Source organism: Mastigoproctus giganteus, chromosome 1 (assembly GCF_048544385.1).
Source record: "Mastigoproctus giganteus isolate SK-2022 chromosome 1, ASM4854438v1, whole genome shotgun sequence".
NCBI lineage: Eukaryota > Metazoa > Arthropoda > Arachnida > Uropygi > Thelyphonidae > Mastigoproctus > Mastigoproctus giganteus.
In genome coordinates this window covers 258007502-258079590 of record NC_143575.1, presented here as the reverse complement: position 1 = coordinate 258079590, position 72089 = coordinate 258007502, and the positions used below count along the sequence as shown (strand labels likewise).

At 38.5% G+C, this 72089-nt stretch overlaps 4 protein-coding genes across 4 annotated transcripts in view; all 4 read left to right on the top strand.

Annotated features, from left to right (window-relative positions):
• Nucleotides 1–26234: 26234 nt before the first annotated feature.
• LOC150091818 (serpin SMSB4-like) lies at nt 26235–27347 on the top strand. Its single transcript, XM_090369861.1, has one exon. The coding sequence runs from the start codon at nt 26235–26237 to the stop codon at nt 27345–27347; it is 1113 nt and encodes a 370-aa protein (XP_090225987.1).
• Nucleotides 27348–31147: 3800 nt separating this feature from the next.
• Nucleotides 31148–48456, top strand: LOC150091817 (putative monocarboxylate transporter 5). Its single transcript, XM_090369856.1, has 6 exons — nt 31148–31222; nt 42376–42625; nt 45859–46002; nt 46432–47460; nt 47822–47947; nt 48311–48456. Exons 1-6 carry the CDS (start codon nt 31148–31150, stop codon nt 48454–48456), a joined length of 1770 nt encoding a protein of 589 aa, XP_090225982.1.
• A 10456-nt stretch (nt 48457–58912) lies between these two features.
• LOC150091816 (monocarboxylate transporter 12-like) lies at nt 58913–63498 on the top strand. Its single transcript, XM_090369849.1, has 5 exons — nt 58913–59180; nt 59419–59562; nt 59940–60647; nt 62701–62826; nt 63345–63498. The coding sequence occupies exons 1-5, from the start codon at nt 58913–58915 to the stop codon at nt 63494–63496; spliced, it is 1398 nt and encodes a 465-aa protein (XP_090225975.1). The 3' UTR covers nt 63497–63498.
• Nucleotides 63499–71811: 8313 nt separating this feature from the next.
• Nucleotides 71812–72089, top strand: part of LOC150091815 (monocarboxylate transporter 12-like) — a 7981-nt gene continuing 7703 nt past the window's right edge. The window contains exon 1 of the mRNA XM_090369838.1: nt 71812–72061. Within this exon, the coding sequence (XP_090225964.1) occupies nt 71812–72061 (250 nt within the window). The remainder of the gene's footprint in view (nt 72062–72089) is intronic.

The following is a 72089-nucleotide window of genomic DNA, read 5'->3' as shown; positions in this document are numbered from 1 at the left end:
GAAATAATATTTTGAAATAACTAATTAATATAACATAAAATAACCTGATAATCTAAAAGTATTACTTTTGGCTGAATATTTTTATCAGCTTTAGCAACCTAAATCGTCCAAAGTAAAAAATAAACTTTCAAAATATATTTGATGAGAATGTGCTTGTCTTTATGTTCATTTATTTTTCAAAATCGACTGCAATTTTGTAGTTCCTGCAACTTCCCTCAGCGCTCACTTCGCAGCAAGGTCAATCTCTGCTGCAAACGAGAATTTGCGTCCAGTCAGGAGCTTTGTTACTCTAGAAAGAGGAAATAATCAGCAAGGGTATGGATACAAAGAAAAGGGTGGCTGTGGAAAAAACTGTCATAGGGCCGTCTAAGACCGAACTTAAAAATGGACACTCTGACAAATGTGATGGATAAAATTGTGTATTCCCCTGGTCGATTTGCCTGTTTTCTGGACGAAAAACCCAAGTTTCCTGGGAGCAACCTTGCTATCTGCGCCTGAGACTAACTCAGCCACGGAATGAAAAAAAAGCCCATAAAAGTTCCTCCCGTAATTGACAGGATTCGAACCAGGGACTTTTCCATCCAGTGGGGGAAGGTTGGTGGTTATAACCACTGTGCTACTCGCACAGACTGGAACGACACGAAAACAACCTAAGAAGAAGCGCACATATACGCCTATTTCAATTGCACAAACTTACTGAGCGCGCATAGCTAAAATAATCACTGACTATGCATATTCACACAGGTTTCTACATATGCATAAATTTAAGGTGCGCACATCTACGCGCACCTTAAATTTATGCATATTTCCTATTTTACGCCAAATTTATGGACATGGTGTGAAAATGTATATTACTATCTACTAAAAATGACAAGTGGAACTGCAATCCAACAATAGATTATCGGATTAACAATGACGGGTATAAGAATCATTTAATATGAAAGTAGTGGATCAGAGACTGAGAAATTCTTTTTACACGAATAGTTCATGACGGACTGAGAAGTAGTAATAGGGTTTAGGGACATCAGCGACTAAGGTGATATTGCTCAATGTACACTGTCTGTAAAAATTCTGTGTGTTCTATGGTCCATTTTCTGTTTACTAGACGAAAAACCAGAGTTTCTGGTAGTAAAAACCATGCTACCCTCGCCTGAGACCTAATTCAGCCACGTTGTGAAAAAGGCCCATGAAAATTCCTCATATCATCACGGGACTCGAACTCAGGTCTTTTCCACCCAGTGTGGGGGAGGACGGCAATTCTATCAGCTATGCTACCCACGAGGCTAGGGACTGGGAAAATTTTAATTAAAAATGGACATGCCGACAAATATGATGGATAAAGAATTAACATTATAGCGGCAGGATGGACATTTATATTATAGGTATATAATGACATTGGAGTGGAGGCTGTGAGAGTAGGAATGCTTTTCTTAAGCTTTTGATATTTAAAACTACGTTCATTCTCAATTTCCCTAACATTGACATATAATTGACATTGACATATAATTTAGACAACCACCCCTAGTTCGATTTATAAAACTGATTTGCTAAAAACGTCCAAGTTGGAGTGTTTTCAAAAATCAATCATAGGAACTAATTCGTGTTTCTAAATAAAAATAGGATATTGACATTAGGATATTGATATTGACAACTCAGCGTTGTTATGGGCCTATATGAGAGTTTGAAGGACAGGGTGGATGCCCTCGAAAGATCTAAATTGAGGGGCCCATCAGGCTCTCAGCTGCCCACATCAACGCCCGAGCTTGCACTTGGTCATCACGCAACACAGCGGCAACCCCCAAGGCAGATTGCGCTGGTCCCAAAGGAACTAGTAGTTGTTGGTGACTCTATTGTCAGGGAAACGGGAAATATATTGTGTAAAAAGGATAAGTGGAACAGGACCAGGGTATGTCTGCCAGGGGCAAAGGTTGATGACGTTGTAGAGCAGATATCATCTTTTAAGGGCACAAAAGGTGATATAGTTGTACACGTTGGCACTAATGATATTAAGAGTAGGAGACCGGCAGAATTACTTAACAAGTACAGGTCACTGATGAAAAAAAGCCGTGAAATAGGGTTGAATTTGAAAGTGTCTGCAATTCTGCCCAGACACGATAGGAGGGAGTATATGATGAGAGCCTTGTCGATCAATTCGGCCCTGGAAAGATTGTGCAAGGCTCAAGGGGTAGAATTTTTTTCAGCCTGGACTGTACTTGTTAACAGGAGAGACTGCTTCTACAGGGATGGGATACACTTAAATAGAAAGGGTGCAAGAATATTTGCTGATGCTATCGAGGCAGTGTTAGGTGGGTCGGAAAACTGATAGCTTGGGGGGATACAAGGATTAATAGTTTAACAGTAGCCGTAGGCAGAGGTGAAGGTGATTCTTGCACAACTTCTATTAGAATAAGTAGCGACCTGGAGCGAGGGGTGTTGGGGGTTTCAGGGACGGATGTCCGTCATTGTGAAACAGGTGGGTATATGGGATGTGTTAAAGTGGCTGGGAATAGGAATAGGTGCATGTATACTTGCATGTATACCAATGCTAGAAGTATAGTAAATAAATTTGATGAATTTGAAGTGTTGGTCAAGACATCAAAGGCGGATATTGTTGGGATATCAGAGACGTGGTGTCACACAGATATAAGGAATGCCGAACTGGAATTTGGGGAGTACAATGTGTACAGAAAGGATAGACAGGATAGGAAGGGAGGAGGTGTTATGCTGTTAATAAAGAAAAACATAAAATCAAAAGAAGTGCATCCAGTTGATATAGATGAACAGTGCATTGTTGAGTCAGTTTGGTGTGACATAAACACTGCGAAAGCAAAAATTAGAGTAGGAGTGTGTTATAGGCCCAATGACTTGAATGAGTACAATGAACAATTGTACAGAGAAATAGAGTGGGCTAGTAAATCGGAATGTCTTATAATGGGGGATTTTAACTTCCCAGATATTGACTGGAACTTGTGGGTTGGGCACTCACACACTAGTCAGACTTTTGTGGATTTATTGGATGATTGTTTTCTGCAGCAGCATGTTCGAGAGGCAACCAGAGAAAGTAATACTCTTGATCTGGTTATCAGCAGTGATCATTCATGTATTAGGAATTTGCAGATAAAAGAACCACTAGGTGGCAGTGATCACAGTGTACTGACGTGGGATTTACTTAAAGATTTAATTACCATCAGGGGTAAAGGAAAGGGTTTTTGCTTCCGTAAAGGCGAGTACAGTGGTCTCCGACAGTTTTTAAATTCTGTACAGTGGGATCATCTGACGATGTTACCAACAGTAAATTCTAAGTGGGAAGCATTCAAGGAATTAATCGTGGAAGCTACTAAAAGTTTCATACCTATTAAGAAATATTGTTCAAGGTTTAGGCCTAAATGGTTGTCAAATGAATTAATGAGACTCGTAACAGAGAAGAAAAATGCATGGGATGCATATAAATTATCAAGCGACTCAGAAGCCTATGGCAGATATAAGCTGGTCTGTAATCAGGTCACAAAGGAGGTTCGGCAGGCGAAGGCAGATTACGAGAAATCCTTGGCAAAAGATGCTAAGAAAAACAGCAAGGATTTCTTTACTTATATAAACTCTAAAAGGAAGGGGATGAATCTGATTGGTTCACTTGACATCGATGGTTCGACTGTTGATGATCCTGCTCAGATAGCAAACAAACTGAATGAGTATTTTGCATCTACATTCACACATGAGGAGTTATTAAGGTTTGAAAATGGCAGAAGGTTATCAAATTGTAGCAGGGTGCTTAATGATCTTGTAATAACTGAGAGCAAAGTGGAAGAGAAATTGTTGAAGTTAAACGTAAGAAAAGCACCTGGGGTGGATGGGATCTATCCAGTTATATTAAAGGAGGCGGCAAAGCAACTAAGCAAACCCTTAGCCATAATTATGAGAGCATCCTTGGACTCAGGGGAGGTTCCCACGGACTGGAGATGTGCAAATGTATCCCCAATTCACAAAGGGGGATCGAAGGGTGACACGAGTAATTACAGACCAGTTAGTTTACTTCTGTTCCGGGTAAAATAATGGAGTCGCTGGTTAAAGATGCATTGCAGGATCATCTAGACAAGACTGCAGCAATAATTCAGACACAGCATGGGTTTGTTAAGGGAAAGTCTTGTCTGACAAATTTGATAGGATATTATGATGTGGTTACAAAGGAACTGGATGCAAAAAATAATTTTGATATCATATATTTGGATTTCAGGAAAGCTTTTGACACTGTTGCGCATGGAAGACTATTGTACAAATTGGAGCAGAATGGTATTAAGGGTAAGTTGCTACAATGGATAAAAGGATGGTTAAGTGTGAGAAGACAGAGGGTGGTAATCAATGGGTGCTGCTCTTCTTGGACTAATGTTATTAGTGGAGTCCCACAGGGTTCGGTGTTAGGTCCACTGTTGTTTTGTATATTTATCAATGATATTGATGAAGGTATATTAGGCTTAATGTCGAAGTTTGCAGATGATACAAAGGTTGGCAGGGTTGTTAATGACAGTAATGGCAGTGTGCTACTGCAACAGGATCTAGATAATTTGGGCAGATGGGCTAAGAAGTGGCAACTGAAGTTTAACCTTGACAAATGCAAAGTACTGCATATGGGTAGAAGTAACCCCAGAGAAACGTACCAACTGTGTGGTACTACACTTAAGGTGGTAGAAAATGAAAAAGACCTGGGAGTAATTGTGCAGTCAGATATGAAGTTCTCTGAGCAATGTAGACAGGCTGCCAGGGCAGGTCATGGGGTTTTGTCAATGATATATAGGAATTTTGCTAGCAGGGAAAAGGAGGTGATTATCCCTCTGTATAAGGCAATGGTCAGGCCACGCCTTGAGTACTGCGTACAGGTCTGGAGGCCTCATTTTAGGAAGGATGTAGATTTACTTGAGCGTGTACAGAGAAGGGCAACAAGATTGGTGAGGGGAATGAAGGGATCCTCTTACCAAGAGAGGCTTAAGTTCTGCAAATTGCAGTGGCTGGAGACTAGGCACCTGCGCGGTGATCTGATTGAGGTATATAAGGCCTTGAATGGGTTGAGCACGCTGAATTCTGATGGGATCCTTCCACTTGTTCAGATTACGAACCTAAGGGGGCATAAATTCAAATTAAGAAAAGACAGATGCAGAATAGATGTGCGGAAATTTGCCTTTAGCCAGCGGGTGGTTAATTGCTGGAACAAACTTCCATCTGTCGTTGTGGAAGTTGATAGGTTGAATAAATTTAAGGAGGAACTGGACAGGCATTTGGAGGGAATGGTGTGATTTTTTTTTTTTTTTTTTTGGCTGATGCTGCATAAGCTCATTCATTTGCTTTCTTGCATCACATGCCACTACTACTACTACTACTACTACTACTACTACGTTACCACAGAAAAACGTTACACGTTACAAATATTTAATTTTTAAAAAATGCTCTTTCTTTTCTTCAAATGAGCATCTTTTAAACCCCTTTATTCATTTGTACCCGGGTAGCCAGTTTGATCATTCCAGTTGAAGCGTTTCAGGGTTCATTGCTGGCCCCTTACTGTTCTCGGTATTTATTAAGGATATTAATGGAAACATATCAAATTTAATATCGAATTTTGTTGATAATATAAAGGTTGGCGAGGCGGTTAGGTTAATAACAGGAATCAGGGTATGCTACTGCAACATGATTTAGAGAAACTAGGTCGATTGGGTAGGAAATAGCAATTGAGGGTTTAACGTTGATAAATGCAACGTACTGCAACTGGATAGCAGTAACTATGGAATAATATACCAATGGGGCGCTACTACACTCAAGGTAGTGGAAAAGGAAAAAAGAAGGGGTAATTGTACAGTCCGATATGAAGTTCTTTGAGCAGTGCAGGAACCTTGCCAGCCCGAACAAGGAGGCAAAGTTCCTGCACTGCTCAAAGAACTTCATATCGGACTGTACAATTACCCCTTCTACAGAATATACAGAACTGAAGAAAGCCTTCAGTTTGTATTGCAGCATTGGGAAACTAGATACCTGCCTTTAAATGGATTGAACTAAATGATAGCATCCTGACTTTTTCGCAAATAAGTACATAAGAGAATATAAATTCAAACAGAAAAAGAATGGTTGCAGGATAGATTTGAGTAGTGTAGTGCGAAAATCTGCCTTCGGCCAGAGAGTAACTGATTGTTGGAACAAACCTCTTCCAGAGGGTTGGTTGTTTCAATAAATTTAAGTATTGGACAATTATTAGAGACAATGAACTGATAATGCGGGGACAGTTGTTCTGTGTGTGTTTGATGCTGTATTAGTTTGCTTCCTTGCATTATATGGCACTACTAATTCTAATAATAATACTAATATTTAAATTAGCTTCATTTAAAAATTGAATAAACGTCTAGAGAATTTTCTAATTTCCTAATGTTCTTTTGAGTAACTCTAAGTTACCCCAAACGCTTACGTTCCGATGGTATTTGAAAGATTTATTACTTAAAAAAAAAAAAAACTACTTAATAGACAATCTGATTTATCGTTTCTCGTATACTAAGTTTCTGCTACGTGGGTCAGCTATAAATTCTCCTCAGAAGTGTAAAAAATCTTCAGAAGGAGAAAATTAATATGATTTTTTTATGTGCCAGAAGGGGTCTGCCCCGAGCCCTCCTGGCTCTGGGTCAGGAGGGCTCAGGGCGGATCGTTAACAATCGCTAGTGATGGCGAAATAGCCCTTTTCTTTCTTTCTTTCTTTTTTTTTTTACGATATTGCACGATCGCACCATATTAACTTTTAGTGACCAACTGCTTGTTACCATTCCACATCCTTAACAATTCATGAATTTGAAGTACCTGCTCATGGTTCTTTTGTATCAAACTTTTTTCTTTTCTTGAGTTTATCTGGTCGATGGAGGAAGGGGTGAGTTCGCCAAGAAAATTATGACACTTTCTTTATTTTTCATTTCACGAAGGGAAATAAAGCCTTTCTTACCTTTAGTTTCCCCTTCTTGTTTCAATCACCCACCTACTCAAGGTTATCAAACCAGTTAGAAGTGATGTAGCTACTGAATACCGTCACGTGCTACGTTCGTTTAACGGTTTTTGCCTTCTAGTGACGTGACGTCATCAGTGGTATCAGTTTTTAGGATCCTATCTGTTCAACAGAGCAGGAAAGAGCCATTGAACGCACAGAAGTCTCATTAGAAAGCTGGAGGTTAAGAAATCATTGGATAGATCTTCACGGTACTCTTGTGGCAATAATGAAAGGTAGGTAGCATCTTTACTAGAATACCCTAACCATACGAGGAGGGGGACCCAGTTTCATTGGCAAGATTGGAAATTGATTTGAGGAAAGGATCCCTCCATATCTGTTAAAGACGTATTTATACCTAAAATCACTAGAGACAGAGATTCAAAATAATTTCCGCCTCTTAGTTGATTTATAAAGTTGCGCTAAGTTTAACAAATATTATTTCAAAATATCAGCAGTATTTCATCAATTATTATATATGTATACTGTGTCTGTAAATTGCCAATATTCTGTAGTCGATTCATGAATGAACGAAAAATCGAAGTTTCGGGGGGGAAAGGGGGGGGAGCGTACAATGTAACCTTTGCCTGAAACCGACTAACTCAGCTACATTGTATAAACATCATTAAAATCTCCTCGCGTCATTGATGAGTTTTGAACCTCAGCATTTTCTAACCGGTGTGGTGGACAGTGATTATATCACTCTGTACAGGAACGGCATTATTATTTGTATTAGTACACTGCTCGACAAAATTAACAGAACACGTACAAAACGTGAACTCGTGCAGCTTGCGATGAAGCGGGACAAAATTTGGTACCATAGAATAATGATGAATTGAGGAGACAGCGATAAACTTCGGACAAGTATAAGGGACATTTATAGGAGTTGAACATCTTGTATCGACTTCTGTAATGTGACCATTTTGGTTACATTACAAGATGCTCGAAAATATGGTCACATGACATCAGAGCGGCGTATGATCCCCTCCAACGGGTAAACAGCCCTGACAGCGGTGAACTATGCTCGATATAAGGGTGTCTATGAGATTCTGTGATAAAAAATCCCATTCTTCCACCAGTGCACACTTAGCTCACCAAGTGACCGAGGAGTTGGCTGTAGGTGTGCAATGCAAGGACGTCCACCACATGTTCGTTCGGATTGAAGACTCGTGATCGTGCTGGCCACGGCAGTAGTTGGATTTCTTTAGCTTCAAGATATCCTCCACCACTTGAGTTCTATGTGCAGTGACGTTGTCGTTCATGAAAAAAAATTTGGGCCAACGGCACCCCTAAAAATTTGCACAGGGGTTCGAGAATCTGTTCTCGGTACCTCTCGGCATCTACGGTACCCCTATTATTTAACATGAAGAGGGGTGCAGCCGTTGATCATTATTCCGCCCCGCAGATGAGCACCGCCTCCATCGTAAGTGTCCCTTTCTCTGATGTTGGAGGTATGGTACCGCATTATTCAGTGTCTCCAGATAAAATAACGTCTAGAATCTGTTTTTACGCGAAACCGGGACTTATCAGAGAACAGAATTGTACCCCATGTGTCAGGGATCCAATTCACACGTTCGTAGCACCAGTTTCTACGAGGTCTGTGGTGTTTTGGGGTTAATGGGATACACACCACTGGCTCCTTGCGTAGAGCCCATTTGAATTGAGCTTTCTTAGCACAGTTCGGTTGGAAATGTGGCCGCAGCAACCCAAGAGACAGTTGATGAAAGGACATCGTACGGTTTCCGTCTTGCTGTTAGAGTCAGATAGCAGTCTGTTCTGTTTGACGTAGCCCTCGGTCAACCTTGGCCAGCTCTTCTTGTAATAGTTCCTGTCTCCTGAAACCGCTTTCATGGTGTCAAAACGGCACTATGTGGCACATTAAGCCAACGTGCCACCTCGGCCCACGACTGCCTGGCTTGAAGTGCTCCAACGACCTGCTACCTGAAAAAATCATCTAAACGAGTACTGGAGATATGGCTGTCCCATTGAGCAAGCCAAAAAAGAGGAATTAGGTGATGTCGTTGCAACCTGTTTTTATAGGCATGAATAATTTACATAATGTGCTTAAGGTGGTATGTCGACACTTTTCATAAAATACTTTTCATGTCGACACTTTTCATAAAATATTCATGAAAAACATTTTGTTCTGCTAATTTTGTCGAGCAGTATATCACTGAGTGATCACTGAATTATGACTACCCCTACGAAAACTGAATGCGACTTGTTTATACGTGATGTACAAGAGTGCGGAGTTAGTCGGCCTACGTAGCATAGTTAAGGTGTCGTTGGTTCAGCAGGTAGTAAAATTCCGAGCGTGATGGGTAAAAGGAAGGATTTATCGGACTTTGATAAAGGACAGATTGTGGGTGCTCGACGAGCTGGTGCCTCGATTTCCCCAACGGCTGAACTGGTGGGGTGTTCGAGAGCCGCCGTAGTTAAAGTGTACCAGGATTGGCGTCAAAATGGTCAAACAACGACCGGACGGCAAAACTGCAAAGGTCAGCGAAAGGTTGATGTTAGAGATGAGCGCCGGGTCCGACGACTCGTACAGGCAAACCAGCGCAGCACTGTTGAAAAGTTGACTGTCCAATACAACATGGGCCAACCCGGAATAATATCTGGCATGACCTTGGGTTGCACGCTCGCATGTATGAGCTATACCAGCAGACGACCCCTACGGCATCCTCTCCTGACCAAGGTTCATCGGTGTAAAAGACTCGCCTGGTGCAAAGAGCATAGAAGTTGGACGCCAGAAGACTGGAAGAAAGTGTGCTGCTTGGATGCGTCACGTTTTTTACTCCACACCGTGGAGGGTCGTTTTCGGATTTGCCGTCAACAACGAGACTCTTGATCCATCATGCATGCAGGCTGGCGGAGGCGGTTGTATGGTGTGGGGCATGTTTCACTGGCAGAAACTTGGACCCCTGGTGCATGTGGAACAACGTATCAGTGGTCTCCGCTATGTTACACTTTTTCCCGAATGGCGATGGTGTCTTCCAAGATGACAATGCGCCGAGCCATCGGGCACTTGTTGTGCAGGAATGGTTTGAGGAACACAGTTCTGACGTCCAGCATAACGACTGGCCTCCGAACTCTTCCGATATCAATCCCATAGAGCACTTGTGGGACACTATGGAAAGGCATATCAGGCGTCTGGAAAAACCAATCACCTCCATACCTGGATTACACACAGCTTGGTTGGCCATACCTCCCGAACGCTTCCGACATCTTGTTGAATCAATGCCACGTAGGATAGCTGCTGTACTGAGGGCAAAAGGAGTACCTACGAAGTATTAGGTAGGTGATCATAATTCAGTGATCACTCTGTGTATATATATATATATATATATTATTTATTTATTTAGTTTGTTTGCCCATTTCATAGAACACTAGTGACATCTTCCGGTTTCAAAGTACAAAAAATGATAAAGTATATAAAGCAGGAGTGTACCAATACCAATATATCCTTGATATGAATTTTCAAGCGCAAAAATTAAGACAAATGTAAGACTCACGGATCGCATCAGTGGAAATTATTCAGCCAAAAGTAGTAGCTGCAGACTGGCAAAAAGATCGAAGCCTTGACCCGAGGCGGGAGAGAGATCTGCAGTGAAATACGAAATTTTTGTTGGTGGTTTATTATTATCCAACTATCCACATCTTTACACAAAATTTCGAAAGCATATCTAAGAAGAAACATTATTTTACACGTTTGCATCTGTAAACCATGATTTGATGATTTGTTCCAATTTTTTCCCTTTAATACTTTATCAGTTAATAAATATTGCTTTCACAATATTTTAAATTCTATATAGATTTAAAAATTTAATATTTTCTAATAAAAATAAAGTTAAAATATACCTGGATTTTCACGTTTCACTCGCAATCCTTAAACTCCAACAAATTAAAATATTTGCTGTCTACGCTGCTACAAAAAATATAATGAAAATAAAAGTATAAATAATATAACAGAATCAACTTTCATTTAACATTTATTTATTATCATGACAAATTTTTAATGTTATTTATTGTTTTCTGTTTGTTTCGGCCATGAAATTTCATTTTAATAAAAATCTGGAAAGAGTGATAAGAAAAGGACGGTCTGGATTACTTGCATATGAAGTTTTGTCTAGACGACATGCACATCATAAATACAAAAAATATGCTCGAGTCAGATGAATGAGTTCTGTAATAGTGATAAAAAAAAACTATAAAGTAACAACGTAGGGCATAAAAGAAAATTTTGTAAGCAAGATACAAGATTTGGATCGACTGAAAATGTATGTCAATAAATTTGCACAAACGTAACTTTATAACTAATGTTATAACAATATAACGAATATTTAATTAGCATTTTATCTTATTAATCCAGGTTTAATATTTCCTATTTAATAACTTAATTTAGTTTTAATGTAATTCCTACTTAATAGTTCTTATTTTATAATACGATATATGAAGATATGAAACAATATAGGCTAGAGATTATCGAGTTCTTCCTATTCGACAGTGACTTGATCACTGCCGAAAGAACTAAATTGAATATTTATAATCATAGATTAATCTGAAATGTGTTTGAAAACTGAAGTAAATAAGGAGAGCAAAAGGTAAACTTACTGCACTGTAGCTATTAAAATACTTTCCAATTAAGCAAGAAAGAAAATTCAAGAAAATTACTTTAGTTAAAATGGAACGTTTAACGCATATAAAAAAATTTCCAAGAAGTGGAATATAATACAGCGACCCCTTTCCAATATTTAATTTTAACGCAATTAAATATTAAATATTTAATGGCGTCACATAATTCTAATTTTAAATATAATTATAAGCAAGATATTACTTTTTTCTATTTTCACTATTTTCAAAACAAAAAAAATAAAGTTTCAACTATTTGTTAAAATTAAAAGGAATTTGGTGTAAACAAGCTACACCTCAACGATAACATTTTATCTTAAACTTTTTCTTGATAAAATAAATGTTAACGGGTGTCACTGTTCAAAAATCCTTTTCAAAAAACAGAAAATTATTATTTTATTTTTTTTTTTGGTCGTATCCAGAATGGAAAATATTAGAGGCTCTGAATATCTCACCTAAACCGGCTTAAATATTTAAGCCGGTTTGGTATTTGGGGGACCGATCCACCAGAGAGTCTCTCGGTCTCTAGGCTTCCCAGTCCGTTGTCGATCCCTAAGTGAATGGTTAATAATGTGCTAAAGCCTATGTAACCAAAAAGCCAAAAATTCTCAAGGACAAGGTGTCTAGTTAAAAAAAAGACTTCTTTTTTTTTCTCGTGGAAAAAAAAATAGTTTTTTTATTTATTTATCGTCTTTTATTTATCGTCTCAGCTTAATGAAAAATGTAGATAAATATGAAAACCGAAATGGTTGAAGTTTCTAGCTGATGTTACTTCTGAAAAAGACATACGGAATGACGCGGAAAGGATATCGTAGTTAATGGCATCTAGACTAGTTTTATGATTGTAGATTAGATTTATTATCTTTTATGTTGTAGATTAAGTAACATCTATAGTTTCGCCCATGTTAGCTCAGGATGAATAGTAATCTTGTTTTGGAACTAATTTTATAATCGTACTAACTCTTGCACGTTTTAATGTCTGATTTTCCATGATACAAAAGTAGAGTTTTTTTATTGGTCGGAAAACTAGTTACTAAATACAGTTTTCACATTTCATTGCCATTAAATTGCTTGTATTCTAACACGAGCAATTTACTGGCAAATCTAAGATAGATGTCTGTTTTACGGATGGAGTGCAAAACTGGTTTTCTAGTGAAAAAATTAATTACCTGCTCAAGAGCAAACAACTTAAAACGGGATGAAAAAGCCCATAAAAATATTTCTGGAACATGAGGAGTAAGTTTTTTTGTTAGCGCTTTTCCTTCATGAAAATCGTCCTAGAACGCGCAATATACTGTGCAAACACCATAAATACTGACGTCTGGTACCTAATTGCTTTAGCACTTACCTTAAAATAATTCGACTCAACTAAAAGATTTATTATTATTATTATTTCTCCCTGACTGGGGGATTCCACTCCGTGACGAGTACTGCTACAAAGTACACAGGGTGGTTGTAATGTCTGGTGTTACTGTCGGTCGAGGAAATCTCTGACTATCCTACAGGTGTTCAGGTTTGCGACTTTCTGGAGTTCCTTGTAGGTGTTCTCTGAGAGACATATTGCTGCTAGGCTGCTATGTAGAGTCTTTGGTACCATACCGGTTGTTGACACGATGATCGGGATGGTTGATACTTCTTGCATATGCCACATCTCCTTGATCTCATGTCTCAGGTTCGTGTACGTACTTTCTAATTTTTTCCTCATGGGTTTTCTGGACATTGCTAGTGTTGGGCACCGCTATGTCAATCAGATAGGTAGCCTTTTCCATCTTGTCCACAAGGGTTATGTCTGGTCTGTTGTGCGGGATGGTCTTATCCGTTATTATGGCGCGGTCCCAGTACAGCTTGTGGGTTCGGGTCTCTAGTGCTGCCTGGGGTTCTTACTTGTAGTATGGTACACTTTCTTTGTTCAACTGGTATTTCCTTGCTAGCTTCTGATGTATTTATCCTAGCTATCTGGTCGTGTCTATGAGTGTACTCAGTCTGGGTGATCACCTTGCACCCCGCGGTGATGTGTTGGATAATTTCTGAGGCCAGGTAGCATCGTCGACATGTGTCATCTGACATTCTGGGCTACTTTGAGATGTATTTTCTATAGTTTCTGGTGTTGATTACCTGGTCTTGGATGGCCAGCATGAATCCTTTATTCTTGGGGAAGAGCGTCCCGCTTATGAGCCATGCATTGAAAGCAATGTTATCGATGTGATCTTGATGGAGGTCATTGTAGTGTCTGCCATGGAGTGTCTTCTTTGCCCATCTTTCTATCTTCGTTTCTTGTACCGTTTGGGCGGGAGAGGTTTCCTCGCTTAGATTGAGTGGGGTATACCACTTATCTAACTTCCTTATGGCCTGGTGGAGTGGTGCTGTGTTGTTCTCCAAGTAATCTTTCAGGTTAACTATCGCTGTTTTCTGTTGTTCTGTCAGGTCTATCAGGCCCCTTTCTCCCTCTTTCCGAGGTATTATTATTCTCTCCACTGCTGACTTCGGATGGTGTTGGCGACTTTTAGTCATCATTGTCCTTGTCTTTTGCATGATATATTCTAGCTCGGTGTTAGTCCAATCTATGACCCCGAATGTGTATGTTATTACCGGAGCTGATAAGGTGTTTATGGCTTTAACTGTGTTCCCTCCGTTCAATTTTGCTTTCAGCAGGCTTCTGAGTCTCTGATGATATTTTTCGGTCGGGCACTTCTTGATTTCCTTGTGTTCCAACTGCTCAGCCTGCATCATCCCTAGCTATTTGTAGGTCTCTCCTTCTGTCGTAGCTTCGATCTCTTTACCAGTCAGCAGCTGGTAGTTTCGCCCAACTAATTTTCCCTGGTCTTGCATTTTTCTAGACCAATTCCATCCTGATATCCTTGCTGAATTCTTCGGTGATCCGGAGTAGTTGCTGGAGTTGCTTCTCGGTTGCCGCGTAGAGCTTGATGTCATCCATGTACATCAGGTGGGTGAGGGTGTACAGGTTCTTTCTTCCTTCTTTGAGGTTATATCCACACTTGCTGCCGTTGGGCATGGTGAACAGCGGGTTGAGTGCTAGACAGAACCATAGTGGGCTCAGAGCATCTCCCTTAAAGATTCATCTTCTAATGGGGATTGGCCTGGTTGTGATGTTCTCGACCTTAATGGTGGTAGTCCATTTCGCCATTGTTGCTCCTAGGAAGTTTGTCACTTCGGATTAACCTTGTAGGTCTTCAGGGTCTCTATTAGCCATGGAGTCGAAGGTATGGGGTATGAGGCTATGAGGTATGGAGTCGAAGGCCTTGCGGTAATCGATGTAGGCCGTGTATAGGTTGCGGTGCTTCTTGAAGGCTTGCTCCATAACTGTGGCATCTATGGTTAATTTCTCCTTGCATCCTTTGCTCCTCCGCTTGCATCCTTTCTGCTGTTCGACCATTATGTTCTGACTCTCTAAGTGGTCTGATATCTGTTTAGTTATGCAGCAGGTCAGGATCTTGTACATCGTTGGGAGGCATGTGATTGGCCTGTATTTCGCCGGGTTTCTTGTTTCTTCATCTTTAGGCTTCAGATATGTGACTCCTTCAGTGAGAAACTTCGGGATTGTTTCCGGGTGCTTTATCATTCGAGTGAACTGCTCTGCTAGGTGCTTGTGTGTGCAGGTGAGCTTCTTGTACCAGTAGTTGTGGATGTTATCAATTCCCGGGGTTCGCCAGTTGTGGGTGTTCTTGATCGACTGTTTTACTTCTTCTTCTCGAATCACCCACTCTCTCATCTCTTGTATGTCCTTCATTTTCTTCTGTTCTACTTCTATCCAAAGTGCTTTGTTGTTATGTCTTGCTTCACTACTCCAGATATTTCCCCAGAACTCTTCGGTCGTCTTCTTTCTCGGGTAGTCCGTTTCCTGCTTTCTCATGTTCACCCAGTTTCCTGTAGAAGGCTCTTTGGTCCTCATCGAAGATTCGGTTGTTTATTTTCCTATGGGAGCTCTCTTTGTATCGGTGTAGTCTCTTGCTGAGTGCGAGGAGGTTCTGCTTCAGTGTGTCTAAATATTCTCCTATTCTCTGATTTCTGGTCTCATGTTTGCTGTGGGCGCTGTCTCTCTTGAGGATGTTCTTCACCTTTCCACTCAATTTCTCACTTCTATTACCCTGTTGGTACTGGGTCAACTGACCTATGTTGACTCTTAATTCTTCTATCTTCTGCTGAAGTTTTCTTTCCCAAGCTGGCGGTTCCTTCTGTTTTCGGTTCTTCTGCTGCTGGTCTCTCGTTTCTTTTCCATTAATCCTAGTGGCTGCTATGGCAGCACAGTATACGGCTGTGTGGATAGCCTCCAGCGTTGCACCATTGTTGTCAAGGTAATGTGGCATTATTTGCCGATTGAGGTGGTCTGTTACTCTCCACAGGATTTTATTTGGCCTCTGCTTAGGTATCACGTGGGTTCTTGTGGGTCCATTCCTTCGAATTCTGTTAGGGCCTTCTTCCACTCGTCTTCTATTCTGGATAGCATGACTTCGTCTCTTTCCCCTTCAGCTACTCTGAGTTGTATTTCTTCTTGCTGTTCCTCCTCCGGTTCCATAGTATGCTGCTCCTCCTCTGGTTCCACATTGACCATATTCTTTGCGTTTTGTAGCAGATCGCTGACATCCTGCTTGATTTTTTCCAAGATGCCGCGAACTATTAGGTTCTTCGTGACGATGGTCTTTCTCTGGTCTGCTAATCGCTGTTCGGTGACCTGAATGTCCGGGTATCGTTCTAACCACTTGGTATGTAGTCCCGATCTGTATATTGTCATATCGGTCTCTAGCCTGGTTATTTCATAGTATGCTTGCATGATGTATATGTATTCATTTCAATTCTCCACTTCATGCATTGGCGTTTTCTTCCTTCCTGGGTGGTCACTAGCGCAGTTGCGCAGGAAGCACTTCCAGTTGGTGGGCTGGATGATCTTGCCCTTCTCTTGTGGTAGCCTTACAGGGGACAGCGCCACTTGCTCCACTGTCTTGCTCAGGAGACTCTCCAACTTTTCGAACCGACCCCTCTGCCTAAGGCCTGAACGCGAATGACTTTATCCTGCGCCACACTCGATGCAGTATGAATGATATTTATCCACGACATCATCCACCTATTGAGGTGGACTTGTTTAGCTTCGGCTTATGTCCAGTGGTTTATTTATTTATTTAGTTAGTTCTCGGGAGTAACACCAGATGGCGCCACTATCTATCTCAGCCGTTAATCCTGCCTTGGGGAAGGTAAGTCCAATGGGGTAACTTTCGCGATGTTTTTTTTTTTTTTTTATCATTTAATATTATTATTATAGCGGTCTCCCAGCGTAATAGAGCCGCGTTCGCTTCCACCAATGTGGGATTCAAACCTGGATCCATCAGGCTGGTAGTCCAGTGTCTTAACTACTGGGCCATTGCGCCATTATTATTATTCAATTATCTTTATAATTAACTAAACTGATGGGTGGTCAATATAGTTGCATAATTAAAAGCTGTCTCCACCGAGTTTACTGACTTTCTTATATTATTACTGATGATCAAGTCAACATAAATAGACTTAGCATTAACACTTTAATTTTGTACTTTGGATTTAATAGCATGATTCATAATTAAGTCTCTATTTTCAGTATTAAAATACTCGACTATTAGAAGTTAATTATTTGTTCGTTTTGTTTTCTTTACTACACTCAGTTTGATCCGTTATGGCTTAGAGATTGACTGTTGCCGAAAGAAGACAAGAATTGAACAGAATCAGGTGTGACAGTCTGTAACTGCAATTTAAAATTAGTAGCAATAATGAAAGGAAACGGGCTTTGGCTGCAGTTGCGCTTAAAATGTATCAGCAATCTTTATAATAACTAGTTTAATAATAACAAAAAAGAGGAACAACGCAGTAAAATCACTAGAGAATATTAACCATGTAGGAGATACGTTGACAAGTAGCCCAATAAGGAAAGTGGAATAAATTATCGAAAGGTCATCCGACTTTGGAGAACTGAAAATGGAACTGTATAAATCTCATGTTTAGCAGTTATTTCCAGATAATTATGACCATAGAATGGAGTGTTGTGATAATGTCCTTCATACAGTCCTTATACTCCATAACATGTATCACCTAGTCTGACTGGGCTGTGTTCCACGTCGATAGCCCATCACCAAATATAATTGCCATTAGTAGTGTCAGGAAATGATCTAGAAAGGTCATTTGTAAGCAACTAAAGTTTGCCAAAATTTCACGTTTAAGAGAATGACTTCAACTCAACCAATGGTACTTTATTATCCTCCATGATTCAATTTAGGACAGCGATGCTCGAAAATGCTTTTAAACTTGGTTACAAAAATTCGACAATGGAACAATACAAATGAAACTAATTTTATGCAAGACGAATTCTATACCTTTCGTACTTTGTACCTCAGCAATCGGATATATGTCCAATTACTGAGGTTTTTAATTGGACACATATCCAATTAACTCAATTTCCATCAGGTGGATCAGGTGAAGGGAAGTAGTAGACGGCCAGCCAGAAATGCTGTTCTTACCAATGCGTTTTCGTTTTGTGAGTTGTGCTAAAAAGAATTTACACAAAAAGAAAAAACTCGCCAGATTTGACGGAGTTATATTTCTATTCACAATATTTTTGTCCATTTTCCAAAGAAGTTTTATTAGGTCTCAAAATAGAAAACAGAAAAAGAATGTATAGGAAATGCAGTAATTTTGTTAAAATGGCAATGGTCACAAATTAAGACATCAGTAAATGGCCCTTTAAAGGAAAAGATGGATATTTTATTTATATTAACAAAGTAGTAACTTAGCCGAGGAGTCAATGAGAGTGCAACAATGCGCCAGTTTGATTTGACCGTGTTTCGAGCTCATGTGACCGCTAAATACGAGTAATGCTATATATACGATCAGATAATCAGTTCTAAATTCTCCTTACCTATGTGATCGTGTAAACAGAACATTTGTTCATTTTATATATTAATAAGGATTATTTAAAATAAGATTTAAAATTATGGATCGCTCTGTAATATAAATTCTTATTAAAAAAGAGATTGCCTTATATTCAAATTGAACTTAAACCAAGATTGATTAACGATCAATACTTCAAATAAATTTACTGTTAAATTCTTTTGTACATTTATTCATATATTCATTCATTTGTACGTTAATTAGAGTTGTAAATTCAACAGATAAAATGTCAATTCGATGCCGAGGATATCAAGAGGGAAAGATTTTCCTTCCCCTCACCCACCTCATGAAAGATGATTAAACAATAGAGCCCTTATATTTGCATCAAATAACCTTTTGTAACCGTTGTTTAAAATTTTTGGTTCAAACTTTAGTTTGACTTTTAAAACTCAATATTTGAAAAAGGATCATCTAATACCGCTATTGGAATCATTTTTCCCCAACACGAAAGTAGGCTAATGACTCTTCGTGTGTCCTTGAAGGTAACAGGAATATCTTCATAATATCTCGCCAGTCAAAGGACGCTTCTGCCTTTTCTCAGAGCAACAGCTGGGAACCGTTTGTTAGCGAAGGTTTCTCAGCACATCGCAAGGTCTTTACGAGGACGCTGCTAATAACTTTTTGATAAAAGAGATAAAGAAAAGTAATTAAATATTGGACGAGAGTAGTATTCTTTGTCTTGTAATCTCATTGATGAGGAAAGACCAGCAACAAAATGACAGTCTTCGTCTTGTCATTACATGCAAACTTATATTTGATTCGACTCCAACTGGATATCAAACAAATCAAACGTCATTTTAAAGAAATCTTTTACGTCGCTGAATCTATTCACTAAAGTATACACTCAGTTGGAGTCTTAAAAAGCTTTATGGTCTAATGATGCTCTGACAGAAGGTTATCGTAGTAATTTTGAAAAGATCTTCGAGGTCATCCAATGAGATTTTCTCGAAGGCCAGTTTAATATACTGTAATGAAGAATTACATAACATTTAGTACTTAGAATTTCTGTTAATGGTGCAACATGGTGTAAGGAAGCAAAGCTTATACAGCATCAATCAAAAATAAATAAATAAATAGATAATACCCACTTAATTTACCCATTCCTTCTAATAATTTGTCCAAACCTTAAATTTATTCAGACCACCCAATTACTCAACAGCAAATAAATATTTCTTGCAAATTTTCGCGCATCCATTCTACAGTTCCTTTTCAAATACAACTAAATCTATGTCCCCTCGCGTGTGTCATCCAAAAAAGAGCAAAGTACCAAGAGCATTAGGTTTGCCTAACCATTTTAAAAGCCTTATGCTAATTACGTCGCCACGTAGGGGTCTGGTTTCCAGCGAGTGCAATTTACAGAACCCAGTCTCTCTTGGTAAGAATAATCTTGTTGCCCTCTCTCTCTCTCTCTCTCTCTCTCTCTCTCTCTCTCTCTCTCTCTACGCACTTTAGAACAGATCTACACTCACTGGCCAAAAACCCTTCTGCCCAAATTACATCCCGTACATGTCGTGGCATAAATTCCATTAGGTGACAAAGGGGGGGGGGGTCTAGTTCCAGATTTGACCATTCTTCCATCAGGATATTTCTCAGCTCGTGTATTGTGGTTGACAGAAAACTGCGTAACCAAATTGCCCTTTCAAACATATCCCAGATATTCTTAATGTGATTCAGATTTAGAGAAATTGGTGGCCAGGGCATAGCGAATTTTAAGAACCCTGTACTTCTTCGGGAACATGAAGTGTTCCCGAACAAGAACAGGGTTCTTAAAATTAAAGTGTTCCTATGTAGATGGCTCCGGAGAGAGTTCTGAGGCTCGTACTGAAGAGAAATTTGGACAACAGGTACAATACAGAATGCGCTCGCCTATTTATTGGAAAAAAAAAAAAAATAGTTACAAAACTTATCACTATATGGCGCTGTGGCAATACAAATCACTTTAACAGCGCTACAATGTTCAATGTGTCCTCCATTTTGGTCAACAACAGTTTCTTTCGAAGAATAGCATTTTCTACAGCAGAACGTAACATGTTAACTGGAATAGCCAGCACATAACGTCTAATGCTGTCCTTCAGATCTGCCAGAGTTTGACATCCTTCCCGATACACCTGGTTCTTCAAAAACCCCACAACCAGAAGTCGCATGGGGTGAGGTCCGGTGATCAGGGTAGCGAAGATGTCTGGAAACAACGGCTTATGGCCCGTTCGTCTGTGAAATGTTGTCTTAGCAATCTTTGGTCACAACGGTGGATGTGGGGTGGCGCACCATCTTGCATGAATATGGTATCCTGAAGGCACCCTCTGGTATTGCGAAATTTGCCAACATTTAATAATATCGCTGTCCAGTGACGGAACAGGTGCGGGGTCCAGTCAGTGTTACCTGTTCAAAAAAAAAAAAAATATATGGCCCAATCATGAATGTGGCCGTAAATCCACACCACACTGTCACTTTCGGAGAATGCAACAGGACCTCTTGGATGACTCGAGGGTTTTCTGTTGCCCAAATGGTACAGTTGTGCGTATTCACTAGTCCATTTAAGCAGAAGTGGGCTTCATCACTCCAAAGGATGTTCCATAGCCAAGGGATATCCACTGTCATTCGCGCCAGAAACTGTAGTGCGTATGTGAAACGAATATCTGCATCACCATGCTTTAGCTGCTGTAGCATGTGCATTTTGTAAGGATAGTACCGCAACACCTGACGCATTACTAGTGTTACAGTGGAATACGGCATGTCCACTTCACGAGAAACAGCTGACACACTTGCGCTACCACATGGAGATTGACTTGATAAATCCACGACAGTCATAGCCACATCTTCAACATGAGAGGAGTCCACTCGTTTTCAACCTCTACCTGGTTGAACACCAAGATGTCCTGTCTCTTCAAATTTCGCAATCATTTTGCGGACAGCACAAACAGTCATAGCCGCAGCTGCATTGTTGCTGTTCTGATAGTACAGCTTCACAAATGGCACATTTTCCTGCAACGTTGTTGGCATTGCTGCTGTGGTGCAGGCAAACATCTACTGTATGATTTTGAAGAGACTGCTTTGCTTTTATACAGTACAGTAGAGTGACGCGCCATACAGTGACACAGTGCAATACAGTGACAAATTTTGTAACTAATTTTTTCCCAATAAATGGCGAGCGCATTCTTTATTGTACCTGTTGTCCAAATTTCTCTTCAGTACGAGCCTTATAACTTACTCCAGAGCCCTCGACATAGGGATACTTTAATTTTAACAACCTTGTATAAGACATTGAAAAGCTGCAGTTCGTATAAAATGAATTTGGAGTCCCTATTACGGAAAGTTCATTGGAGGTAACGCAACATTCAACGGTATGAGCGAACCCAGTGAGTACCAACAGAACATGTCTCATACCACGATACCACCTCCAGCCACTTTAGTGGCGGACAAGAGACAGTCCGGACGCAAGGCTTCATGGAACTCACATCACACTTTCACCGTACCATTGGTGTAAAAAAGTGTAAATCGAGACTCGTCAGATCACATAATGTATTTTCACTGTTCCACAGTTGACTTTTCGAGTTACCAGCACCACCTCAGTAGAATCTTTAGAAATTTTACAGAAAGAAGTGGATTTTATATTGGCACACGGCTACCAAATCTCAGATTCTTCATCTCTTCCCGCATAGTTCAGTTGGAAATGAGAAATGAGTCTTTCTTTGCCTAAATTGAATTTTTCAGTCATTTGGTGCACACTGGACCGTCTATTCTTATGGGCAAATCGCTTTAAATTCCAGCAGTCTCGTTTTTGGAGTACCGAATTTCTTCTGCATTTCTTCCTTTTAGAGTTTCATTCTTCTCTCGTCTTCCACTCATTTTATACTTTTTTGAGATGGTTGCTTTTGATCCACCAGTGATTTCCTTTGTTTTCTTAATTCTGGCTCCTGAATGTGCTCCAACAATAACAGCTTTCTCAAAATCGAATGTTTTCTCCATGAATGGATCGATTAAAAAGCCCCAGGAAAGCGTAGACTATTTATCTGATACCAAAGAACTTGTGATCATACCGTGTGATAATTTACGAAGTTATCAACACTAAGGAACTGGTGACCATTAACCCTCAGAACAGCCTGGATTCTTCGCGGCATGAAATTAACGACACACCTCAAGGATGTTGGCCAAAACGACCTAACAAACGTGCGCCACAGGTATTGTGGTCCATGTTGGCTCAATTGCTTTCTAAAGTTTGGTTTTTGCAAATTGGATGGGTGTGGACATCTGCTTCGAAGAGCTCATTCCATTTCATCCCATAGGTGCTCAACTGGATTGAGATCTACTGAGTGTACACCGCAGTAAATGGAATACACTTTCATGTTCCTGGAACGAGTTCTGTAAATTGTGGCCTTGTCACACGGTGCATTATTCTGTTGGTAGAACCAACAGAATAACCAACAGTAGAACCAAGCAGCTTACCTGCTTTGTATGGATGGTACTAACACGTGATGCTTTTAAGGAGTGCTTCATTTCATAAAGAGGGTAAGTGTACCTAGTAAAGTGGGATCTAGTGTAACTAGACAGATGGAAGAATTGGGATTTGAACATAAAGCTGAAGAATAGCGGCTGTTCATTGATTTATCTAAAGTAAGTTTTAAAGTATTTTTATCAAATAACAGAAACACAAAACCGTTAATACCTGAGCTCATTCTGTTGAAGGAAACTTGCGAGAGTATGTCCCAAATATTGAATGCAATAATGTATAAGAACACTATTGGCAGCCATGTGAAGATTTTAAGCTCATCGAGCTGTCGCTTAGATTAGATTACAAAGTAAATCTGCCCTTATAGATTTCCTCTGCTTGTTGGATAGTCTAGCAACAGAACAACATTATTCTGTAAAGGATTGACCAGCAAGAAGACGGTTCATTTCTGGAAAAAGTAATATCAAATATGCCCCTTGATGGATCTTCGGTTACAAGAGTGCACCCAGCTTTGTTGGACCAAAAAATTTGCAGAAAAATAACATGAGCTATTGAAACGGTGGACTGTGGTTACATGACAACACAAGGCCGCATACAGCGTGGAACAACCAAAGATTAATGATTTGGGGTGATCACCCTACTTACCTGACCTCGCCTCTAGCAATTTCTATTTGTTTGCTAGACTTAAATAACAGCTTGGCGTCAAACATTTTTTCTGATGATGCAGAGGTTGGGAAACGATGTATGTCAATGATTATGACAGCAACCGACATCTTTTTACGCAATTTGATAACACAATCCTTAATTCATATGCTTTTGGGTAATAAAAAAGAAACCCATACACAACTGTCAGAAGAACTCTAAAACTTTAGGTTTTCTTATGTCCCTTATCAACATCTTTTACCTGATAGCTTGGGTGCTGTTATTTGAAGAAAAAGGTAAAGGGGCCACCAGGATTCCACCTTCAAAGAAGGTGGAATCTAACCACAATGGGCTGCTAAGTTTTGTTATTTCAAATTGCATAATAAAGATATATATTGTATTTCCAAAAGTATCCGGACACCCCGTGCGATTTAAAAAAATTGAATCATATCCTCCATCTTCGTGTGTCAGTGATAGATATTCATAGGGTTCAATAAACCTAGAAAACTTTATTATCACCAATATTCGCTAAATCTGCTCTAGTTTTTCTGGAATAAAATATACAGTTACAAATATTGCTTCTAGAAATGTGAACAATAACTTGTTAAAAGCGCTGATACAAATATCAATATTTGAAGTTTCCTTTCAAATATTAATATTTGTATCAGTTCAAATGTTCAAAACGAACAAGAAAAGAGGAGCAAGGACCCTAAGTAAAGGAATGGTGCCCCTATCAACAAATCCTTACTGACTGAACACCTGGAAATGACTTACCTAAACTTGACGCTTTGACTTACCCAAAATTGACGCTAGTAAATATAGAAGGCAATGAAGAAAGAGGAGGAAGCCTATGGCGGCACTGATGACGGATATGTCTCAAATCAGCCTCATGTCTGATGGAGCGGAACTGACTACCCACAGTGCACTGAGTAGTAGTAGTACAAGATTCCCCACCAAAACTGAAATGGAAGAACTGGAATTACAACTGAAGAACAACAAATACCAACATATGGAATGACCTTCTAGTCCCCCCAGCCGGATGTTGGGAACCGCATCCTGAATCTGACCTTCCGCCATTTGGCGATCTAAACCGGGTGCCCTAACCCGGTTTCTTCAAATCCTCATCCCTTAGCAGGGGGAGGAAACTGGTCACCGTCTCCTACCCCTTCCTCCCCAGCCTTCAGCCTCCCCCACTCTGATTGAACCTCACAGCGAATATCTCACGCAACAAAATATAAATGTTCAAATTTGTGCATCACCCTTCTTGGTCTCTAATCTTTCAGCGTCTCATCCCATTAATCGCGCGCGCCTTCTGTTTTATTTTTGATTTTAGGTTCTAGCCACTGAAATCTCAGGAAATTAGGTGGCAGGACTTGCCAGAGTATAAATATCAAATTACTGGGTACCTGGTCTGCCTCCACGGCGGGCAACGTTGGGCCTCAGCAGGGGTTCAGCGGCTAAATGGCCAGAAGAACAACGGTACATAACACTACACGTAGACAATGTCCATACGCTTTTAAATCTCTGGCCTTCCCAGCGAACTGGTACACCTAAAATGAAAGCAACGCGGAGATGGGAGAACCCCCCCCCTCGTCCCGTTTGACACAAAATACTTTACATTTCCCCCCCTGATTTCCCCTCTTCTCCTGGTCTGACCTGTCCCCACTGATCTTCACGGGGGTCCCTTTCCTATCGACCCCTTATCTCTACTTGTTCCCCCTAGCCTTCAGTCTTCCCCCCCTACTGAAACTTAAATTACTCAGTATGTCCATAAAGGCCTCCTTCCCTATCATCCCCTTATCTCTACCTGTTTCCTCTAGCCTTCAGTCTCTCACCCCCTACTGAAACTTAAATTACCCAGTATGTCCATAAAGTAACTTAATTAAACTAGCGCAAAATTTAACCCCTTTCACTTAAACCTATGTCTCAATTCGGCTGTAAATTCACCACAATGCTCCCCCCCCCCTTTTTTATATAGGCCCTTGCCACTGAAATCTTCGGAAACTAGGTGACAGGGCCTGCCAGAGTACTTAAAAAATCTACTGGGTGCCTGACCTGCCTCCTCATGGCAAAGTGTTGGCAACTGTGGGTCCCACTAGGGACCCAACAGCTAAATGTTCAGAAGAACAACAGAATATAACACTACACGACATTCCACTCCCCCACACACTTTTAAATCTCTGGCCTCCACAGAGTACTGTGATACATAAACAGAGTATACAAAGCAGAGATGGGGGCAATCCCTGGTGCCGTCAAACAGCTTTTATACTTTACACTTTACTTTACTTACATTCCATTTCACTACCCAGTATAAGAAATAAAAATGTAAAATATAAATTTACAGTGTTATTAGTATTAGTATTATTATGAATGATTTATTTAGCATATATAAACACGAGGGGAAAAAGAAATTTAATAATTTTTGTTTATATTTTAACAGGCAGAGACGCAACAATCTTGGTCTGGATTCTTCTAATAATCAACAACTGTGTTCCTTTCACGTGTAGCCAGTGTCTCTCCTTTGATGATTCCCGTCGTCCTGATGTTGAAATCCAGACGACTCTTCAGGCATTTTCAGAGATGTCAATTAACTTTGCTTTGGAAATGATTCGAACTCAAAATACATCTGTCAACCAGTTCTTCAGTCCATTTAGTGTGTGGACAGCACTTATGGTAACCTACCTCGGTTCCAGAGGACAGACAGAAATTGAAATGAAAAAAATATTGGGTCTAGGAGAAAGGGATAAACCCTTGGTGGCACAGAGTTACATGATCTTCCGTCAATGGTACAACTCCATCCTTTACGCTCCTCAACCGTCTACTTATCGTTTGGTAAATAAGTTATTCATCCAGAGAGATATCCTAGTACGTCAGTGTATGTTAGAATATATCGGCGAGGATCTTTACAGTGTTGATTTCAAAACAGATCCAGAAGGTTCCCGGTTATCTGTTAATAGCTGGGTTGCCAAGATAACCAATGGAAAAATCACGAATCTCATACCCCCTTCATCAGTTGATTGGAAAACAAAAATGATTGTGGCGAATGCTGTTTATCTTATGGGACTATGGCAACAGCCGTTTGATCCATATTATTCTCGAGCAAGGACCTTTACTACTTCAGGTGGACGAACACTAAAAGTTCAAATGATGAACGCTAGAGGTAGATTTGCTTTCAGCAGAAGTGCAGAGCTTCAGTGTGCTGCAGTGGACCTCCCATATAGGGGTGGTCGCTTAAGCATGATTATATTACTTCCAGATTATAGCATCCATGGAGTGGAGGTCCTTACAAGATTTTTGACTGTGGAACGACTTCTTCAATTAGAAAAGACACTTAAACCTGTGGAATTATTCCTTAGTCTGCCGAAATTTCGAATTAACACCACCTCCGAACTTACGTCTGTTCTTTACGCCATGGGTTTGAGACATCTTTTCAATCCTCATTATGTCGATCTTTCTTTATTCACAGGTAATAGAGATCTAAATATGGATGCTGTGTTTCACACTGCCTATGTAGATGTTACAGAATTTGGGACGGAAGCAACAGCTGCTACAACATTACTTGCGTCCAGGACAACAGCTCCAACAATATATACTAGTTTTATAGTAGACCGACCATTTGCATTTTACATTCGTGACAATAGGCTAGCCACTATTGTCTTTCTGGGTGTTGTCAATACTCCAGACCACAGATGACCATGGAACTGAATAAATGGTAGAAGCTCGTAAATTTCTCAAAAGAAAAAGCAAGTAAGTTAGTAAAGTGCCGGCTAAACAATCTATGAATGAATTCCTCATTTATGGATCCTGACCTTTACCTGACGTCAACTGCAGGTAGACAGAATGTAGCAAGAAGTGCTCTTCCGTGACCACTTTAGCAGACAATGAGAACTTATGAGATAATCACGCTCTCCTCTCAATGGCCTTACTAATTCCTGCAATACTGGCCCACGAAATAAGAGACTAGTGCAAAGAGTGGAAGAATTGATTTTAGGACCATTCCCAATTAATGTAGTTTGTTCCTAACAATTATAAAATGTTTTTGTAAATAATAACCTGATATTTTAAAAGCCTGCAATTATTTGGTAAATATGAAAACTCTTAACCTTGCAGACTGCTGTGGGTTAGCATACATCGGGAAAAAAATCCAAGCTCTCAAACTGTGCCTTCGTGGGTAGCACGATTCATATAAACACCATCCTTCCCACAAGTTAAAAAAACTGAGTTCTAATCTCATCAATGACGGGAGGTCATTGAGGTTATGTCTCTTTCACAATTTGGCTGAATGAATCGGTCTCAGGCGAGGGCAGCATGGTGAAACTCTTTTTATTTTAAATCCATAATTCTATGCAAACACAAACTATAAAGGGTACGCGACATGATCTTAACTAAAATAACATTGAAACTAACTAGACAAGAGAGTTTTTAGACAAATTTTCCATAACTGTATCCACTTTACCATCTAGGGGTACACCATCATACGTATTTCAACGCCAAAAAAGAATCCGAAAACATTGGAACAGTACCCCCTGTACTTTAATAACATATTTCTTAAATATGTATTTGGTAAACTAAAATAACAAATACTAAATAATAACAACTTTTAATTATGATAAATAATTTTTTTATAACTTTCTATCCGGCCTTGAGAGATAATTGAATTTACCAACATCCATGCCATTGAATATTCAATATAACATCATTCACACTTCAAAATTATCAGAGATATATGATGGCGGAAGAAAGACAATGTGCATCATCAACCAAATCTATTTCGATATACGAGTATCTCTATGGGTCACCAACTTCACAAAATAAAACAAATTTCGAAGTTCTTAAAGGACAACGGTGTTCTGTGGTCGATTTTCTGTTTGCTGAACGAAAAACCCGAATTTCCGGGAGAACAAAAACCATGCTAACCTTGCCCAAGACAGATTAACTCAGCCATGTTGTAAAAAAGGCCCATAAAAATTTCTCACGTCATCAACGTGATGAATGTAGCGATCTCATGCTTTGAAGAGGTGACTTCTTCAAAGGTCACCTCTTCAAAGCATGAAGAGGAGGAATTCTCTGGAGCGACGAATATCTAGGCTACTTTCATCAGAGGTGACTTCTTCAAAGGTCACCTCTTCAGAGCAAGAAGAGGAGGAATTCTCTGGAGCGACGAATATCTACGCTACTCGCGATAAGGGTTTGGACCAATAGTTTTGTAGATACTGCAGAAGGAGAGATATTATGGTATCATAGAAACGACCTTCTTCTAACAGTGACACAGTATTCGGTATGGGAGAGACTTTTCTTTTCTTAATAGGGTTTGCATTCTTTTGAAATAAGTACCAAAGGAAATTGAAGTATACTCGTGCTCGAAATGTAAGGAACAAACATAAAAATGTAAATAAATCAAAAATACTTTATTAAATTAAAACAAATTAATTGTCACAAATTAATCCACCTTAATGTGCCTTAGAAACGCATAAGAACCGGACAAGCTGAAATCTAAATTGCAGAGTAATGAAAATGAATTCGTGATCATCAAAAACGGCTTGCCGGTAATACACAGAAAGATTCTAATCAATGCAGGCGTGATATCGATTTCTTATGCCGAGAACAGGACTTGGTATTGGAGGTACCAATTACCATTATTACGCATAAACTTAACCAAACTTAGTGAGGTGTTTGGGAGTGGAGCCTGTGACTTACAATGCATATGACTTCAATATCTGAAGATTTGAATTAGGGTCCATTAAAACATCTGGACCAATTTCTCCTGGAAAGGGCAAACACAGCGGTCAAGAGTCTCATTTCGACATCATACAGCCATGACAGATTCTCGCGGAATACATATGATATGAAAGTACATATGATACGGTCTCTGAACGAACGAGAATCCGGAGGTAATCTGGTTCCTCGTTCGTTCCCTCCAAATTAAAGTGCAAAACCGAAATTGGTCACTATCTGAACCAATTGGTGAAGAGCATCATTGTCTATTGCTCTTGGATGCAGTATACGTCAGCACTAATTCGAACGGTCAGTGTTTTTTTCACAGTACAGTAATCAAGGAAAATACACTCGGATAGTAGTTGTACATACAAACACTCCAAAATGAATGTGGTCACCTCTGTGAACCTGTCTGAGTCCCTTGTTTATCCTTTTTGGGAGCTTAATCCTTTTTTGGAGCTAAATTGGGAGCTTCATACGCTTTCCATGTATACGGAATACCTTGTTTATCCTAAAGGATAAACAAGCGAATCAGATCGGTATACATGGAAGGCGTATGAAGCTCCCAATTTGGTTGTTCATGTCATGACATGCAGAGAAAAACTAATTGATTTCGAGAGGGGATGTTATTGACAAATGTCACATTGCTGGCTTTTCGATTCATGGAATTGCTGATAGCCCGCTTCACCTAAATTTTATCGTACGTGATATCATCATGAAATGGAGCGTGATGGTACAACCACCACAGTCCACCAACATACAGGAAGACCATAGAAGCTCACTCCATGTGACCAGGGATACTAAGAAGAGCAGTACAACAATTTCGTCAAACAATTATGAAAACATTACATAAAAATTAAAGGTATCAATAAGAGTTCAGGTCTGTACGAATGGTACCACAGGGAATAGTCTTCAGTACCCGCGACAGGATTTTGGACAGAGTGTGATTAAAATAAATAAATTAAATTAAATAATTCAGTTCTACAGATAATGTATTCAAACCAAAAGCTCAATTTCTTTTACATTTCTCAGAGAGCAACCAATGAATCAAATTGCTCCGTTTTCATGGAAGAGCAGTGGTACATAAGCCAAAAATCACCAACCGCAATAAGCAATTTCACTTTACATGGTGTAACAAACGCCGTGATTGATTCATGGAGAAGTTGAAATCGGTTCTATGTTATGACGAATTTTGCTGATCCCTATTCCGATTAGCTGGGCAGATGTGGGTGGCGTGGGTGTGGAGGATTACTAGAGAATGTTTGCAGCTGGTTCATTACGCTGACAATGAAGTTCGAAGGAGGTGGGGTTATGGTGGGGCTATTCCTCATCGTATGTCCTAACACCTTTGGTGGTTGGGCAAAGAAATATGAACGGTTGATGCGTACTTTAACATTTTAGATAATTCCGTGCTCCCTAAGGTCGGTTGGTTGCTGTACTGTTTTGGACGCATCAGCGACTTAGACCATATTGCACCAATTACATTATGTTTGAAAATTACATGCGTTCTGTGGTCGATTTGCTTTTTTCTGGAAGAAAAACCCGAGTTTCCGGTAGAAAAACAATGCTACCCTCGCCTGAGATGGACTAACTCAGCCACGATGTGAAAAAAATCCATAAAAACCTCGCGTCATTGACGGCATTCGAACTGAGATCTTTTCCACCCGGTGTAGGGAGAGCGGTGATTATACCAACTGTGCTACACACAAGAGCGTGCCCCTTAAGATATGGTAGTTATTTCATAGACTACAAAAGGATAATACCATTCTACTTCGAGAATGACTCATGAACATGAACATGCAAAAGCTGGAATGAATGGCGCAGAGTCTGATTTGAACCTATTGGAACGTTGGGTGAGGATCAGTCCAACACGTATCACATTGATATCCCAAGTGGTCACTTCTGCAGGAGGAATGAAGGAATATATTCATTGAAATCTATTGTTCGTTGAAAATAAGTGGAAAACCACTTATCCAGGAGGGTGGAATGTGTCAGTAGCAGAAGTAAAACCGACATGCTCTTGAAGTGAGTGGCTTTGACTGTTAATGTGAAACCGACGTGAGTCCGGATTCTTTTTGGAGGATACGGTATATCGTTTTTCTAATGACGTGTAGTCTATGGCCGATTTCCTCTTCTTATAGGATGGAAAACCAAATTTTCCTATATAAAAAATAAAACTCCTCTCTAGAGAAAGGCTAACTCTTTCAAAGTGTAAAATAAATCTCATAAAAGTTTCTTTTGTCGAGACGGATTCGAACTAACCTTTTCTACAAGGTACAGCAGACTTGCACGTCTGCCGTACCTTGTGGAAAAGGTTATCGAATCTCAGTTAATATGTTCTTCGTAAAGGCTAAATGAAACGGATATACAGTACTGTACCATAAAGCTGGTACATACGTGCCGGTTGATTTGGAGAGAATATTGTGATAAATAAATTTTCTGTTTATACTCCGGCACGACAACCAAGTCAGTAGAGTTTACAATAAATCGTCAATACAAATATTTATCGTATTTAGTAGTCACGGGCTTGAACCCCGGTCTACTCAAGGAACGCGTGCTATGCACTCTCGCTCCTGACCACTGGGCTACATACTGATGGATTGTAATCTTAAAGCCCAAACCAAAAAGATCGAATGTGAAACGAATTGTGATGCGTAATGATACTGTCCAATTCAAAATTGTTCGCCGGCTCTTCATTTTGGCAATTAACTTGAAAATCAAACTGAGGGAAATAAAGCTGAAGTTTTTTCATGGCGACGAGACTAAGGGAAAGTAATGTATTTATAATTGAAAGAATATACATTGGTGTCCAAGAAAATAAATTAAAACCATAAAATCTAAGATCGAAACTTTCGGAAGAAAATATTTCCATGTGTTTTCTATTTAGATTGGTATTTATCCTGAATGTAAACCCTCTGGCTCCTTTACCATGAAAGGAATCACTGTGAAATGTGTTGTACCACACCTCTCTTCATTTTTTGCCTTAAAATTATATTATTATTATAAAACGTTTTCTCCTTTATGGGATTTTTTTCGCCCCCATCACGGGTACTGGTGCCAAGTGCATGGGGTGGTTGGTTGTGTCCGGTTAATATTATTATTGTTATTATTACTGTTGGTTGAGAAACTCTCTTACAGTCCTACAGGTGCTCAGGATCGCAACTTCCTGGAAATATATGTAAATATTCTCTGGGAGGCTATTGCTGATAGGGTCGTATGGAGACTCTTTGGCACCATGCCTGTGGTTGACACGGTGATCTGGATGGTCATTACTTGTTCCATAATAATAATAATAATATTATTATTATTACAAAGGTGTTTTTTATATCAAAGTTCACCGTTGTGCGACAGCCCGATGGAAAATAATGGTCTCTAATATTCCCTAAACGAGCATTTGTTAATAAGCAGTACTGAAAATTATCGTCTGATTTTTTTAAAGTTTAAAATTTCTGCGAAATAAAAACTTTTATAAAACAAATAGCTTTGGTTCTACCTTATACAGGTAACTTATAAGCTATAAAATAAAAAAATGACAAAGTCTCTGAGTTGTCAGCCATACTCAATGTGGCTGATAGCTTGGGAAAATTTAAAAGTCAGCTGGTTAGGTACCTACATGAAAAGGAATCACGTTGGTAGTTTAATTATTTCATTATTTGTTTTTAAAATTTGGACCACTTACCCAGGACCACATATCCCAAAAGAAAGCCCGAGGCTGCCTTGCATCATATTGTTAATACTAATACTGAAATCTTTTAAAATCTGTTGACGTGTGCATCTTTCTTAGCAAAATCTTAGTGGGACCATGAGACTTCTTTACGTTGATTGCTAAGGCAAAAGATCATAAGTAAATTCCTTAACTATATACAAAGGATTATTTGTTATCTTCTATGACTTCAACAGTCACAATGCATTTGGGAAATGCCAAAGAAAAAGATAGTATTAAAATGACGCGAGTTAATCACAAGGGACAATTTATACTCCATAAATTGCAGTAGCATTTTCATGTTTAGTGGCGTGACATGAAAATGAAAAAGCTTCTGATACTAAAGCCAGATTGAGAAAAGCACCTAATACGTTGAAAGGCTAAAATGCCTATGCATTTAACTGTACTGGAACATTAGTAGGCAGTTTCGCTAGTAAAGCAACCGAAATATGAAGATTCAGTTTTAACAAGAAGTAGGGACTGTTTTATGAGGAAAATTACCCACTTGAAATTCCCAGAATTCTTTCAAAAAGGTTATTATTCCTTGAAATTGGGTAAGTATCAATTTAGAATTGCATTTGGTAATACTTAATTTTGCATTTACAAAAAAAAAGGCAAGTATTAGGATTTAGCAATTAAATTCCGAGTTAAAACTTAGCCATTTAAATTAACATCTAAGATCCCGGTCAATTAATATTAGACTTAACGAATATTCGTCATCTGACTGCATCTGATTCGCTGGTTATGTTCTGAGAAATGTAAAAGGAACTGAGGTTCTGGTTGAATATATTGTCTGTAGAACTGAATTATTTTTATTTATTTATTTTACTCAAGCATTGTTCCATATACTGGGTTGGATACTGAGAACAGTTCCCTGCAACTCTATTCATCCACTCACGCAACCAGTACTCAATCCTAAAGTGTCTCTTTAGATAGGCAGAAGCATAATTAGCATATAAAATTATACAGTTGAAGCTATATAATGCATGGGAGATCTCTAGAATTTCTTCTTTGATTTCCTCACATTCCAGAATAGTTTTTTGTTGTTATTGTTGTAAGATTTTAGGCGCATTAGCAAATTAAGCCATAATGCGTGTATAATATGTCTGTAAATTGCATGTGTTCTGTGGTCGATTTGCTGTTTTGCTTGACGAAAAAAACCGAGTTTCCTGGAGGAAAAACCATGGTACTCTCTCCTGAGGCCAACTAACTCAGCCACGTTGCAAAAAAAAAAAAAAAAACTCATAAAAACTCCTCGCGTCTTTTTCATTCAGCGTGGGGAGGACGGTGATTATACCAGCTGTGCTACCCAAGAAGGTACTGTATAATTTTTGGACCTAGAATCATTGAAGTGAGCGGCAAAAATCAGCTTATGATCCAAATGTAGTCAGAGTCCATGTGTATTGACGTTTGGAACACTGAATTTATTAATGAAGGCTGACTGTCAAATTGTGGAAGTGGTTGGCTTGTTGAATGAATTCGTAAGAGTTTACTTCGATCAGATCTTATTTAGTGAAGGTAACCAACAGCTATAGATCGTCAGCATACGATAGAAAATTGTTATTATTCTTGGGCAGAACGAGCTTTGGACTCGCTCCACGCAGTCGAGTCATAATAGAAAAATGATTCCAGTCATCGAGTCATTTGAGAATAAATCACCATTCCGCATAGAAGCAGGAAACCAGCTAGGGGAGAAATTAACTGAATTATTGTTTCGTCATGGTGTTCAGGCGATTCAATGCCCTTCTAGAGGAATGTGATAAGACAAGTGACAAGTACTCATATGCCATTATCTGATTATTTTTTCAATTTTATTAATTCATTTCTTTGTATAAATCTAATTCCACAAATGTTTTCAACGCTGTTTGCTAAACTTCGCCTCCAGATGGCCACAGTCTGCAAGACATTGCAGACTGTGGCCATCTGGAGGCGAAGTCATGTATGTAATCATTACTGTACAGCCGCTGCAGTAATGATTACATACATGACTTATGTAGGTGAGCGGAATAAAAAATTTAATCAAAATGTGAATAAATAAAATCAAGCTCGCTGCGCACGCCTATTAATGTGTAAAACCGAATGAAAATTCTTGAAGTATTTTGCTATTTCTGAAACAGTCGTTGTTGTTGTTGAAGTATGGTTTAGGAGCATCAGCGACTAAGGCCATGTTTACTCAGTGTATACTGTCTGTAAATTGCATGTATTATGTGGATTTTCTATTTCCTGGACGAAAAACCAGAGTTTCCAGGAGATTAGAACATGCTATAATTGCCTAGGATCGACTAACTCGGCCACGTTGTGAAAAAGACTCATAAAAATTCCTCGTGTCATTGACGGCATTCGAACTCGGGTCTTTTCCACCCGGTGTGGGAGGACGGTGATTATACCAATTGTGCTACCCAAGTGAGATTTGTGATTGTATTTCACATAACTTATACTGTATAACTTTCCACTACATTTTAAAATAAATTTCTGTATAGATACTTTGATTTTTTTCTAAAATTTCAGTGAGCAATTCCAACAAATGATTGTTTTAGACACAAGAGATCTTGTGTGCCATCTTATGGCAAAACATTATACTACAAAGATTAACTACAGTAAATTTAAACGATCAGTATTTTTGAGTGTTTAAAATTTGAGTGGCTAGCATCAGAGATTATGAGGCACCAGTAAATCTTGTCTATAAACTGCGTAAATTTTTAATGTGTTACCGGATGAAAAATTAGAGTTTCCAGAAGAAAAAACTTTTTGATCATCGTCTGGAGCCGATTAACTACGCCAGAGTTATGAAATTTCATAAGAGAAAGTAGCGAGTCTATCCTCTGCGTTACAAGCAAAGTTGAAAAACTAGGGCCATAAACAAGGTGGTCTGTTGGGCAGTATGTCCCATTCCCAAAGGGCATCTGAATTTTATAGATGCAAAAGATTTGCAATTTCCTCAGAACCAAGCCGTATTTTTGAATGTTTGTCTATTTTTGTAAACACTTTTATAAGTAGCATTTTTTTAAAGGCAGAAAAGATTGCAGGAGGGTTGCTTAGGATATGAGCATAGGCAACTAAGATCTTGAGATTTCAGAATATTATTCTCTAAATTCTATGTATTCTTCGATTTGACTGTTTGTGTCATAAACAAAAATTAGATTTTAAGGAGGAAAAGCCAATTTTTCATTCTAATGCGTCATTCCAATAAGTCACCACGATTTGCCTCGACCCTGCAAGTCAGAAGCACTGTTCCTTAAGAACTATTATTTGTTATTTATTCATAATGCATACTACTGCAGCTGTTTCAGAAATTATATCTTCTTCGTCGGTGAATGAAAGTGGTACGGTCGTGAAGGAAAGACCTTTCTTATTGTATATCACGCTTTTGCTGTTTTTTAATTATTTAAAATAATTACTTTTGATTTTCAAAAATTTTTCACTTTTTCTTAAGAATCTTTCTTCACACCAGTGTTTTCAATTTCTTTGATTACTTCTGTTTTAAATGCATGAATACTATCGCTGTAGCGTTTTTTTTTTTTAAATCCTTCAGTTGTTAAATTTAAAACCAGCTTCGAGCTTGCGGATAAAGATATGGATATATCTTATATCCTACAAAGGGTACTAGGAAAGTTTTGCAATACAGCTTTGTTTATTTAATTTTTTCAAAGTAATTTCCTCTACATTCAATACACCTCTCCATCCTCCGAAACCAATCTTTAAACCAGTTCTGCCAAGTTTCACTAGGGAGTAAAGCACACTCGTTTTCCCAAGCCCGTAGAAGGTCCTCATCACTGGAAAACCGCCTCCCTTTTAGCTTCATTTTCACATGCGGGAACAGTGTAAAGTCGCAGGGAGCAAGGTCTGGCCTGTAGGGAGGGTGCTCGAGAAGTTTCAGTCCTGTCGTGGTCAAATATTCGGTGCAGACTTTGGCGCGGTGAGCTGGAGCATTTTCGTGATGGAGGTACCAGGTGTCCATTCTTGACTTTGGCTGCAGGTTCTTCATAGATCCAATGACTTTAGGCAGGCATTGTTCAGTATACCACTTAGCTGTGACTGTCTTCTGCGTGTCCAAAACGACACGTTCCACAATTCCACTCGATTTGAAAAATACAGCTATCATTTTCTTCTTTACAGATCGGGATTTTCTGACAATTACGGGTGTGTCGTCATCATCAAAGACCCAAACTTTGTTTTGAGCCTTGGTCGGCAGATCGTAATAGTACAGCCAAGTCTCGTCACCTGTCACGATGTTGTTCACATACCGAGATTGTCCCTTATCAAACTTTTTTAACATCTCCCGGCACCAAGTCACACGTCGTGTCATCTGCTCTTCAGTCAGTTGATGCGGCACCCAGAGAGAACAAAGTTTCTTCACGTGCAAATGATCTTGCAGAATCGAACGAATTGCTGGTGCATTTAGGCCCAAAGTATCCTCTATCTGTTGGTAGGTCACTCGCCTGTTTTCGTCAAGCATTTTCCTCACAGCAGTAACGTTTTCCTCCGTAACTGACGTTCGTGGCCTTCCCGGCCTCTCAGAATCCTCCAGAGTGAAATTTCCCCTTTGGAATTCTCTATACCACCTGAATATCGTTGTACGATGTGGACAATCATCATCTAGTGCAAGAGTTATTTCTTCTAAGCACTGGTCTATGGTTAAACCACGCACGAAATTATACCGCAAAACTGTCCTTATCTCATTTCGTGACCACGATGCCATCGCAAGCACTTTACACTCTCACTACTAATGAATAACTGAGCCCATCGACTTGGCGCGGCGGCTACTATGCACGTATGAACATGTCTCAACATGCAGCAACAAGCAGCTTCCTGTGATTCATTGTTGCGTCATATTGCAAAACTTTCCTAGTACCCTTTGTATATCCATAAGGATATAAAATACATAATTTTAGAAAATTTGAAGCTTGGAAATTAATCATTCTGTTGAAACAACATTAGTAGGTGGCGCTAGTATTATATGCCAATGACGTAAAGACGCATGCGTGTTTGAGGTCTGCCGTAACAGGGTAATTAAATCTTTCAATAGAACAGATTTTAACATTTTTTTTTTAATTGCTAAAAATGCATTTACAAAGCAAGTTGAATACATCTTCAAGTAGAAGATGTTGAATGTACAAAGTTAAACGAGGAAGATAAAAACTTATAAGGAATCAGGTATAACGCTGGTAATCGAAATATATATGACATTTATGCAAAAAAAAAAAAAGGAGAAGCAGACTGGAAGAGGAGCCGAAAAGAGCGAAGAAATAAATAAATGAAGACAGAAGTAAAAGCAAAAAGAAGGAAAAAGGTAAAGTGGAAGGAATATTAAAAATTTTCACTCAATTCAAAATAACATTATAAAAAATATAAATTTTCTTAATAAATGCTATATTAGGTGACATGATGGTTTTTCGTAAGCAGCCACGTATGTTTGCTGATATCTATTTATTGCTTTATTTTTATTCGTCTTCGTAGGGTTGTTGTTGTAGGTTTTAGGAGCCTCAGCGACTAAGGCCATATTGACCAAGGCTGTATAAATTGCTTGTGTTCTAAGGTCGATTTTATGTTTACTGGATAAAAAACCCGAGTTTATGGGAGGAAAAAACCATTCTACGCTCACATAAGACTGACTAACTCAGCCACGTTGTGAAAAAGGCCCATAAAAATTCCTCCCATCATCGACGTGACTGGAATTCAGGTCTGTCTTTACCATCCCGTATGGAGATCTTCATAAGGTACTATTTTCATAGCTTATATATATGTATAAACTAAGAAAAACGAACTATACAAAAAAACAAATATTATATGTTCTGTTGGACAAGTAACAATGTATAATATACACATTGACCAAAAAATAAAAAACGAACTTTTGTATTAAGACAGTTACGGATAGAAGAAATGCAAATAAAACTGTGACTTGGGGTGATGACATGTTGCCTCGCTGAATATAAATACTGCACAGGATGTTCGATTGCAGTATTCTGAAGCTAGAATGGAGAAAACGGATCTATCAGACTTTCACGGAGGTCTTATCGTGCGGGAACAGGAGCCACAGTTCAAGAAACGCATGACATACATATGGTTTCTCAAATGCATATATCTCAAAAGTTTTTAATGACTGGAAAGCAAGCGGTTCTTCCACATTTCAAAAGCATAAATGTGGTAGAAAACCAATACTTCAAGAGCGAAGCCGTCGCACCTGTACGGAAAAATAGGACATCCAGAGTGCAGTAATATCTGAATTCAGCCAAGCCCAGAAATGCCCTATCTCAACCCGTTCCATGAGTAAGGTGTTGAAGAAATTGGGTATTGGTAGTCGTCTCCATGTACGGAAACCACTTTTTTCAGAGAAAAACAGAAAAATCAGCTTGCAGTGGTGCTGAGAACGTTGTCATTGGACAGTGGAACAATTGAAGATATGTATGATAAGTGGGGTAACAATTCATATCCAGCCAGATGAATTGAGCCATAGCAATGACAATGCACATGTGTGAACAGGTGCATTATCCTGAAGACCAGTGTTTTAAGCAAAACACTTTTAATCAGCTTTCCTGGACTCTTTACGTGATTGCATCTCGTAATTTAGTGTGTAAGTTTGTAGAGTAGCCGTTTATTGTTTTTCCCTTTTGCAGATACTTTACCGTTATTATCCCTTTTGAATTCCAGGAAACAGATGCCATGACCTTGTCTGCCAATGGGACTGACTTGGCCTTCTTTGGTAGTGATAAATCAGCATGCTTCTATTGTTTTTATTGCAGTTTTTCATTCTTGTTGGTAGCGATGAAGCCGTGTTTGGCCAGATATATTCAGGATCTGCTTGAGCCTGAACATAGGTCTGGCTGATCCAGAATTTTAGGTCTGCTTGACAACTAGCAAAATGTTGCTTTGAAGTTTTGAATTGAAGACGTTTCTTCTGATCTAGTGTCGAATGCGGGGTCCATCTTTCAGAAACCTTTGTCATACCTAATTTATTTGGCAAAGTTTGTATTTTGCACTCATTCACTTGAGATACCTGCATCTTCGACTGTCTCTTTAGTGGTGGTTACTCGACGATCATATATAACCATGTTATGAACAACTATATTGATGTCTTTTGGATTAGTTGCTGTTAATAAACATCCACTGAGCTATTCATCTTCGATATTTGTTTCTGCCACGTTTAAATACAGCCACCCAAGTTTTGACAATTTCATATGGCGGGACAGCTCCTCCTAATGTATTTATAATGTCTTAATAAATATACTTGCTCTACAGCCCATTTATTACTGCTCGATGTTCAGTTTTCTTTTTCTTTTTTTTTTTTTTCATTTATGTGGACTAGAACTTCAAACCTAAACAAAAGCGTTAAAAGTTGTGAACTTTGTATGCTGTCATATAAATTTAAAAGTATTGAAAACAAAAATATATGGATTAGAAATACCTCCTTCTATGAGAGAACCTTCTCAAGCAACTCTCGTAATGAAAGAAAGAGTTTCAATCTTACTTTAAGTCTAACGTCGAGTTAGGTGTATTTAAATTATGGCCCGGCATAGGCCTGGCCAGTATACTGGCCTTGTACTGCTCTTGTTTTCCTTTACACTGGCCCATGGCCAGTGTAAAGGAGAACAAGAGCAGTACAAGACCGTAAATAAAACATTGCTTCAGAGTACATAAAGTTCTGCATGGTTATTTCCATTGCGTATTTGGAGAGAAATAAATCAGTCTCATGACCAAAATGACCTTGAGGTTTGCTCGCATTCGAAATATTTTGTTTCTTTACTCTTTGTTTTCGTGTCTGTGATGTTTCTGTGACGACACTGCCATTGTCTGGCATGACAAACCTTATCTGGACGATTTGAAGCTTTAACCGACTTAGTGCAAAGCCCATAATTGCGTCAGTGAGGTATGACAGAATGAAGAAGCTGCGGCAATGATAGAATTTCTTGTCAAAGCACGTGCGATTCAAATTTTATTATTATTATTAATATCAATTTATTTTCCGAAGAAATGTCCCTTTACAGCTAGAGGACATGAGTTACATACAGAGATAAAACATGAAATACAGACAAATGCATTGTATACAGAGCCAGTTACAATATACGGCCTTAAACAGCCACTGGTGAAGATACAAAAACATAAAGTTACAACAAATACAAAAACATAAAGTTACAACAAATATAAAAACATGAAGTTACAACAAATACAAAAACATAAAGTTACAACAAATAAAAGTGCATATGGATACATCGGAGCGTGGATAGTGCGGCATCACAGAGAGTCCACCTAGAACTTGACTAAGGAATACATGTCTGCAAGAATGGAAGCTCTGTATGTTCTGTCCTTGCAAAGTTTCTCAACGTCTATGGCTAATCTATTAAATATCTGGAAGGAGTTATGTGGAAACATGTTGTCCAGGGAGGACATGCTACGCAGCTTCGATCTGTATGGGGAGGTGTTGGACTGGCATCTTCTCCTGTCGGACGGTCTAGCGATGATATCCCAAATATCGGGTGACTTCAGTTTTCCGGATAGAAGCTGAGAGAGGGTAAGAAGGTTCCTAGAGATGATGAGATACCTCCAAGGAAGCGTATTAAGATTGGTGACCAGAACAGATTTTGAGATTGTAGGCGTTAGCCCGGCAACCCTATTTAGCCATTTCAAGATCCAGAATTCCAAGGAGAGGAACCTGGCTTGGTATGATGAGGGTGCTGAGGACCATATAGTCGAGGCATATAATGGAATTGGGAAAATGCAACGCAGAATGTATTTGATGATAAGGTCCGGGTTATGGAAGTTGGAGATCTCTTGTTTTACTGCCCATAAAGCCGAATATGTTTTCCTTCGAGTGGCATTAAAGTGAGGCAAGAAAGTGAGGTCTTTGTCCCAGATGATACCCAAATCTTTATGTTGGGTGACTTTTTTAACTGGGGAGTTCGCTATAATGATGTTCACATCGTTGGTATTTTTCTTCTTGGTGATAGAGAGTTGTGCAGTTTTCTCTTTATTAATGGACAGTCCAATCGCATGAAGGTAGTTTTCCAGTTCATGTAGCTGTCGGTTGGAGCTCACGGTAATAGACTGGAGAGACTGGGGGCATTTTGTGATGATGAAGAACTTAATATCATCTGCGTAGGTGGTAAAATTAGTACGGTTTGATAGGAAGGGTTCTAAAGATGCGGCGATTTTCTTATCCTGGTTATTGCAGAGAAGATTTCTTTGTTGGATATATTAATTTGAACTTAATTTTTCTCTAATTTAACATTGAATATTTCATATTTGTTCATATTATCTGTCTTTGGACTTTTTACAATTAACACGGATTTCTTTATCATTCTCTTTTAGGGGAAAAAGATGGCCATCATTACAAAGGAGAAACAGAGCTGTGATACCAGAGACCACCGAGTCGAAAGTGCATTAGACGGAGGATGGGGCTGGGTAGTGGTATTTGCCTCTTTCATGATCCATGTCATAGCGGATGGCGTGACGTATACCTTTGGGGTGTTTTATTTGGAATTTCTTAAAGAATACGGTCAAGGCAAAGGAAAAACTGCCTGGATTGCATCCATTATGGTGGGAATGACCTTCTGTTCTGGTCAGTTTATTTTCGCTTACTGTTTAATTGCTGACTTAAGACACGTACACTGACTTCACTTTATTCTGTACACCTAACTAACAGCAAGTAGGTCTTCTTTTAGCTCGAAGAGCAGCCTTGCAGTCGTAGGTATCACAGTTGGTATAATCGCCATCCTTCCCCCAGAAAAGACCTAAGTTCGAATCCCACCAATTACGCGAGGAATTTTTATGGACCTTTATCACAACGTGGCTGAGTTAATTTGTCTCAGGCGAGGGTAGAATGCTTTTTTTTTTTTTCAGAAACTAGGATTTTTCTTCCGGCAAACAGCAAATCGACCACAGAACACAGGTAATTTACAGACAGTACGGACGGCGCAATATAGTCTAAGTCACTGATGCCCATAAAAACCCTACAACAACCAACCAACCAAACAGAGCGACCTGCATTTGTCGTTGCATGAACTCAAAGATGTATCAGAAGTGTGTCACAGGGATGCTACTCCGTGTTGACTCAAATTCTTTCTACAGTTCTTCCAAATTGGATTATAGTGGACCTATACTCCAAAGAATTTGTTCTATCTCATTTTACTGGTGCTCAATTGGATTGAGATTTGGTGAATGAGGAGGCCAACGACATAGGCAGAATTAAATCTCATGTTCCAGGAACCAGTTCTGTACAATTCTGTCTTTGTGATATAGAGCATTGTCCTGTTGAAAAATACTTATTAGCAAATAGATATCCTTTAGTCGGAACAAGATGTGCTTCGGCTTCGTTGGAAGCAATTTCCAGAAACACTGTGGTAAGTCTTCACGTGTAGCACAGTGTATCGTCACCGTCCTCGTCACACCGGGTGGAAAAGGCTCGGCTTCGAATTCCGTCGATGACGCGAGGAACTTTTATGGGCTTTTTTCACTCCGTGTCTGAGTTAGTCGGCCTCAGGCGTAGATAGCAAGGTTTTTCCCTGGGAAAACGTGTTTTTCGTCCAGCAAAGGAGGCAAATCGACCAAAGAACACACGCAATTTACAGACACAACACACATGGGTCGTTGAAATTAAATTTCCAGGTGACCCTAATAAACTTTTTTACCTTGTGACAACTAAATATTACTCCATTAACGGACACAATGTGCACCACAAAACTACTCCCATCACAATAACCCTCGACTATCAACTTGCACTGCTGTCGCCTGAGAGGATGGTTCAATGGACTCATACTGTCTGGGCCATGTTCTAACTATTCCACAGGGGCTCACACCTGGTGAGTATGGGCTTGGCACACCCAGGGTCCTGAGCTGGATATCATCATTCTTCTCTTTCTTGGTGATTCCCTTCTATTTCTCTCTCTCAGGGTAACTCGGGAATTTTGTTTGGCTGGTGCAGCAGAAGCCTCAGGCTTCCTTGCACCATATAGCTAATAATAATAATAATAATAATATAATACAATACAATACAATTTATTTTTATTATATTATTAATAATAATAATAATATTCAAACAATTCGAACTACAATGCTATTCAAACTATTCTAAGATATAGTTTGAACTTTCAAACTATATCTCAGAATTCCAATACAATTCGATACTATTCGAACGACTATTCAAAATCACTCAAATCTTTCATTTTGCCCATTTTATACAGTACAGTATCTCTAAGTAATCTACCAGCCTGCTTTACACTGAGTGACCACTGAATTATGACAACCTACCTAATAACGTGTTGGGCCACCGTTCGCATGGATAACAGCAGCTATTCGCCTAGGCATTCACTCCACTAGATGTCTGAAGATGCCCGTAGGGATCTGCAGCCATATTTTCGCCAAGCCTTTCTATAGTGTCGGAATATATGACGGTTGCATGTCCATATGCTTCGCTTCCCGTTCCAAAACTTGTGTTGGTTAATTGAATTGAGGTCAGGCGAATTTGGAGGCCAATCAAGATGCACGGTATCTTCGCTATGCTCCTCAAACGATTGCGCACAATGCGGGCCCAATGACAGGGAAAATTATCGTCTTGGAGACCCCGTTTCAGTCCGTGGAAAAAGTCTAGCACAGTGGTATCGTCACCGTCCTCCCCAGAGCGGGTAGAAAAGGCCCGGGTTCGAATCCCATCGATGACGCGAGGAACTATTAATGGGCTTTTTTCACTCCGTGGCTGAGTTAGTCAGTCTAAGGCATAGATAGCAAAGTTTTTTCCCCCAGAAACTGGAGTTTTTTCGTCCAGCAAAACAGGCAAATCGACCAGAGCACACACGCAATTTACAGACACAAAACAATGGTTAGATGTAATCAATTAAGGATGACCGTAATTGATTACATCTAATACACCTAATAAATATTTTTTTTTTTTTTTTTTTTTTGTCCGCGGAAAAAGTGCAATATGGCAGGATTCACATGGTCTCCTAATTGCTGCCGGTAGACATGACCAGTGAAACGCTGTTCCATACGCACTTGGGGTACTAGTTGTTGCTAGTAAAACGTGTCCTATGTTAAGCAAGTCCAGTGGGCCCCATGCACTGTTGGTTCATGGACTCATGTTGCTTGCACTACACGCGAAGGCGTCCGTCGGCGTATTGCACCAGGTGTTTGGGCTTATCCGACCAGCATACTCGTTTCTAGTCTTCTAGTGTTCAAGCGTTGACAGCACAGTATTCGCCGTCGACTATGATCAGCGGTGAGGTGAGTGTATCTCTTGAGTCGTCTGCTGTGGAACTCCATACGTCTGAGTGTGGGGCGCATTGTCATTTGGGATATTGCTCTTGTAATTCCACATATTGTACTCCGACATCAACTATCACACAGTGATCTGCCATTGAGCCCATAAAATGCGCTCAACCCTTCCTTCAACGCAAACATCCATCTTAAGTAATCCTTTGCAATTCTTTTGGTGGGAGGTGGCCTGTCCCATTCGACACCATTTTTGTACACCTTAACCACAGTGGGCCGTGAGCAACAGGCAACATGTGCCGTTGCCGATATGGAAGCAACCGACGCACGAGCTGAACTCCCACAATCGTGCCGTTTTGAAACTCCGTGTTATCTTTACTATTTCTCACTTTGTGATTTAGATTTAAATATATATATATATATTTTTTTTATTTTACTTTTAACCTTTCTACTATCTGCAAGCAAAATTTACTGTAGTACAGTATGATTAAAATTTTTTTTTTGAAAATGTTCTTATTAAATCAATTAACGGTTTAATACTTTATGGTGTGGACTGGCGGAATTACTATACTATGTATATTTTTTCAGGACCTGTTGCCAGCGCCATTACAAATAAACATGATTGCCGTGTAACAAGTATCATTGGGGCTTTTATGGCCACTGCTGGACTATTATTAAGTGTTCTGGCCCCCAGTGTTGTTTATCTCTATGTAACTATAGGGGTTCTTACAGGTAAGTGATTGAGGTTTTAATTTTTTAAAATCATTTTAAATGCAATCAGTAAGTCTGTTCTTGCATAATAGACGGTACCAATTTGTGCCAACCCATAATCCAATCCAGCAAGGGTCGCATGATGGGCTAGGGACTAGTTGTGTATTGGGGACTAATAACGGATTTTTATTATATTAAGATTTGTAGAAGATTAAATAATATAATATGTATGTATTAAAAATATCCCGACAAGTTTATTTACACAAAAATTTGGTACAAAGATCAATTAATAAATGGATATTGGTTGATTAATTAAAGAAACCTTAAATAAGTATTTCTTCAGTGAGCAGAACAAATCACTGCTGAGGGGGTCAATCGAAAATTATATTAGAATGTTATGCGATCTCAGCTAAAGATAAAATCTTCATTCCAGTTTATTTTTCCTTTCAGGTACCGGTCTAGGATTTATGTACTTGCCAGCCATCGTAATAGTTGCGAGGTACTTCGACAAAAGACGAGCTTTAGCTACGGGAATAGCCGTTTGTGGTTCTGGTTTTGGTACTTTTTCTATGGCTCCTCTCACAGAATGGTTGGTGGAGGAGTACGGCTGGAAAGGGGCGATGCTTATCATTTCTGGCTTGGTTCTTAACTGCGTGGTTTTTGGGGCACTTTTTCGACCACTTGCCCATGCAAAATCAAAATGCACTAAAGTGATTAGTGTTAAAAAGATTGGAAAAGAATCTTCCAGTACAACAGAGAAAAACAAGCAAGTGACTTCGCCCATGGATGACTCCTTTATAGATTATGGGGATGACTTGAGTACGAGACGACCCTCATGCGTTATGATGCCTATTGGAAGGCGTCCATCTGAAAGCATATCGGTTGTCCTAGCAGTTGGCGGTGAGACTTCCGACTCCACTAATGACGAAGCTATGATCTACACCATTGAAGAGGGTGTCGTTGTTTGCAAAGTTGCTGAAGACTCCTCTCAAGATGACTTGAAGAAAAAAGACGAGCCAAAAATCATCCTAGGATTGCCAGAAAAGTCTGTGAGCGGCGAAATTGTCTCTACCGATAGCGCCCCAGTCAAGGAACGAAGTCTATTTCCAAAGATGCACGAGGCTTTTCGGCGGTTAACAGACATATCTGTGTTGAAGGACCCAGTCTTTCTACTTTTTGGATTTTCAAGTTTCTTTACCAACATCGGTTTCGATGTACCTTACGTATATACCATGGACCGAGTTACTGAAATGGGTATCGGAGATGAACAGAGCGCAAGTTACATTCTATCTGTCATTGGCATTTCTAATACCTTCGATAGAGTGATTTTGGGATACCTATCTGACAAGCCATCTGTCAACCGTCTCTGTCTCTACAGTGTTAGTCTCATAATAAGTGGGATTGCTACTTCTCTCAGCTGTTTCTCCACCAGTTATGTGTTGATGATGGTGTACGCAGCTACATTTGGAACTACTGCTGGTAGGTATATACTCCTAAAATGGTGCATCTTGTAATTACTTGGGTTATTATTAATTAGTAAATTGTGTGCATTAACGATATTAAACTCGTTTTATAATTTTAAGTTTTTTGATTATGCATTCTTAAAGTTCTCTTTCGAAAAACACTACATCAGATAACTAAAACCTCAGTCAGAGTTTATGAAAATTGGAAGCGCTAAGGGACGAGACTATCCCTTAGAGCACCAATGTCCTAATGTCCCGTAGACATTAGGACGAGATTGTCCATTTTTAGCATTTCTGACTTACTTTAAACTGACAAATCTCATACTTTTAAGTTCTTTTGTACCACAGGTACTATTTTGTTTTGTTTTTTTATTTAGGTACGTATGTGAGCCTGAAACCAGTAATCCTTGTGGATCTAATCGGTATTAATAAGATGACAGATGGTTTTGGATTGCTTCTGTTGTTTGATGGTGTTGCCTGTTTGTTAGGACCGCCAGTAATTGGTGAGCGCAATTTTCTATACAGTTAATTGGTGTTAGGTTAGACAAATGAAAATTCACTGCGGTACCCAATTTTTAGTCGAAAAACACAAGGGATTCACATGAAAGTCAGATTGCAATCTCAAGAAAATTGATGCTGTTTAGGTCTAGGTTTTGGAATCCTCAAGAGTATCGATTGTGTTTAAATTTAAACTGAAAAACTGTTTAAATTTTAAACAGTTTTGCCAGTTTTACGTTATAAAAATCGAATTAAAAATTTGTCCAGTTTAGTTTGAGTGGATTCCGACATAGATCCACGCAAACTATTTAAGTTCTTTCTATCTCTACTATCTAGATTATATATGAGATTTGCTTTATATTTTTCAGGGTGGCTCCATGATGGTATTGGATCGTACAATCCAGGATTTTACATATCGGGTGGTATGATCGCCATTAGTGGACTTTTACTGTGTGCCATTCCTTTCATTAGAAAGAGCAAACCCACAACTTCGACAGACGACACCAAGATGTGAATGATGACATAATTTTGCATTCCAACTTTGGCCATGATAGTCAACATGAGAGTCAGTGCTGTTTTGAAAGGAGGATAAATTTTGAAGAACGTGGTTCCTCTATTACTTGGACTGCAGTACAATTCTCAGTTGTCAACCACAATCTGCAGGTCTTCAAACTGTATGAGACAAGAATATGGTTATTTTAAGTTGTTAATAGCAACTGGCACATCTGTACAGGTTATTATTTACTTGTATATCCACTCATTGACCAATGTCGCACTTTGGTGAAGAGTGAATGCAGAAATAAGGATTTTGCATATTCTCATGTAAACTTTTACTTGTGTTATCTATCAGAAAAAAATGTTTCAAACTTTGCATCTCAATAGACATATCACAACTTACACCAGAAGTCTTTGTAATAAGAATCCTGTGGTAAATTACTTTCAAATAGAGCGGATAGAGTAAGAAATTAAAACTGAAACACTAAAAATTTATACATTTTGTACATTGTGTCTAACAGTGCTTGAAAAAGAAACTGTGTAATCAATCTTGAAACGTGTGAATAATTTTGAACTGTGTGTATATCTTGGATAATTTATTGCCAGAATAAATTTACATTCCTAATGTGGTGCAGAGTGATTTTTAACATTTATTATCATTATTAATAATTCGTTTATTAGAAGATGCACTGGACAAACATTGACTAGAAGGTGTTATTTATAAGCTTAGGTGTAAGTTACCACATACACCCAATGCTACATTCCAGCACAATGTGGGATAGACCTGCGAAATATTTACAGCTATCTCATTTACATCTGCTTGTATTACACAGTAAATTTATTTACAAAGCGAACAGCTTCTCTTCAATTGTAAATCTCAATTTAGATTTATTTAACAACTAACACAGCATATTCTTAATGCCATTAACGTCCTTCAACCGACTAAACGGTGAACTTCAGTGTCACTTGTACTTGATCTTTGACCAAGTCAGCTCAAATATCTTTCACCACCTTGAAGAAGATGAATTTAGACATATAAATCAATGGTATTAGGGTCCATAAAGTCTCGCATCACACTGATCTTGGTCTTACGTGGGATGAAGGCCTGACCATTGCCAACACTAAGGCAAAAACTCTGTCAGTAATGTGGGCGATAAGACAGGAAATACTGGAGTAAACAACTATAAACTTGTCACTCACTATATACAAACATGTCTTGTTCCGATTCCCATGTATGCCTCGACAATCTGTTCCTCTGCTTCCCTCACTAACATAAAAAAATCCATGGATATCGAGAACTGGATTTTAAGGTGGTTGAGCCGTATTGATGACAACCCTTTCACCATCTCGAGATCAATAATGTATGTAAACCTTGCTTGCACCCCTTGAAATCAATTGCTCATGGCAGGAAATCTAAGCAACATCTGTCAGCTCCTCACCGATTGTCTTGACGCCCCAAATGACCACAATCTTGTTGCGGGCCCTACGCTGTCCTGCGTCCTTTGCAATGATGCGTGGATTCCCCTAAGAAGCTCATTACAGAATTTAACCATGCTTAGATTTTTCCGGCTAACATCCTCCAAACGTACAACACCCTGAAGGTTGATCCGCACAAGCAAGTTCTGTAATGAGAAAGCGTACAGATCTCACAAGATGCAGGACATTTACCATCACGTACAGCTGTAGCAGTTTCCTGATTATCCCTTCAGAGTGGAATCTCCGTTGAATCCTGCTTTGCTGCTCTGCTGAGAAGAATTAATTTTTTAAAATTATTATTTGTTTTTATGTATATGTATGTTAGTTGTATATATTACGATACGTATGTATTTATATGTCTCTACCTTTTTCATGTGTCGCTGTATACAGGGCGATTCACTACCAGTGCGACAAACTTGCAGGAGGTGTAGGGGGCACAAAGACGAATCGGAATCACATAGCATTGCAGGGTCCGAAATGCCTTCGTCATGCGGTAGAGGACGTTGAACGGGAGGTCGCGTGAACAGCGATCCCGCTGGAAGTCAGCATTTGCGGACCGTTTCTGTTGAAGAAACCAAGTAGCAAAAGTCCCCCGGAGTGGATAATCCGCAGGTTCCAATGATTGGACGCGTTGCAGATGGTATGAACTCATTTGGTTTGTTGACAGTATCCTCCATACAATGGATTGGGAAATACCCAATCGTTGGCCTATCGCTCGAGTACTCGTACTCGGATTGCCTTCTGCAAGACGTAGGACATTCTCCTCATTGTTTGGCGTCCTCGTCGTTCGCTCTCGATTCATGGTACCTCTCGTGAAACAACCAGTCTCACGTAACCTTCTGTGCACACGTGCGAAAATCGTATGATGAGGAGCACGCCTGTGCGGGAAACGTTCCTGATACAAGCGCAGAGCGGCGCGCCCGTTACAGTCCGCAGCTCCATACGCGAGGTGCATGTCGGCCAGTTCAACTTTTGAATACTCGTCCATCCTACTGCCTCTGGAATCGGTTCGCAAATGCTGACTTCCAGCGGGATCGCTGTTCACGCGACCTCCCGTTCAACGTCCTCTACCGCATGACGAAGGCATTTCGGACCCTGCAATGTTATGTGATTCCGATTCGTCTTTGTGCCCCCTACACCTCCTGCAAGTTTGTCGCACTGGTAGTGAATCGCCCTGTATATATCTATGTGCTTTATTTACTCGTATTGGCTGTTATTCGTTCTACCTACTCTCCTAGCTGAAGGCTGCTCAGGGGTGACCAATAATATGGTTTACCATATTATGCAATAAATTAGTTGAATACTTTCGAAGTGCATCGATGGATAATCGCCATATAGAGTGACTTCCCCATAATTTATGTCAATATATTAACCTCGAAAAACCTCACGAATTCTTTTGATCAGCAGATACCTAGACTTCCTCCCAAGAAGTTCTAGAAGAGATATTGTGGATATTTTCGTTCGTCAATGACAAATGGGTTGCTCAGAGTCAACTCAATTGCAAATTTCATATAAGTGGAAGTTAGGGAAACACTGTGATTCACATTAAGCCTTGAGAACAGCGATTAAAAATTCCAGAGGGCATCGACAGTTGAAAGATGTGACAGGAAATCGCAAAGTCATCTGTTATTGTTGTAGGGTTTATACGCATTAGCGACATAGACCATGTTATGCCGTTATATTTTGTCTACTAATTGCTTCTGCGGTCGATTTGCCTCTTTGCCTCACGAAAAACTCGGGTTTCTAGGAATAAATATTAGACCAATTAACTCAGCCACATTGTGAAAAAAGCTCATGAAAATTCCTTGCGTCCTTCATGTTTGCTTGGTTGTTGTAGGATTTTAGGAACATTAGAAATTTAGGCCATATTTCCCAATTTACATATAATATGTGAGATACTGATATAAATGTTGTGCTTTGTATGATCGATTTGTTGTTTGCTGGACAAAAAACCCGAGTTTCCGGGAGAAAAAACAATGCTCCCTTCACCTGAGACCGACTAATTCAGACACGCTGTGAAAAGAACCATAAAAATGCTTTGCGTCATTGATGGGATTCGAATTGAAGTCTTTTCCACCCAGCATGGGGAGGACAGTGATTATATCAACTGTGCTACATACGCGGGCGTCTTGACAGGATACGAACCCTGAATTTTCTTTCCGGTGTCGGGCGGACATCGCTTACATGGCTGTACTATTAGCGAGGGTGAGAAGCTGTCAATATTGAGCTCATAATATTAATTAGTCAGAGTCTTGAATTGAGACGGCACGAGTTTTACTGGGACTGGCCCACCTTCCCGTGGTGTGGACGAGTACCCAAAATCATCTATCCAGGTGATTGATGCTTCTGGGTAGCCTAGCGGCCAGAACATAACAACAAAACACACATATAATGTACATAAATTTACACTACTCACATTTCCGGCCCTCTTATAGGGGTACTGTTCTTCGCATAGATACGAGGCAGAGTTGAACAGACATTCTATCTCCACCTGTTACAGTAACGGCTTCGAGCACAAACAAGAAAGGTTCTGCTTAAGGATTCGAGGATTCGGGCTATGTAATATGTAAATCATACAAGGGATTTCTGTTCAAACAGACACAAAAGAAATGTGACGTAGCAAAGTTGTTTTCGAAAACTTTTAGATTTATATGTATAAACTAAAATGAAAAACAGCACCTTTTATCTTTCTTCTTTTTACGGTTTTCCATAAACAATTCTTTATAGCCTTTCTGTAACTGGCTAGGCGACTGAAAATGTTGTAAACATATTCTTTCTTCATGCACTGCTGCAGATAGTTAAAGCTTGAAATTTTCCATGAAAAATATGCAATTACAATATCAAACAATTTCTGAAGCTACAAAAATCGATTAGAAGAGAAATCTAATTGATAACAGGCCTCGAAGCGGTTTCCGTGTTTGATTGATCGTTGTCTATTATTTGTAGAATTTGATGTAAATGTAGAAACCAAAGGTCCAAGTTTAATAGGCAGATGCTGTGATTTACATATGAATGTTCAAAGAGGTTGAAAAGCGAAAGCGGTTTTCAAAACTTGGTCATAAAGTTGGGGGGGGGGCGAATATCTATCACCACATTGTGCCTAACCATGTGTGATTATATGCGGAGGAAGTCACACTCTACACCGCTGTTACACTCTCATATTTCCCAAACTACAGGACACACACAAAACCCAAACGGTTCATGCTGTACAAGGTCGTTCGAAAGTCTTGAACTCCACCCTGACTGGAAATGAATTATAATATGGACACATAGATGCGTCGTTCACAAAAGGACAAGACATATATACAATTTCTTTATCATGTCAGTCTGGGAAGAGCCTCTAAATGTTCAGAATATCAATATCCAAACGAACATTTTGCACAGAACAGCCCTATCAATTTGTGCAAATAGAAATCTCACAGTTTTCTTTATTCTGTTGTATGGTATCTCTTCCTGGATACATCTTTAGGAGGAAAGATCAAGACCTTTGGAAAATCAACCAGTTTTCGTATCCAAATGTGCTGAAGTTCTTATCTACATATCTTGAAACACTTCATGTAAGAATATCTCTAAACCTTCATGGTACATTAATGGCATAGTGAACAGGAGCTCCATCCACCTGGAACCAACATCCGTTAGAAGATTCAGCCTTTGAAACTCTGTAACGTACCTGTCTTTCGCGATGGCTTACCGGACATTACGCCCAAAATCATCATGATGTTGGATTAGGCTCTTACTGTTCATAATAATGATAGAGTTACTTTTATTTCAGAAATAATTTCTGAAGGTTCGATGAATTGCACGTTCGTCTGAGAGGCCATACACGGTCAATTAACCTTTCTCCATTACAGGAGATTGGGTTGGTCATTTGAAACGAAGTAGAATCTATTACTATGAATACTTCTCAATAACGATATCTAAACCCACTACTTCAAATAAAAATGTATACGAGTGGAGGAACAAGACATTTCACTCTGGTGACAGTCTTTCACCAAATTCTGGTAAACTCGATAACATTCAATAGGACTTGCTTCTCTCTTGGGATGAGGAAGGTAACGGAGCAATATGACCTTAGTTGCTAATGCCAAATAACATCCTAAAAACCAAATAACAAACAACAAACGAGGAAGGTAGTTCAAGGCATCATGTTTATAGTTTTCTTTAAATACAGTGGACGCTGTAAATGACATAAATTTCATAATACAGTTTTCCAGATTATAAAAAGAAAATTTATTCATTTATTTAAAAAAATAAATAAATTTTATTGAATTAAAAATTCAATTTTTAGAAACTTCACAAAAAAATCGTTCGATGGATTCAATTGAATCGATCATTCAATAATGAAACGACTGAATGATTTATTTACATTGAAACACAGTGCACAATTTAAAAAGCTAGGTGGCGCTGAACTATATTATCGATCCTTAGGGTAAGTGTTTCTTTAGAGTTGGTTTTTTTTCTAGCTGTGTTCAATTTCATTTTTCTGGGTGAGTGTTTCATTTTATTTTTATATATTATTTTTTTGCTATTGCTTTCTAATTATGTTAAGTTATTTTAGGATAAATCTAATGCTTGCTTTTTAGTTTTTATAATTCGTTGTACTCAAACTATTGTAATGTCTAATCCACTTTCATTCCTACCTTGTGTCTATAGACTTGCGAATAAACTGCAAGTAATGAATTGTAAACTTGTTTAAACTCCACCAACCTGCCATAAAGCTTGTCTGGATAGAAATTTTTCGTGTGGTGTGAATTCCGCATTAACTTCTAGCCATGAATTTTGTTTTTAATCTGATTAAAAACCTCCTAAAGGAGGTTTTAGACCTGCTAATCTGGAACGTGATTAACCAACTTCGGCTTGAACTTTACCAAACTCTTCGCCTTAGTTGAATGGGAGGTAGTATATTACAGTAATTTAGCCCCTCCCCCTGTTATTTTCTCGCATGCCAGCGAATTCCCCCATATATTTCGCACATTCCCTTCAGAGCTCTCTTTAAACCATCTCTAGACGTTCTGTTTTTATTGAATGCATTCTCCGAACCTGAATACAATATTTTCAAATGCAGTCCCATTATCTTCTTATACAGCGAGTTGATGACGCTTTTCTCTCTACTTGCAAAAGTCCCAGAAATCAGTGATAGGACACTGTGCCTTCTTGGATTCCTACCTACACAAAAATTAACCCCAGGGGTTCACATCTTGTGACTATGGGCATGGCAAACCCAGGGTCCTGAGCTGGATATCATCATTCTTCTCTTTCTTGTTGATTCCTTTCTACTTCTGACTCTCTCTCAGGGTAATTTGGGAATTTTTTTTGGCTGGTGCAGCATAAGCTTCAGGCTTCCTTGCACCATATGGCTAATAATAGCATGGGGAGAAGCAAAATTTGTTCTTACACGGTTAACTCCAGTATGTGAGGCGGCTTACCCACAGTCACTGTCGCACAGATCCATGATCTGTGCGACAGTGACTTCTTAGTGATTCGTAGATGTACTACCGTGAATATTTAACGAATTTTATCGTTCATTTTCTTTCTAATGAGTTTCATTCGTTATAATATCTTGTTTTTCTTTTGTCCTGAACTACTTTTAATTCCTTGCCCTCTTAGTCTATAAGCTACTCTTGACTTATTTAGCAGTGTTAAAGCTTAGTGGTCATTTTTCAAAATGTACGTAACTGATCTAAATTATTTAGTAGTCTAATCTCCAACTTCATGTGGTGGCAAAAAAAAAAAAAAATAAATAATAAAAAAATACAATGGAACAACAGTATTTTGAAGCTTGGCTGTCTTTATTTCGTATATATTTGCATCGTTTTTATACGTTGTGAACTACCAAAGAAGATGAATTGGCATCGTTTTAATTATATTTCATATTGTGAATACCTTCAACGAGTTGCTATGATATTGCACTATCTCGAATAACGCTTCACCAGTGGAGAAGGCTATCGTTACTTATTCTCCGTGGATACCAACAGCCAGACAGCACTGTTTCAAGGCTTTTTGTCCCCTCTTCGGTGGGTGGGCACGGGCAGGTACCCTGGTATTGCAATAGTGACAACCCAGTTTTTTGTAGATATAATTAAAACGCGATGCCAATTCATCTACGTAGGTAGTTTGCTACTTATAAAAATGATGCAATTACACTAACTCATATGTCAGTAAACTCTTTCGTAGTCTAAGGCTCTAGCTAAAAAAATGGCTTTGTATTTATTTTTATATTGATTTTGCGATGCTAGAACTTGTATTTTCCAAGATAAAGCCTTTCCCAAATAAAATTTACAGCAAATTTGGCCAGATGGTTAATAATGGTTAAGAAAGAAGGCATTTTAGTCTCCAACTGCTAATTTTGGTGAAAATTTCGGAAGTTTTGAACAAACGAATGTTTTTAACACCATCTGAATATAGTGGGTATTCTACATATGTGGTGTGAAACACTGTATAAAATGTATACTGCAGTACCGAAAAGTACCATCTAATTAAATATTTTCGTTGTCGCAAACGTGCTTCACATATTCATATGAAAATTAATTTGTACCTTTTTTATTCATTAATGAAAGATTACCAAAATTGCACTTTACTTCAATCACCCGCTGAATTCCAGGAAGGATTAGTTCAGTGAAAAATATCCGGATATTACCAGGGGTATGGTTTAAACTGTGCCTCATACGTCACCGCAGGGCAAGTCCAAATGTTTAATGTAAGGGAGAGAAAGCTGAACTTTTAAGCGGTCAGTACAAAAGCACGGAATGCATAATATTTGTAAAGTTATTTTATTTGTTTATAGGGAACTTAATCAGAATTTCTGTTTCTTCATCAATGAGGATTCCTTTTTCGTTCAAGTAATGATTTAACAACAACTCATTTAAAAGACATTATGAAATGCAACTTGCTGCCTAATCTGCAAAATTAACTGTGGTTCAGGCTGCATTGTAGGGGGAAAACGAAGTATAGACATGTCACATCTTTCTGTAGGGTTTTAGGACCATTAGCGACTAAGCCCACATTGCTCCGTGTATAATGTCTGTAAACTGCGTGTGTTCTGAAGTCGATTTTCTGTTTGTTGGACGAAAACCCCGAGTTTTCGATAGAAGAAACCATGCTACCCATGCCTGAGACCGACTAACTCAGCCACGTTGTGAATAAGGCCCATTCGACGGGACTGGAATCCAGGTCTTTTCCACCCAGTGTGGGGAGAACGGCAATCTTACCAAACATATCTAATAATTTATCCACTTTATATATTTCAGATGGTTGATGTTGTTTAATTAGATGGTAAAGTTTAGGCTTACCAGACGTTCTAGTTTCCGAAGATATGCCCTAGTTTTTAGGACGTCGTCGCGGATTTTACATTTGCCTCAGTTTTTTGTAATTAAAAAAATAATAATTTCATCATAAGATGAATTTTCATCAAATATTTTGTGCGTTACACCTCCGGTCAATACAACATAATAAATAAAAACAATGCACTGGTTGCATTAAGTGTACTATTATCCCAAAAGGTCTCTGTAGCCGAGCGGTCAGGAGATGGAGTGTAGCAGTACACGCTCTCCGAGTAGACCGGGGTTCAAGTCACTGAATGCTAAATACGGTCAATCTGCCAATCCTCACTGGACCAGCGTGGCAGATTATGGTCCATTTTCCTCAACACGAATTGTTGAGGAGGCTTCCATCCTGTAATGGATTGATAATGGCTGCAGTTTATCTTTTTTTTTTTATTATCCCAGAATTACCCAAGGGGACTGTACCATCATCATTTGTCTAATTGAAAATCGACGATAGTAGATTATTTAACCTATTTATGAATTTTATGGAATTTCTTTCTGAAAAAAGAAAGACGATTATTGGAAAAACTTAATAGCCCATAGAAATTGGGTTGAATATTTTAATCAATGCAGGAGTTCCGAGGTATGTTCCCAGCTTTTAAAAATCGCTCAATATACAAAATCAATTTTTTCCACAATTGAACGTAAAGCGTGTATTTTCATTAATTAACCATCAATGAACAATATTAGAAATAAAATGGAAACAAATACTGCGAATAGTATTTTGTTCGTTACTTATAATTTGAAAATGGATTGTAAAACATTGTATAATTACTTCTTATTGAAAATGTTTGGTAGTAACGATAAATATGTATTGTAATTTTTTAGTAATAAATATAATTTTTGGAATGTCTTCGTTTTTAAAACTAAAAATGTCTTAGTTTTTTATTTGTCCTAGCTTTTGAATTCTAAATCTGGTAATCCTATTTAAAACATCCTTTAATATGAATACGAATTTTCTTCTGAAATTCTTGTTTACATTTGCAAGAAACATTTGCTTGTTTTTTACATTTGCCTCTTCCCCCCCCCCCCCGTCTTAATATGCCATCACTATATTCCCAGTAATCTTGAGTTCTTATATTCCCTGCCTTCAGATCTTCTTTAAGCTGATAACATTTGACCTTATCAGCACATGTGTTGTTCAACACCGCCAATTGGAGAAGGCTGACCTCTAATTATGTCATCTTAAAACTGTCTCTTCAATTTTCCTTTTCTCACCGTCTCTTATAATATTTAAACCTTCTTTCTGCACTCTTTCAATTTGCTGTGCTCGTCCTCTTGCCAATGTGAAATGCTGATAGATTTTTTTTTAATGTTCTTTTGCTCGCGCGGTCTCTAATATATAGGCACCGTAGCGAAATTTTTGGCAATATTTTTCAGGAAAAAGACCATCTTATGGTCTGGAAAATACGGTATTTTATTTTACCATTATACGAGTATTGTTAATAAAAGTTTTATTTCTTCAGTGTCGTCAGTTATAAGATTTCTTTTATATTATGCTTATTCCCACTGCACAAGATCTTTTTTTGCTATTGTTAGTTTTAATTATATAACAGTAATTATTCGAAGTAATATATTCTACTTCAAGTTCTTAGAATAATCCAGGTACAACTATAACACTAAATACAAATGATGTACTTTTTTTTTATTCAATCGACTTTCTAGCATGTGATAATAATGGATAAACTAAGAGTAGAAGCGATCCAAGAGAAAACAAAAGAAAATGGGAAACTTCCTGGCTCTAAAACCGGTACTCCCTTTAAATGTCCTGATGCTGCCTGGGGCTGGTTAGTGGTGTTGGCCGCGTTTTGGGTTAATTTTATTACAGATGGCGTGGCATACTCTTTTGGTATCTTTTACGTTGAGTTTGTGAAGGAATTTGGTAAAGGAAAAGGAACAGCATCGTGGATATCCTCCCTTATGTTTGGATTCAATTCTTGTATTGGTAAGTAATTTTCATATTGCAGTAACATCTCAATGCTATGCCATTTGATATTCATTTCTACTAAATCTACATTTGTGCATGTTTACTGTACGCTGTTTGGTAATGTTAAGTATGTATATAAAACCAAGTCCCTGTTAAAAAAACATTGTAAACAATAGAATTTAAATCAACTTTATTTTAATCATCTGTGTTTTCATGATTTGCATACGATTAATCCAAAGAAATTTCTTTTCTTTAGGACCGATTGTTAGCACTTTGACAACCAAATATGGATGCAGAGCTGTTGCTATTTTTGGTACTCTGTCAGCGACATTTGGATTGGCCCTCAGCACCGTAGCACCCAATATAACATTCCTGTTTTTCACAGTCGGTGTATGCACAGGTGAGTTCGCGATAATAAAATGGTTCCCAACCTACAAAGTCCAGGTTACCTAAAATTTAAAAATAGTAATTTAATTTTTAAGCATTTAGGAAATTAATATCTTAATTTCCTAAATGCCTAAAAATTGTCTTAAGGTCTTAAATGTTTTAAAAAATATGGAAGATACGACATATTAAATACCCAACCTTATTAAGTTAGATTAGGTTACCTAAAATAGGATAATTGGTAGTAAAACTGTTAAAATATTCTTGTTGAAATTATGTGAAATTGTTTTCGAATGGCCTTTTATACTAGTTAATCCAAAGTCGATAGAAATGTTATGGTAGTTACATACCACGAACTACTAATAAAGCGGTTTGTTTCTTCTGTCTTTTTAGGTGCTGGTTTCTGCTTGATGTTTGTGCCATCCATAATCATGGTGACTATGTACTTCGACAAACGATTGGCTCTTGCTACTGGAATTGCCGTAAGCGGTTCAGAAGTTGCTCGACTTATTTTGCCACCATTTATAGAATATTTGGAAGCGAATTGGGGATGGAAAACCGCAATGCTGGTTATCGCTGCTCTTGTATTCATCTCCGTCTTTTTTAGCCTTCTTTATAAACCTCTTCCAGTGGAGAATTCTTCAAATGCCACGAATACTGACTTAAAGAAACAGATTCGCGAAGATAAACAAGACGAAGACAGTACTAAGACCCTGGAAAATATGACAAACCTAAGTCTTGCTTGCTTTCCAGATTGTTATAGTCTTCCTCTGTTGAGAAATCCCACCTTTTTACTTCTGACAATCTCATTCTTTTGCAACAGCCTGGGTTTCACCGTACCCTACACTTTTACCGGCGACAGAATAATGGAAGAAGAAATTGAAAATGAAGAAATGGCAACTTATGCTACCTCGCTCATCGGAATTTCTAGTTTCTTTAGCAGCATTGTATTTGGATTTATATCAGATCAACCAGATGTTAATCGTGTTTGGATATTCGGTGCTAACCTTATCGTTAATGGAGTTGTTACTACATTAAGCGCTTTCACTACCGAATACTGGATCATGATGGTGTACTGTGTAATCTTTGGTATAACATCCGGTAAGTAAAATACCTAGTTCCATTAATATTGAATAAGTAGTATATTATCTTAAAGAGCTATTTGTTCAGTTTATCGATCCTCTTACAATTGAAAACATTATTTTATAATGGATTTTCTTTTTACGTAGGTTGATCGTTTCTCTCCTTTTCGAAATAATATTTTGACCTAAAACATTCTGATCAAAATAATATTTTGATTTTGAAATAATATAAATCTGATCTCTCCTTTTCGAAGTACATACACTTGCGCCATCGATGAGCAAAAAACTAAATTCAATTCAAAGTTTCTGTAGCATTCGCGACGAACACTACAGTGAATAACCATGGAGATGTTGTTGTCTTCAGATCTGTCATTATGCATTCCACGAAGCAGTAATAGTACATAACTTAAAGCCGCTCAGCAGCTATCAAACATGTCAGAATTTGGATATCGTGCATACACTCTCCTGTCATCTACCGGCAGTTCGCGTAAATTTGAGTGGTTGTACGTTAGCGCCGCTAGGCATATTTGGGAATAATGTCAACAGGAAACCAGACGCGTAGGAGGATGAAAACTATAGGCAAAATTAGTGATATAACCAATGTTTCGTCCATTTTCATGTGTTGCAGTTGAATGTGTCCTTGTTCATCTATCAATATTCGGGACCTTTATCTAGAAGTTTGTGGCACTATTAATTAAACGTATAACTGCAGTGATATCTATCCTAAACTACTTCAACTTAAATCCAAGTTCTTTTTAGCGAAACCCCCAAACACGAACGGTATTAAAACCGATAGTACTTAGTACTATTCGCGGGTTGAAGGTTGGAAAAGTAGAAGATACTTGTTGACAATAGACTTGAAAGATTAAAGAGGAAAGCTAATTACTACGGTTAGAATTTTTATTTAATTAATGGTTTACTTCAGTCCGCCAACTTTGTGGGTAAAAACTACTTAAACCTTTGCTTCGGCAGTTTACCTACATAGAAAATTCAGAACCTGGATGTAGCATCCAGCGCTTTATCTCTCTGCAGCTTAATCATTACGGTTAATGAGCAACGTCTACCCTCTACTTTTTATTTTACCAAGCATACTAACTAAAAAAACCAGATTGAGTTTCCTTTTGAATCTCTTTTATTAATAAGTAGGAAGTAAAATGATTGTAGTCTACTTTTTCAAATAAATAGACCCTTGCTTACCAACATCTTTGCCACTAGAAACTCTGTTGATAATAAAGATTTTATACAGTAGGGACCAAACTTCAGAACAAATAACGAACAAAAAAACCAAAATGGCTTCTGTCTCGCATGCCAGGGCATATGAATTTAAATATTTGGGTGGCCTAATATAATAGTTTGAGTTTTTTCTGTATCGCATGAATTATTGAAGAAATGAGTTGGTAAAGAAACTTCAACATTACGACAAGCAACATGGCTTAATTTGCCTTTACTTTTGGATCTCACTGACTTTTGGTCACCAAAATTAATTCCTGTACTTAAATTACTTGAACTAAACTTGGAAGTGGTGAAGTCGAGAACATTTGTTAGGATGTCACTTTTGGGCTATTGTAAAAAGGGGCTGCCCCAGACTTTATTTGAAATGGGTGATATATGCGATTGACTAATTGGAAATTTAGCTAGAATTTAACTCGATTTTAACCATCCTTGTATAATTTATACACAGTAATTTAACATCACAAAATACACAGTATTTGTTCCAATTTATTCAGGTTCTGAAAGGTAGTGATAGCTTCAATCTTCCCTTCCTGGATCTGCTACTGGTTTCAAAGTCCGCAGAAATCACCAAGGAAGAAGGCGACCGTTAATGAGTATTCGTTAAAATTACAGGGGACGTCTGAATAAAGAATATTCCACATTCTTTATCTCCATTGATAAAGTTTTCCAGGACTGGTGTCATCTAACAATTCTCATTGAATTGACCATTCTCGTTTCTAACCTTGATTTGTTTGAACTCTGAACTAATTTAAAGCATTAAATGCTTCGTACTTAAGAGATTGCCACTTGTAATTTAAAATTGTTGCTTGCCGAATGTGATTAAAGTTAATTCTGCTTAGGTGTTTTCGGCAGTCTAACTTCCGTAATCCTGGTTGATCTACTGACTTTGGAGAAGATGGCCGACAGTTTTGGATTGATCTTACTGTTTCAAGGAGCTGCTGGTCTCATTGAGCCTCCTGTAACAGGTAAATTTGATAATAAAATATTAAAATTCCCTATATAGAGTATTCAACATAGGTATAACCCATATAGATTTATACAATATACATAGTCATGTTTCCTTTAATATTTGGCGTAGTCTTCTCGGGAATAAACTTGGTCCTCATTTTTTATTAGCAAGGCATTCGAGAATGTCAAATATTCATTTTCTGACAAACAGTGTTATGGGAACTAAACTCCATGAAAATTGGTAGAGGATGTGGTTTATACATAACTGCAATAAATAGTTACTGAAATAAATAGTTACAATGAAGCCATAATTTTATTGGAAATTTCGAATGGTACTGAATGCCAACTTTATATCATATAAACTACAGGAACATGTTAAAATATGAGCAATAAGGATAAATAGGCATTTGTAGTTCCTAAATAAAACATGTAATGAGGCAGTCTCGTAATATAAGTGATGATTCACATAAGTAAACAACTAATTATTAACGAACATCTGTTTCATTAATCCACTTTTATTTTCTATTTTAATTAGCCTGGATGCACGATACCACTCAGTCCCACGATGCTGCTTTTATCGCATCTGGAGCCTTGATAGCCTTCAGTGGTGTCATCCTGTTCTTTGCACCGGGTTTATACCAACATCCCCATCATCGCTGGAGTAGATGTAAGGAATCAAAATATTGAAGTCAAAGGCGTTGTCAGTCATTTTTTAAAATCATTTTATGTGAAATTGGATGAAAATATTTTTGTTACCACTTTAAAATACGTGTATTTAGTCTGCATATATTAAATCATGTTGATACTGTGTTTTCTACATCTCTTTTAGTCAGTTTGTGCTGTAAATGGTTTCATTAAAATTTTATTTCACATTGCAGTGTATTTCTTTGTTTTATATGTCACACAAACTGCATGTTTAAATTATACGTTATATTACAAATTACAGTAATATTCGGTAACCTTTTTACCTTGTAAACTCCTCGGACCCGATGTATAACTTTCCGGGTTATTAACAAAATTTATAATTAGTAAATAATCTCCTTTTATTTTATTTTATTTAATTTTAATGGAATTTTATTTAATGAGCAAAGTGAAATAATTAAAAATAAAAGTATATATAATCTTAAATTGTAATAGAATTTATCTAATGTCCCACCGTGTAGTGTTGATTTAAATGAAAGGCATGTTATGGACACCTGAAAGCTTGCATGGTTTACTAGCAAAAAGCTAATCCGAAAATTGTGGAATACTATACTCCAGAAATATCAAATGTGGGCTCTCCATTCCAGTCACAGATGAGATCCCTAAAAACCTTTATTTATGCAGCTCGGTACACATTTATTAGTTCGCATATGCTATTAAGAAGACGTGACATAAGAACAATTTTAGAGCTCTCCAAGAGTCTGCAGTCAGAGCCACTCACGCTGGAAAATTAACCATTAGGCATATCACTTCTGTAGTTTGTAAATGATTTACTACACTAGTTGGTCGACATATCGGGAATTGATATTTTTATTATACAGAGTGCCTATAAATATTTCACTTGATTATGAAATTCGGTTAAAATTTTATTGTAATAGGTATTTTAAAATATGTAGTTTGCTGCAGTTATAAAAAGCAACTCACGAGTTTTTTTCTCATGCGATTGGCAGCCTTGATCCAAACAAGCATGTGACAGTGTAGGAGAAAGCAGTGTGCGTGTTGTGGCTGTGAGATATCAAATCTCCAGTGACTATAAAGAGAAGTTTTCAATGAGAATTCCAGAAAGTTCCGCCTACGAACAATCAACGAGGCGATGGTTGAAAGAGTTTCAAGAAACCTGCAGTTTGCTTCACCGGGAAGGAGCACGTAGGTCTAGTGTATCTGCAGATAGAGTTTCGGAACTTCAGGAAGTGTTTACTCGAAGTACTACAAAATATATTCGCCAGGCAAGCCTGCAGCTGCAAATACCACGAGTAACGCTGCAGAGTGGTTTACAAGAGATTGAAACTTTATTCTTACAAAGTGCAAATCGTCCAGGAAATTAAGCCTCACGACAAACCACAACGATAAGAATTCGCTGTTCACATTTTCAACCGTATTGACGAAGAATAGCACTTTCGGGAAAATGTTTTCAGTGATGAAGCGACATTCCACCTGTCTGGTAAACTTAACAGACACAATCGGAGCATATGGGAATCTGAAAATCCCCACTCAGTTTGTGAGCATGATAGTCCCAAGGAAAACTTTTGGTGCACAGTGTCCAGTCAGGTGATTGGGAACCTTTTTTCTTCCACAAAAACACGGAGTCTCTCTTTAAATCAAAGGAAATATCACCCAGACCAATTTTCGGAAAAAGCTAATTTCTAAATGAAAATGATTTATCAGTTATTATTTTAACAAAATTAAATTTCCAAGAGAATTTAATTAGGGCTATTGGCATATAGCAAGGAGAGCGAAAATAGCACGAATTTCGAATAAAATTTTATTTTATTACGTTATTAGTATTAGCAATTGCCACATGGTGCAAGGAAGCCTATGGCTTATGCTGCACCAGCCAAAAAAATAAATAAAAAATAGGAATAAAATAATAAGAAAATTTAAGATAAAAGAAAATAGAAAACCTATGCGTTTCCCTGCTCCCTTAGGTAACCAGCTGACCTTTGAATTTTCGAAAACTGTCAGCCTCTACCACCAATATATGTAACTTATTCCAGTAATTTATAACTCGCTGGCTAAAATAAAACTTTCTGCAATCCAGTCTAAACATATCCCCGAGTAACTTGAAATTATGGCCCCTAGTTCTAGAATCATTTATAACCGTGAAATTTTCGTCCTCATTCATTTTACTTATGCCTCTCAAAGCTTTAAACACCTCAATCAAGTCTTCTCTAAGGTGTCTGGTTTCAAAGCTCTGCAACCCACATATTCGAAGTCTTTCCTTATATGGACTCCTTTTTGCCGATCTCAGTTACCCGTCTTTGGACCCTTTCAAGAAGAACAATGTCTTTCTTTAGGTGTGGTCTCCATACTTGAACACAGTGTTCCAAGTGTGGTCTAACAATAGCCTTATATAATGGGACTATGACGTAATTACTTCTAGCTCTACTAGCGATTGCTCGATAAATCACTGGTAGGACACCATGAGCCCTCCTTGCAATCAGTCTGCACTGCTCGGAGAACTTCATATCTGACCGTATCGTAATACCTAAGTCCCTTTCCTCCACTACCGGCTTTAGTTCAATCCAAGTGTATAAGTTATTCTGGGGTTACTGTTCCCCAGGTGCAATACCTTACACTTTGCTGGATTAAAGCATAGCTGCCATTTTTCTGACCATCCCTGAAGTCTATCCTAGGTCACTCTGAAGAAGCTCTGCTTGGCGGTGATCATTAACCACTCTACCAATCTTTACATCATCTGCAAATTTAGACATCACGTACCAACTGTGTGGTACTACACTTAAGGTGGTAGAAAATGAAAAAGACCTGGAAGTAATTGTGCAGGCAGATATGAAGTTTTCTGAGCAATGCTGCCAGGGCAGGTCATGGGGTTTTGTCAATGATATATAGGAATTTTGCTAGCAGGGAAAAGGTGATTATCCCTCTGTATAAGGCAATGGTCAGGCCACGCCTTGAGTACTGCGTACAGGTCTGGAGGCCTCATTTTAGGAAGGATGTAGATTTACTTGAGCGTGTACAGAGAAGGGCAACAAGGTTGGTGAGGGGAATGAAGGGAATCCTCTTATCAAGAGAGGCTTAAGTTCTGCAAATTGCAGTGGCTGGAGACTAGGCACCTGCGCGGTGATCTGATTGAGGTGTATAAGGCCTTGAATGGGTTGAGCACGCTGAATTCTGATGGGATCCTTCCACTTGTTCAGATTACGAACCTAAGGGGGCATAAATTCAAATTAAGAAAGGACAGATGTAGAATAGATGTGCGGAAATTTGCCTTTAGGCAGCGGGTGGTTAATTTCTGGAACAAACTTCCATCTGTCGTTGTGGAAGTTGATAGGTTAAATAAATTTAAGGAGGAACTGGACAGGCATTTGGAGGGAATGGTGTGATTTTTTTTTTTTTTTTTTGGCTGATGCTGCATAAGCTCATACACTTGCTTTCTTGCATCACATGCCACTACTACTACTACATCTGCAAATTTAGACATCACGCCCTCTATCCCTTCATCGACGTCATTTATGAAAATCAAAAAATATGGATAAAATTATTTTTATCCATATAAATAATTTGAATTCAGTACTTCCTTACGTAATAATTCGTTAAAAATTATTCTTTGAACTATTTTTGGCAAATCTGTGCGAATAAATCATTTACGGGCTGAAACTTGACTTTAATTTATACGAAATATAATAATCATTTTTGGAGCAATTTTCGTTATAATTATCAAATGCGTGCAGAGCAAGAACAACAGATTACGCTTCGCATTCTGTTTTGAAGCAGCGCCACCACATGACCAGAAAAGAGTCATGGGTTAGTTCAGCGCTTAATTTTGAAATAATTAGAACAGTTACGGCTATTTGCTTTCTAGGGATGAACTTCCATTACAAAAGGAAATAAAACTGGCTGGCTGCATGACTGAGGTAAATTTATTTTATTGCATTTAAATCGTTTAATGAATATTAAGTGGTTACAAGTATTAACCCGGCAGACGTATGCGTTATAATTCAGTGCCACCTGTCAGTATTTTCACAGGAAAAATCTGAATATTCAACTTTTTACTTATTTGAAATTATTTAATCATAGTTCACGTTAATTTTTATTGATGTTTTGAACATTTTTACCATAGTAATCATATTTATTATTATTATTATATATTTTTTGCTAGATTTTTATGCATTTTTATACTATACCCTTTTTCACGGTTAAAATTTACCATTCGGTATTATTAGGTATTAAATTTTCACTGAAAGAAATGCTGATTATTTAATTTTTTTTTCTTGACGCTGAATATCTTATTATTATCCAAAATAAATCTGAAAAGGCCTGCGATTTTTATTGAGATTATTATTTGTGTTATTCGCATAATAATGTGATATAAATTATATGTAGAGCATAATGACTTAGATATATTGGGTGGTTACAAAAGATCTTTCCGATTCAAAAATGTATTACGAAAAAAAAAAAAAAAAACTAACAGGAAAATAACAAGCTGTGTTAATAATGAAAAACTTAGCATCAATATGTGCTCCTTAATGAAATACATAATCTTGTGAGATTATGTATTCGCTAAAAATGTTTTCTCAGTTGAATGTGATTTAGACTGCATAATCAGCTCCCCTGGCGGAAGAAAGCAGTAATTGTTATTAGATAAAACTTTTATTAATACTGTACAACTTTATTTTTACTGCTTTAAATCCGTTTAATGAATATTAATGTTTTTGTTTTTTTTTTAAATTAGGAATATCATTTGTAATCATCCTGTATAAGACATAGAATAATATGTCTATACAGGATGATAGACATGCCAGGGGCAAAGGTTGATGACGTTGTAGAGCGGATATCATCTTTTAAGGGCACAAAACGTGATATAGTTGTACACGTTGGCACTAATGATATTAAGAGTAGGAGACCGGCGGAATTACTTAACAAGTACAGGTCACTGTTGAAAAAAGCCGTGAATTAGGGTTGAATTTGAAAGTGTCTGCAATTCTGCCCAGACACAATAGGAGGGAGAATATGATGAGAGCCCTGTCGATCAATTCGGCCCTGGAAAGATTGTGCAAGGCTCAAGGGGTAGAATTTTTTTCAGCCTGGTCTGTACTTGTTAACAGGAGAGACTGCTTCTACAGGGATGGGATACACTTAAATAGAAAGGGTGCAAGAATGTTTGCTGATGCTATCGAGGCAGGGTTAGGTGGGTCGGAAAACTGCTAGATTGGGGGATACAAGGACTAATAGATTAACAGTAGCCATTGGCAGAGGTTAAGTGATTCATAAGTGATTCTTACACTGCTTCTATTGGAATGAGCAGCAGCCTGGAAAATAAGATTCAGGATATTTCAGAGACTGCTGGGAATCATTGGGGTACAAGTAAACACATGGGTTGTGTTAGGGTAGCTAAGAAAAAGAACAGGTGCATGTATACTTGCGTGTACACCAATGCTAGGAGTTTAGTAAATAAATTTGATGAATTTGAGGTATTTCTCAAAACATCAAAGGCAGATATTGTTGGGATTTCAGAGACGTTGTGTCACACAGATATAAGTAATGCAGAACTGGAATTTGGGGAGTACAATGTCTACAGAAAGGATAGACAAGATAGGAAGGGGTTATGCTATTAGTTAAGAAATACATAAAATCCAAGGAAGTGAAGCCAGTCGACATCGCTGGACAATGCAGTGTCGAGTCAGTTTGATGTGACATAAGCATTGGGAGATCAAAATTGAGAGTAGGAGTGTGCTACAGGCCTAATGACTCTGATGAGTATAATTAGAAACTGTACAGGGAAACAGAGTGGGCCAGTAAATCAGAGAGTCTTATAATGGGGGATTTTAATTTCCCAGATATTGACTGGAATTTGGGGGCTGGTCACTCACACACTAGCAAGGCTTTTGTGGATTTATTGGATGATTGTTTTCTACATCAGCATGTTCGGGAGGCAACTAGAGAGAGTAATACTCTTGATTTAATTATCAGTAGTGATTCTTCATGCATTAAGAATCTGCAGATAAATGAACCACTAGGTGGCAGTGATCACAGTGTGCTGAGGTGGGATTTACTCAAAGAGGTAACTACCATTAAGGGTAAAGAGAAGGGTTATTGCTTTCGTAAAGGCGACTTCGATGGACTGAGACAGTATTTAAATTCTATACAGTGGGACCAACCGATGATGTTACCAACAGTAAATTCAAAATGGGAAGCATTCAAAGAACTTATCTTGGAAGCTACTAGGCTTTACATGCCAACTAAGAAATATTGTTCAAGGTTTAGGCCTAAATGGATGTCAGATGAACTAATGAGACATATGGCAGAGAAGAAAAATGCATGGGATACATACAAATTAACACGTGACACAGAAGCCTATGATAGATACAAGTTGATCTGTAACCAAGTTACAAAGGAGGTTAGGCAGGCAAAAGCAGATTATGAGAAATCTTTGGCAAGGGATGCAAAGAAAAACAGCAAAGAGTTCTTTACTTATGTAAACTCTAGAAGGAAGGGGATGAATCATATTGGTCCACTTGATATCGATGGGTCAACTGTTGATGATCCGGCTCAGGTGGCTAACAAACTAAATGAATATTTTGTATCGACATTCACACACGAAAAGTTATTCAGCGAGGGGAATGCCAGAGGTGCATTCAACTCTGGCAGTAAGCTAGAGAATCTTGTAATAACCGTGAGTAAAGTGGAGGAGAAATTGTTGAAGATAAACACAAGAAAGGCACCTGGGGTGGATGGGATCTATCCAGTTATATTAAAGGAGGCAGCAGAGGAAGTAAGCAAACCCTTAGCCATAATTATGAGAGCTTCCTTGAACTCAAGGGAGGTACACATGGACTGGAGATGCGCAAATGTGACCCCAATTCACAAAGGAGGATCACAGGCTGACACAAGTAATTATAGACCTGTGAGTTTAACTTCTGTTCCCTGAAAATTAATGGAGGCACTGGTTAAAGGAGCACTGCAGGATCATCTAGACAAGACTTCAGTTATAGCTCGGACACAGCGTGGTTTTGTTAAGGGGAAGTCTTGCCTGACCAATTTGATTGGATACTATGATGCAGTCACAAAAGAAATGGATGCAGGGAATAACTTTGATATTATATACTTGGATCTTAGAAAGGCTTTTGATACTGTTGCACATGGAAGACTGCTGCACAAATTGGAGCAGTGTGGCATTGGAGGCAAATTGCTGCTATGGATAAAGGGGTGGTTGAGGGGGAGAAGACAGAGATTGGTAATCAATGGACACTGCTCATCGTGGACTAATGTTATTAGTGGAGTCCCTCAGGGTTCAGTATTGGGTCCATTACTGTTTTCTGTATTTATAAATGATATTGATGATGGTATATCAAGCTTTATGTCCAACTTTGCAAACGATACGAAGGTTGGCAGGGTTGTCAACGACACTACTGACACTATGCTGCTGCAACAGGATCTGGAAAGGTTGAGCAGATGGGCTGAGAGGTGGCAAATGAAGTTTAACATTGACAAATGTAAAGTACTACATACGGGAAACAGCAACCCCAGAGCAACGTATCAATTCTGTGGTACTACACTGACAGTGGTAGAGAATGAAAGGGACCTGGGGGTGGTTGTGCAGGCAGATATGAAGTTCTCTGAGCAGTGCAGACGGGCTGCAAGAGTAGCCCATGGTGTATTGTCAATGATATATAGGAATTTTTCTAGCAGGGATAAGGAGGTGATTGTCCCCTTGTATAAGGCAATGGTCAGGCCACACCTTGAGTACTGTATACAGGTCTGGAGGCCTCATTTTAAGGATGATGTAGAGCTGTTGAAACAAGTACAGAGAAGGGTAACAAGATTAGTGAATGGAACAAAGGGTTGCTCTTACGAAGAAAGGCTTAAGTTTTGCAAATTACAGTGTCTGGAGACTAGACACCAGTGAGGTGATCTGATAGAGGTGTATGGTTTGAGCATGCTCAATGCTGATGGGATTCTTCCTCTTGCTCAGAATAATCACCTGAGAGGGCATAAATTCAAATTGAGGAAAGACAGATGTAGGATAGACGTGCGGAAATTTGCCTTAGCCAGCGGGTGGTTGGTTGGTGGAACAGACTTCCATCCCTTGTCGTGGAAGTTGATAGCCTAAATAAGTTTAAGGCTCAGCTGGACAGGTATTTCGAATGAACAGAGGGGTGAAGTGGAAGTGGTTATTTTTTATTTATTTTTATTTATTTATTTTATTATTATTTTTTTTTTGGCTGATGCTGCATAAGCTTGCTTCCTTGCATCAAATGCCTCTACTAATGCTAATGCTAATGCTAATGCTAATGCTAATTTATTTTTCGTTTTTTCTCTGTAGTTAACAAGAATAAAAAATTATGGGAAAAATTTCCATCCGAAATCCAATAAAGAAGCAAAGAGGAAAACAGCAACCTTCCAGAATGGTGGCCCCTGATGGTGGATGGGGCTGGTTTGTGGTGTTTGCTACCTTTATGATCCATGTCATCACCGATGGAATAATGTATTCATTTGGCATATTTTACAAAGAGTTTCTCTACTACTTCAAGCAAGGAAAGGGGATTACAGCCTGGATACCTTCAATTATGCTCGGCTTTAGCTTTTGTGTTGGTAAGTTCTTATTAATTAATTTCTTGTA

Bases quoted from the DNA above. Each gene is read 5' to 3' on its own strand.
- LOC150091818 (XM_090369861.1), top strand. From the start codon at position 26,235: ATGTCAATTAACTTTGCTTTGGAAATGATTCGAACTCAAAATACATCT.
- LOC150091817 (XM_090369856.1), top strand. From the start codon at position 31,148: ATGACTCATGAACATGAACATGCAAAAGCTGGAATGAATGGCGCAGAG. The intron at 46,003-46,431 runs GTAAGTGATTGA...TTTTCCTTTCAG, and splicing joins AACTATAGGGGTTCTTACAG to GTACCGGTCTAGGATTTATG. The intron at 47,461-47,821 runs GTAGGTATATAC...TTTTTTATTTAG, and splicing joins TACATTTGGAACTACTGCTG to GTACGTATGTGAGCCTGAAA.
- LOC150091816 (XM_090369849.1), top strand. From the start codon at position 58,913: ATGGATAAACTAAGAGTAGAAGCGATCCAAGAGAAAACAAAAGAAAAT. The intron at 59,181-59,418 runs GTAAGTAATTTT...TCTTTTCTTTAG, and splicing joins TGGATTCAATTCTTGTATTG to GACCGATTGTTAGCACTTTG. The intron at 60,648-62,700 runs GTAAGTAAAATA...AATTCTGCTTAG, and splicing joins AATCTTTGGTATAACATCCG to GTGTTTTCGGCAGTCTAACT.